At 45.1% G+C, this 72,089-nt stretch overlaps 1 pseudogene; it reads left to right on the top strand.

Moving 5' to 3' along the window:
• The first annotated feature begins 25,819 nt into the window (after positions 1 to 25,819).
• Positions 25,820 to 25,986, top strand: LOC135173745 (U2 spliceosomal RNA; annotated as a pseudogene).
• Positions 25,987 to 72,089: the final 46,103 nt, after the last annotated feature.

Genomic DNA, 72,089 nt, shown 5'->3' with positions numbered 1-72,089 from the left:
GGCGTTCCACCTCTCCCTTGAGTTCAGCCACCAGGTTAAGCAGACTATTAATCTGCTCACACCTAATGCAGCCAATGCCTGTGTCTCCCTCGACTTCGAGTTCCAGGCTCCAGCACTCCTCACATCCAGTTGCCTGCACACCTGCATTCCTACAGGTGGGCTCTGTTTGGGTGCCCACAGTTTTGGTGTTTGGGTGCCCACTTCCAGCATTGCTCTCTGCTCCTTGCAGTATATTGCTTCACTGCCTTGTTTCATCCTGCCATGCTTTACAGCATTAAGCTGTGCTAAACTATAAATTAGCCCTGCTGCTTAATAACAAGCCCTGTGCTTTAGGCTAGCTTGCCTTGAAACCATTTCAAGTTCACCAGAAAACAGGCTTTAAATACCTCCACTCAATAGGCCTGCATAGCTGGTGTGAAATGTGTGCCAAAACAGCGTATCTGCAAGTCTTCTGTCAAGATGAGGAGCTCTGGAATGGAAACACACAGATTGTCCAGAGGGGGCAGAATAATGTCAAAGATCATCTACTTCCTTTCCCCAGCAGTCTGTAAATCCTGGGGGGAATCAGAAGCCTCAGCATCTGACAAGGCATCAACAGAACTCCCTGAAAGTGCTTGGGTACTGTCTGAATCTGTAGCTACCCCACAAGTCATGAAGGAATATGGGGTTGTTGTGGCCAAAGTGCAGCACCCGGCACTTGGAGCTATTGAACGCCATCCCATTGGACTCTGTCCATCTGTCCAGGCAGTCAAGGTCCCTCTGCAGAGCCCTTCTGCCCTCCAAGCCAGACACATCTGCCCCCAGCTTGGTGTCATCTGCAAATTTGCTGATGACTGACTCCATGCCCTCATCCAGATCATCAATGAAGATGTTAAAGAGGATGGGGCCCAGCACTGATCCCTGAGGGACACTGCTAATTACTGGCCACAAGCTGGATGTGGCACCATTCACCACCACTCTCTGGGCTTGGCCTTCCAGCCAGTTCCTAACCTATCACAGAGTGTTGCCATCCAAGCCATGGGCTGACAGCTTAGCCAGCAGTTTGCTGTGGGGGACAGTGTCAAAGGCCTTGCTGAAGTCCAGATAGACCATATCCACAGGCCTCCCCACATCCACCAAGCGGGTCACCTGATCATAGAAGGAGATCAGGTTGGAGAGGCAGGATCTGTCCTTCCTAAATCCATGTTGGCTGGACCTGAGCCCTTGGCCAACCCTCAGGTGCGCAGCTATTGGCCCCAAGAGAACCTGCTCCATCAGTTTCCCTGGCACTGAGGTCAGGCTGACGGGTCTGTAGTTCCCGGGTTCCTCCATCCGACCCTTCTTGTGGATGGGGACCACGTTGGCCATTTTCCAGTCTCCTGGGACCTCTCCGGTGAGCCAGGACTGCTGGAAAATGATGGAGAGTGGCTTGTCCAGCTCAGCTGCCAGCTCTCTCAGCACCCTGGGATGGATCCCATCTGGTCCCATGGACTTGTGGGTGTCCAGATGGCTCAGCAGGTCCTGAACTAATTCTTCATGAATTTCCAGGGGAACACACTGCTCCCCGACCCCATCCCCCAGTTCACGAGGCCACTTGCCTTGAACTCCTCCGTCCTTACTGTTGAAAATTGAGGCAAAGAAGGCATTCAGGACCTCAGCCTTTTCCTCGTCGTCAGTTATAATGTTCCCCTCCTCGTCCAGTAAGCAGTGGAGGCTCTTCTTGCCCTTCTTTTTAGAATTTATAAATTTATAAAAGTGCTTTTTGTTATCCTTCACGGAGGTGGCCAGCCTAAGTTCTAGCTGGGCCTTAGCCTCTCTAATTTTTCTCCTGCATAATCTGGCTACTTCCTTAAACACATCAGGAGAAGCCTCCTTCCAAAGGTGATACATCCTCTTTTTTTCCCCCAATTCCTTCAGGAGCTGTTTGATCATCCAGGCAGGTCACCTTCCCCACCGGCTCGTCTTTCAGCACATGGGAACTGCCAGCTCCTGTGCCTTCAAGAGCTCCTGTTTAAAGTAGGTCCAACCATCCTGGACCCTTTTGTTCCCAAGGACTGCTGCCCAGGGAACTTTGCAAATAAGTTTCTTGAATAATATGAATTTTGCCCTCCGGAATTCTAAGGTGAGGGTTCTGTTATAGTTCTTCCCTATCTCCCTGCATATTGAAAGCTCCACTATCTCATGATCACTACACCCCAGGCAGCCTCCCACTGTCACATCTCCCACCAGCCCTTCTTTGTTGGAGAACAGCAGGTCAAGCTGAGCTTGACCCCTAGTAGGCTCACTTAACAGCTGCATCATGAAGCTGTCCTCCATGTGCTCTAGAAATCTCCTGGACTGCCTCCTCTCTGCTGAATTGAGTTCCCAGCAGATATCTGGCAGATTAAAGTCACCCACAAGAACAAGATCTGATGATCTTGAGACAGCCTCCAATTGTTTGCAAAATATCTCATCTGTTTCCTCATCCTGGTTGGGTGGTCTATAACAGACTCCAACCAGGATGTCAGATTTGTTAGTCCTCCCTCTTTTTTTAACCCACAAGCTCTCAATCCCTTCATCCCTCACCTCAAGCTCAGTGGCAAGGAGTGACTCCATAATATACAGAGCCACCCCTCCTCCTCTTCTCCCTTGCCTATCTCTCCTGAAGAGGCTGTACCCCCCCAGTATAGCACTCCAATTGTGCCTGTTATCCCACCAAGTTTCTGAAATGACGACTATATCATAGTCACCCTGGTGGACCAGGACTTCCAGTTCCTCCTGCTTGTTACCCAAGCTGCATGCATTGGTGTAGATGCACTTCAGCTGGGCTCTCGATACCTCAATGGACTCTAGTTTCCATCCCACTCTCTCCTTCTCAGAAAGAGTAATTGCCTCACCCACCCCCTTCAGACCTAATTTAAAGCCTGCCTAATGAGCCCTGCCAACTCCAGTGCCAGGATTCTCCTACCCCTCCTAGACAACTGCACCCCATCATGATCAAGCAGGTCTGGCTCAATAAAAGTTCCCCCGTGGTCAAAGAACCCAAAGTATCACCACTGGCACCATCCCTTGAGCCAGCTGTTGATGTCATAGGTTCTGCTGTTCTTCTCTGTGAACTCCCTTGCCACAGAGGGAACTGAACAGAACACCACCTGTGCTCCTGCCCCATCTATCAATTTCCCCAGTGCCTTAAATTTCTTTTTAATTGCCCTGGTGCCCTTCTTCTTGATCTCATCTCTGCCAGCCTGTGCTACCAGCAAAGGGTAATAATCAGAGGGATGGATTAGGTTTGGGAGTCTCCTGACAATATCCCTAACCTGGGCACCAGGAAGGGAGCAGACGTCTCTGTGGGATGGGTTGGGACAACAAATGGATCCCTCCGTCCCCCTCAAGACCAAGTCCCCAACAACTATAGCCCTTCTCTTTTTCTTGGTTTTTGTGGAGCTAGTCACCACAGTTGGTGGGGACTGCTCCACCCTAGGCATAATCCTAGATGCATGCTCCTCAGCCCTCTCATCCTCCCTGCCCTCTGCATGCAGGGTCTCATACTCGTTGTGCAAGGGCAGTGGAAGAGGAGGAGAGGACTGAGGTGGATTTCCCTTGCTGCCGCTGCTAGGGATCTGTACCTGTCCCTCCCTGTTTCCAGGGGCAGTTCCCTTATCAGGGGCGATCTGCAGGGCCTGCTCCCACAGATCCAGCTCCTTTTTGTTCTCCCTCATTGACCTGAGCCTGGATACTTCATCCTTCAGCTCAGCCACTTCATCTTTCAATTCTGCCACCAAGGTGAGGAGAAAGTTCACCTGCTCACACCTGGCGCAATTGTTCACCCCTTCTCCTTCTACGACAAGTGACAGGCTCCAGCACTCCCTGCAGCGAGTAGCCCGCACTCCTGTGTGTTGGTGGGTCAAATCTGTCTGGGCGCACACGCTTTTTCTGCCATTCATTGTATGAGTGACAGGCATGGTGCACAGTGTTATTTGCAGTTATAAACAGGAAGAGAAAAAAAAACATTACGTGAAACCATAGGATTAGTTTACCCAAATTCAGGAAAGCTACGCATTGCACAAGGCAGGCACAAGCCAAGTGTGTGTACCTTGTTTACCACAGGATGGAAACAGGAGTAAAACAAGTCTGGGCAAGCCAGAGTCCTTAGAATCAGAGACTCCAGGTTCTTTGTCCTCTTTCCCATGGTTGTTTCTCCCAATAACAGAGGGAGGGAGAGAAAAAAAAATAAACAAACCAAAAAACCCCATAAAATCAAACAAGCAAACAAAAAAAGCCCCATAAAACCATGTCTGGGCAAGCCAGGACATGTTCAGCTCTATTTTGACCTGTTTAGGCCTACCATGACAACTGTGCTCTTGGAGCTTATCTTGACTCAAATTTCATATATATTGTCAAAGATCGTTCCATGATTTGAAGTGACACCTAGTTGAGTGGAAATAATTAGAAGATACTACTTGGAGTTCCTCTCTGAGCTAAACTAAAGCACTGATGTGTGGGAGATAATCAGTGTTCAGCTTCAAGAGGGTTTTATTTCTTAGCTAGGATGAGATGTTATGATGCATGTTTAACAAACACTGAAAGGAGTTTTATCTGTGTTTACTTGTTAGGTTAAACAATATCTAAGTAACTTGATGCATTTTGGGAAGGCAGATTGAAAAGAATCTTTTCAAGGTCACTACTGTAATTATGACTTCATGAAAAGTGCTTTAATGGTCAAGAATAGTTGCCAGCTAATTTTCATAGAATCATAGAATCAACCGGGTTGGAACATGACTCCACCACCTCCCTGAGCAGCCCATTCCAATGGCAAATGATTCTCTCTGTGAAGAGCTTCAATAAGCTGACAATTTATATCATTAATGCATCAATTAATATTGAGATACATAAATACATCTAATTCAAACAGCTGATAAACAGTAGGTGTCAGAATGCAATTAGCCAGATTGGAATTTGCCCAGGGCACAAGAGCTAATGTAGTTGCTGGTTTTAGTGACATTTTTTCTCCTATGAAATTAACTAAAGCTACTGTAATATTATTCATGGTACTTGGAAACATGACATTAAGTTCAACATTCCCTGTCATCATTTCCATTTAATGACAGTTCTACAGCAATCAGGCTGTAGAAGCTCAACCAAACATTCCACAACAAGAGCAGTTGGTGGAAAAGCCTTGGTAACAGCTACCTGAGGTGTGCTTTGGATTTGGTTTTCTTGGGCTTTATAGGTTTACTTGGGGGTGTTGTGGTAGGCCTGATAGGCCCAAAATAGGCTTAGACATGTCCTGCCTTGCCTTGACATGTTTTTCTGCTCCGCCTGAGAGCAAAGCATGGGAAAAGGACACAAAAGAACCTGTAGCCACTGAGTATGGCCTGCCCAGGGTCCTGTGGTAAACAAGGTACACTTGGCTTGTGCAAGGCCTATGCTTTTCCCGAATTCGGGAAAAGTGAGCCTGTGGCTTTGTCTAATATGGTAAAGTTTGGCTAACTGCCATCCTGATTGGCTATGCTTGTGTCCAAAGGGCATTTAATCTTGGCCCACGTTGATAAAATGAGATATGCAGGTATCTTCTGCTTTTCTGCCATGCTCTCTCTGCTGTGCTCAACCTTGCTCTGCCTTTGCCTGATGCAATTGTCTACTGCCTTAATGTTTACTGCCATGAGTTATCAAGTTATCAGGAGCAGACCCTGGATGTCACTACATAATTGTCCTGTGTGGTCAGAATGGCATTGTGCTGAAGCTACATCACATGATGTCATGCCTCTGCACCTGAGGGTCCTGCTTAGCAATCCTGGACACATATACAGATCATCCAGAAGAAGCCAGGAGAACAAGATCAGAGATTGTCTGCCTCTTTTCTCAGAAGCCATGAAGAATCAAATCTCAACGTCCAACAAGAAAGAGTCCCCTGAAAGCATTTGGGCACTATCTGGACTGTGGCTAAGCCCTGCAAGTGGGTAATAATAATTTGTGAGTAAATGTTTAAATGCCTATTTGTAATTCTCCATTGTCTTCTGCCATTGAGCAGAAAGAGCTCCTTGAGCCCATCTACTGGGCAAGCATCATATTGATTGTGAGCGGTGTTTGACCACGGAATCTTGTCTTCCAGTTCAATTAAATGTTTATATATTTTGCTGGCTATTACTAGATCTAGACATTATCCATAGAAAGTTTCTATGACTGTGTAAGAACCGAAATATTATTAAAATTAGTGATCAGGGGTGTGAGAGTTCTGAATACCAAAATTAACAAACAATATTAATTTTGAAAAAAAAATCGTCTTGCATAATTAATGTCCCCCTCCACAACAGGGGACTTTCTGTGGGCAGAAGAACCCCAGAGAAAGGGCAGGAGTGGTGAGGGCTGTCCTCAGCACACCTGCTCACAAGGTGATGTGGCTGGAGGGTGTAGCCAGGGGACTGAAAGAAATTTAAATGCCATGAGTGTGAGACCTTCATTCCAGCATGAGAACAGTGGTGGGAAAGCTTGAGTAATGACTATCTTTTCCCTGAACACAGAGAGTAGCATGTGAGGGGTGGAGAGGAAAAAAAAAACAACCAAAAAGAAAAACACACAAAACCCCCCAAAACACAACAAAACAACAAAATGAAACAAAACAAAATAAACTCCTGTGACCTAAACCCCAAAACCTAATCTATTCACCTATAAATCAGATTACCATAGCAGGCAAGTATTATGCCTCCACCCAGTAAAAGAAGGACAAACTCCTGGTCAAAACTAAGATCGAGATGGGAACACAGACAGAAGATGGAATGAAGCAGGCTATGATGCAGACCACAGGTTGCAGTGAATGCTTCAGTCTTTCACCAAAACCAGGAAATTGTATGCGCTGTGAGCAAGTAGATTGTCTACACAAAAGAGCAGCATAAGGTTGAAAGATTAAAGGATGAAGTTCACAGGTTTAGGAGAATCAGAGAAACAGAAGATGAGATAGATAGGTAGGTAGGTAGGTAGGTAGGTAGATAGATAGATAGATAGATAGATAGATAGATAGATAGATAGATAGATAGATAGATAGATACATAGATACATAGATACATAGATACATAGATACATAGATACATAGATACATAGATACATAGATACATAGATGCATAGATGCATAGATACATAGATAGTGCCGGGCCCTGGCCTGGCCCCAATAGAGAGGCAGGATAACCCATCAAAAGATATTGAGGGTCAAGTATCCCCTGTATCCATCCCCTGTCAGATTAAGGTGGGCGAGTTGCTGTCTGTGTGCAAGAACTGAAATGTGCTGAGTTCTATCCAAGCTGGGGAGGCAGAACAGGCTGAAAGCTTGTGGGTAAGAATTAAGGGATGTAGGAAAGGAGATTAAACTGTTGTGGGCATCTACTATAGACCACCAAACCAGGAGGAAGATGTTGATGAGGACTTCTACAGACAAATGGAAGCAGTCTGTAGAGCAAAGTCCTTGGTACTCATGGTTGACTTTGATCATCCTAATGTTTGCTGGGAAGATCACACAGCCAGGCACAGCCAGTCTAGGAGGCTCTTGTAGTGTATCGATGATAATTTCTTGATGCAGGTAGTGACAGAACCAACAAAGAGAGGTATGCTGCTGGACCTTTTGTTAACTAATGAAGAGAGACTGGTTGAGGATGTAAAGGTTGGGAACAGCACTGGGGGCAGTGATCACAATATGGTGGAGTTGCATGGCTGAGCAAGTTGCTCCTGAGGGTGTGCTAGTTTGAAGCTAGATAGAATGTTTTGGTGAGAAGAACTAGATTACAGGCTGTGGAAAGAAAACAATGGTGATGTCTACTTTGCTCACAGTCTTGCTGAGAAGTATAGGAGCAAGAAATAAAAACATTAGATAACCACTCTCACTCGGGCTGCTGGCTGAACTGCATCTCTCTAACCTCACCCTCCATTTTGGGCTAACCCACTTTGCTTCTTAACCTCTGGCCAAACCTCTATTCTTCCTTGGGACTGGGGTAAGGTTGAGAGGGGTAGGGGGAAGGTGAAGGGGTGGTTGAGAGCCCTTCCTGGGGACTCAGGTTTCTGGGAAGGGAGTTGTGTTTCTGTATTACTTTTTACCTTGTATATTTCTCTCTATAACTGTATATACTGTAAATATCTACTTGTATATTGTGCCAGATGTAAATATAAGCTTCATTCACATTTCCAGAGCTGGCTGAGTCTAGTCTGGGTGATTTCTAAAGTGTGGGGGTGTGGGGAACACCTTGGTACTCATGGTTGACTTTGATCATCCTAATGTTTGCTGGGAAGATCACACAGCCAGGCACAGCCAGTTCAGGAGGCTCCTGTAGTGTATCTATGATAATTTTTTGATGCAGGTAGTGACAGAACCAACAAGGAGAGGTGCACCGTTGGGCCTTTTATTAACTAATGAAGAGGGACTGGTTGAGGACATAAAGGTTGTGAACAGCATTGGGGACAGTGATCAATAAAGATGAACAGGACTGGGCCCAGCACTGATACTTGAGGAACACCATTAGTGGCTGGCTACCAACTGGATGTGGTACTATTCACCACTACTCTCTGGACCCAGTCCTCCAGCCAGTTATTGACCCATATCAGAGTGAATTTGTCCAAGCCATGAGCTGCCATCTTTGCCAGGAGCTTGTTGCGGCAGGCGGTGTCAAAGGCTTTGCTGAAGTCCAGATATTCTACATCCACAGCCTTCCTCACATTCACCAGGGTGGTAAGCTGATCATAAAAGGATATCACATTGGTTAGGCAGGCCCTGAACTTCCCAAACCCATGCTGGCTGATCCTTATCCCTTGGCCATCCTTTAGGTGTATTGTGCTTTGTGATGGCACTCAAGATGACCTGCCTCCAGATCACCTGCCCTTTTTCTTGTGGGTGACTTTAACCTGCTAGACATCTTCTAGGACTTCAATCCTGCAGAGAAGAGGCACTCTAGAAGGTTCCTAGAGTGTACAGAGGGCAACTTCTTACCTCAGCTGTTATGTAAGCCTACCAGGGGTGCAGCCATTCCTGACATGCTGCTCACAAATAGAGAGATGCTAATAGTGGATGTGGTGGTTGGAGGTTGCCTGAGGTCCAGTGACCCTGAAATTAAAGAGTTTTCAATATGTGGTGAAACCAGGACGGGCATCAACAGAACCTGCACACTGGACATCTGAAGGACAGACTTCAGCCTATTTAAGGCTCAGAAAGTTCCTTGAGAAACAGCCCTGAAAAACAAAGTGTCCAGTAAAGTTGGACCTACTTCAAGAAAGAACTCCTAAAGGCACAGGAGCAGGCAGTGCCATTGTACCAGAAGATGAGGTGAAAAGGGAGGAAGCCAGGCTGGATGGGCAAGGTGCTTCTGAAGCAATTAAAGATAAAAAAGAGTGTGTATCACCTTTGGAAAAAAGAGGAAGTATTCCAAGAAGAGGCCAAGGATGTTCTAAGTCTTGTAGGAAAAAAACTTAAAGAGGCAAAACCCCATTTAGAATTTAGAACAGAATAGAATCAACTAGGTTGGAAGAGACCTCCAAGAACATCTAGTCCAACTTAGGCTGGCCAAGGCTGTCAAGGAAAATAAAAAATGTTTCTATACATACATGAATGGCAAGAGAAGGGCCAGGGACAACCTCCAGTCCTTGTTAGATAGAGAGTGGAATATAGTGACAAAGGATGAGGAAAAGGCAGAGGTACTTGATGCATTCTTTGCTTCAGTCTTCAAGAGTGGGACAGGTTGTTCTCAGGACAACTGGACTCCTGAAGTGGCAGATGAAGCCAGGGACCAGTATAGTTCCCCTGTAGTCCACAACAAAGAAGCAAGGACCTGAGGAGTCACTTGGATCTTCACAAGTCCATGGGACCAGATGGGATCCATCCTAGGGTGCTGAGCGAGCTGGCAGATGAGTAGGCCAAGTCACACTCCATCATTTATGAGCAGTACTGGCTCACTGGAGAGGTCTCCAAAGACTAGAAGCTGGCCAATATGATACCCATCCACAAGAAGAGCCATAAGGAGGAACTAGGAAATCACAGACCTGTCAGCCTGACCTCAGGCAAAGGCAAAGGCATGGAACAGGTCATCTTCAGTGCCATCACAAAGCACCTACAGGATGGCCAAGGGATCAGGCACAGCCAGCATGGGTTTAGGAAGGGCATGTCCTGCCTGACCAACCTGATCTCGTCTTATGGTCAGGTTACTGGCCTGGTGAATGTGGCACAGGCTGTGGACGTAGTCTACCTGGACTTCAGCAAAGCCTTTTTTACTATCTGCCACAGCAGCTGTGAAGTGATTGGAACTGAGTCACAATTGCTTTTAGCTCCTAGATTGCCAGTTCTAAACTGGATGTTTAAAGGCAATGGTACATCAACACATCATGTCACAGATGCAACCTTATCTAAGTATATGTCTTTAATAACCCAATGAGTGGGTTAGCCCAATGGGTAACCTTGATCGACCTGATCTTGTGGAGGTAATCACCAACTGACTGAAAGACTCCAGTCCAGTTCTGGGCCCCTCAATTAAAGAGAGATGTTGAGGTGCTGAAGCATGTCCAGAGAAGGGCAACAAAGCTGGTGAAGGGCCTGGAACACAAACCCTATGAGGAGAGGCTGAGGGAGCTGAGGTTGTTTAGCCTAGAGAAGAGCAGGCTCAGGGGTGATCTTATTACTGTCTACAACTACCTGAAGCGACATTGTAGCCAGGTGGGGGGGGTCACCTCTTCTCCCAGGCAACCAGCAATAGAACAAGGGGACACAGTCTCAAGTTGTGCCAGGGAAAGTATAGGCTGGATGTTAGGAGGAAGTTCTTCACAGAGAGAGTGATTTCCCATTGGAATGTCTAGTTGACTGGATAGGGCTGGGTGATAGGTTGGCCTGGATGATCTTGGAGGTCTCTTCCAACCTGATTGATTCTATGATTCTATGATTCTAAGACACAGACTGTACAAAACCCCCAGAGGATAGAGTAACCTGTGCTGAAGGAACTCCTCCCTGCCGTGTGCTGGTTTGAAGCTAGCTGGAATGTTTTGGTGAGAAGAATTAGATTACAGACTGTGAAAGGAAAACAATGGTGATATCTACTTCCCTCATAGGCTTGCTGAGAGATATAAGAATAAGAATCAAGACACAGATAAGGCACTTCTGCTGGGAAGCTTTGAGATGAATCTCTCTCTCTTACCTCACCCTCTATTTCTCTGCTGTGTTTCTGGTTAATCCACTTTGCTTCCTAACCCCCTGGTCAAACCTCTATTCTTCCTTGAGACAGTGGTAAGGTTGAGAGGGGTAGAAGGAAGGTGAAAGGGTGGTTGGGAGCCCCTCCTGGTGTGCTAGTTTGAAGCAAGCTAGAATGTTTTGGTAACAGAACTAGATAATGGGCAGTGAAATGAAAACAATTGATGTCAACTTCTCTCACAGTCTTGCTGAGAACTCTGGGAAGAAGAAGAAAACATTCTCCATTTTGTTTCTCACTCTTGCTTTTGCCTTAGACCTGGTCACATCTCATTAACCCTGCTCCTACTAACCTTGCTCCCTAACCTCTTGGCTGCACCTCTCTTCTTCCTGAGAACTGGGGTAAGGTTGAGAGGGCTGCGGGAGGTGTTGGGGTGGTTTGAGAGCCCCTCCTGGGGACTCAGGTTTCTGGGAGGGGAGTTGTGCTTTTGTATTGTTTATCCTTTGTATATTTCTGTATATAATTGTATATAACTGTATATATTGTAAATAGCTGCTTGTAAATTCTGCTAGCTGTAAATAAATTGCTTCATCTATATTCCCAGGGTCCGTCTGAGTTAGCTGGGGCAAATTCAAAAGTGTGGGGGGGCGGGGTAACCCCCAAACCATCACATTTTTAATTGGCGCCCAACGTGGGGCTAGGTATTTTTGAGTGACTGGAAATTAGCTCTGGGAATTAAGATGAAGCTAATCAAGCAGCTATTCTATTTGGTTGGTGCATTGCTCTGGTCTGGTTTTGTTTTCTTGGCATTTAGTTGGTTAAAAGGTCAAATTGTTGCTTATTTCATTGATCTGGCTTATAATAAGGCTAAAGCTAAGGTTTCAGATATGTTCTGGAGCTGGGGTGATTTTATTCTTGGTTATGCTGGTTTTAATATCTCTGAGAATATTACCAAGGACATTACAGGAGCTCTGGTCAATAATGTGACAATCAATGGAAATTCTGCTTTAAATATGGCTCTAATGAGAGTTATTCAGCCTAAGACAGGAATCCCAACTGTTTGTATAGGCACATGCTCGTGTAAAACTGTTTTTCTTCTCACAATTTTTAATATTTGCCTCATGATTTTAATATTCATATTAATTTTGGCATTATTGGTGAAAAATTCAAAACCAGCTTCTGTAAGAACTAGGAAAAATTCTGTGTCTCAGAAGCAGTCTTTTTCACAGCAAAACAAGGGAGCACAGTTATCGGCTTCCCCCTTGCCAACCTCTCCACCCTCCTCTGTAGGTTCTGGGAACACAGCCAATGTTCCCGCCAATAACATAAACAATGATAGCAAAAACAAAAACAATAACGGGCAGAGTTCGGCAGGAGCCCTAGGAGGACAGGTCGATACCCAAAATCAGAATGTTCCTAGCAAAAATGAAAACACCTCAGGGTTGGCAGGCATCCCAGGAGGACAGGCAAATAATAACACTACCAATGCTGGTAAGGCTAGCCCAGTCAGTCCAAATCCTAATGACACCAGCTCAGCCAATTCAAACCCCCAGCCAGCAGCCCAGAACCAAAATCCTCCTGTTAAAAGCAAGGCAGATTTGAACTCACAAGCTCCAGGTCAGACCCCTAAGGATACAAATGCTCCAAGTCAGACCTCCAATAATTCAAATGCTCCAGGTCAGACCCCTAAGGATTCAAATCCTCCAGCAGACACATCCAAGTCTGTTGCTGCTCAGGCCCTTCTGGCACCTGCTAAGGCAAAAGCTAAGACAAAGAGTGGTTCACAGGAGGATGTAAGAGACGGGAACTCTAGTGATCAGCAAGGAGAAGAGGAAGAGGAGGCAGTTAGTCTGCGAGACCTTGTAGATGTGCTGAGACAACAATACTCAAGTGAGAGGAGTGCTGTGAGGTTAGCTGCCAAGAGAGAGGATGGTTCCAATGAGTTTAGGAATGCTATGAAGAAGATTGTGTTAGGCCAGGCACCACCAGAACAACAGGAAGAAGAGGAGGAAGATGACATTCAAGGCTCCAAGGATCCACACAGAGAGGTCAGGGAAGTTAGGAAGGAATACACAAGGGAATCAGGTGAGCCAATCTTAAGCTGGCTAGTGAGATGCCGTGGCATTGGTGCTAATGCTCTGCAGGTAGGAGACAAGTCTGCCAAGCAGCTGGGACCACTCACTAAGGAGAGTGGGGTGGACAAACACCTGGCAAGTCCTCTTGGTAGGGTTAGCTTGTGGACACGCCTCCTGTTGGCTGTGGCTATGAGATATCCTTCCCGAGATGATTTGCCATGGGCTGCCAAGAAGTGGAACACCGTTGAGCAGGGAATTAATCTGCTGAAGGAGTTTGCTGTGAAGGAAGTGCTTTATGGAGATCATGGCACTCATGAGCCTGACGATATTCCTTTGGGAACAGGTCTCATGAAGAAGCTGATTAAGCTTGCTCCTTCATCCTATGCTAACATCTTGGCCAGTAAGTTTCTAGCAAGGAGTGATATTGGAAGATCTTTCACTGTTGGTGAATTCACTGATCAGCTCAGGCAGATTGAGGACAGCTTGTCACATTCTGGTATAATCTGTGCCATAAAGACTATGACTACAGAGATGAAGGATAGTATTGAGAATGGCATTAGAAATGGCATGAAAGAACTGAAGGAGGATCTCAAAAACATTACCAATCTGGTAAAGGATACCGTTCCTGCATCATCTGAATGGGTGCATGTTTCTGCAGTCAGGAACAGACGCCCACCTCCTGCAAGGCAATTCCAGCCCAGCAGGAGACAAAGTCCACCTAGACATCAACAATCACGTGCGTCACTGTGGATACTTCTGCGTGACACATACGGTGAGAACATGAACAAATGGGATGGTAAACCTACTTCAGCTCTTTCAAAGAGAGTCAGGGAACTGCAGAGTGGCAGAAACAGAGGTAATAATGCCAGAAAAGTAGCTGTCACTTCTTCAGCTCCCGAGAGCAACTGCAATTGTTCCAACAGTTGCAGTTCCTCTCACAACAACACCAATCATTGTGTACACCCTACATGCCATGTTCAGCATTAGGGGTGCCCTGCCTCCAGCTAGGAGGAGGAAAGGGATAGTGGAGAGAACCGAATCTATTGGAATGTATTCATTAGGTGGCCTGGCAGTTCAAGAGTTCGGAAATACAGGGCTTTAGTTGACACAGGTGCTCAGTGTACTTTATTGCCATCTAATTCCAAAGGGACAGAGTCCATTTCTATCTTTGGAATCACTGGTGGATCTCAAGAGTTAACTAAGATACAGGCTGAGATCAGTTTAACTGGCAAAGAGTGGAAGACACATCCTATTGTAACTGGTCCTGATGCGCCTTGAATTTTGGGAATTGACTTTTTGAGACAAGGTTGTTTCAAAGATCCTAAGGGTCATAAATGGGCTTTTGGAATAGCATCTGTAGAGATTGAGGATGATAAATTGAAATTGTCCATTAGACCTGAACTTTCTGATGAATCTGCAGTTGTGGGACATCATGACATAGAGGACCTGGAAGTGCCAATTGCAACTCAAACTGTTCACCACAGGCAGTACAGAACTAACCATGACTCTTTGTTGCCCATTCATCAGCTGATTCATCAACTGGAGAGTCAGGCTGTCATCGAGAAAGCTCATTCACCTTTCAACAGTCCCATCTGGCCTGTGCGCAAACCTACAGGCGACTGGAGACTGACAGTTGACTTTCATGCCCTTAACGAGGTGACGCCACCCATGAGTGCAGCTGTGCCGGACATGCTGGAACTCCAGTACGAGCTGGAATCGAAGGAGGCTAAATGGTATGCAACCATAGACATTGCTAATGCTTTCTTCTCTATTCCCATAGCAAAGGAGTGCAGGCCTCAGTTTGCATTCACCTGGAGAGGAATCCAGTACCAGTTCAACCGTTTGCCTCAGGGGTGGAAACACAGCTCAACCATCTGTCACTCAGTCATTCACAATGCACTGGAGAAAGGTAAAGCTCCAGAGCACATCCAGTGCATCGACGACATCATTGTGTGGGGCCAAACTGCTGAGGAAGTCTTTGAGAAAGGTAACAAAATCATTGACATTCTGTTGCAAGCAGGTTTTGCCATTAAGAGAGACAAGGTCAAAGGACCTGCCAAAGAAATTCAGTTTCTGGGAGTGCGGTGGCAGGATGGTCGCCGTTACATTCCTCAGGATGTGATCAACAAAGTCTCCACCATGGCAGTTCCCACCAGTAAGAAGGACACACTTTCTTTTCTTGGTGTGGTGGGATTTTGGAGACTACACATTCCTGGTTTCAGTCAGATTGTCAAACCTCTGCACGATGTGACTCGTAAGAGAAACAATTTCGAGTGGGGACCTGAACAACAAGCAGCCTTTGATCAAATCAAACAAGAGGTAGACCATGCAGTGGGCTTGGGATCTGTGAGATCTGGTTCGGACATTAAGAACATTCTGTACACAGCTGCCAGTGACAATGGTCCAACTTGGAGTCTTTGGCAGAGAGCTCCAAATGAGACACATGATCGTCCTCTTGGTTTCTGGGGACGTTGTTACAGAGGTTCAGAGACAAATTACACTGCAACTGAGAAAGAGATTCTAGCAGCCTATGAAGGAGTGAAGGCAGCTTCTGAAGTGATTGGAACTGAGTCACAATTGCTTTTAGCTCCTAGACTGCCAGTTCTTAACTGGATGTTCAAAGGCAAAGGTTCATCACCACATCATGCCACAGATGCAACCTGGTCTAAATGGATGGCTTTGATAACCCAACGAGCACGAATGGGTAATCTTGACCGACCTGGTCTAGTGGAGGTGATCACCAACTGGCCGGAAGGCACAGACTGTTCCAAACCTCCAGAGGAGAAAATAATCATGCTGAGGAAGCTCCTCCCTATGGTGATCTCTCTGATCAGGAAAAGAACTATGCTTTGTTCACAGATGGTTCCTGTCGTCTTGTTGGGAATAAGCGAATATGGAAGTCAGCAGTTTGGAGTCCTACCAGGAGAGTTACCGAAACGAAAGATGGAGAAGGAGAATCCAGTCAGTTCGCTGAGGTAAAAGCTGTTCAACTTGCTCTTGATGTGGCTGAACGTGAGAATTGGCCTATCCTTTACCTCTACACCGACTGGTGGATGGTAGCCAATGTTCTCTGGGGTTGGCTGAAGGACTGGAAGAAGAATGGTTGGCAGAGGAAAGGAAAGCCTATTTGGTGTGCTGATCTATGGCAGGACATTGATGCACGGCTGGAGAAAACTCCAGTGAAGTTGCGGCACGTAGACGCACACATGCCTAAGAGCAGAGCCACTGAGGAACATCAACACAACCAGAAGGCAGACCAAGCTGCTAAGATTGCTCAAGTTGATACCAACTCTGAACTTGACATTGACCTTGATTGGAAACACCGAGGTGAGCTGTTCTTAGCTCGGTGGGCCCATGACTCATCTGGACATCAAGGCAGAGATGGAACATACCGATGGGCTCGCGATAGGTCAATTGACTTGTCCATGGACGCTATCACCCAAGTCATCTATGACTGTGACATTTGTGCTGCTATTAAGCAGGCTAAGCGAATCAAGCCCTTATGGTATGGTGAGAGATGGTCAAAGTACAAGTATGGAGAAGCTTGGCAGATTGACTACATCACTTTACCTCGATCTCGTTCTGGCAAGCAGTATGTGCTGACGATGGTAGAAGCCAGCACTGGATGGTTGGAAACCTATCCAGTTCCACATGCTACTGCACGTAACACCATTGTTGGTTTGGAGAGACAAATCTTGTGGAGACATGGAACTCCAGAGAGAATTGAGTCAGACAATGGTACTCATTTCAAGAATAATCTTGTAAAAAATTGGGCCAAAGAGCATGGTATTGAATGGATTTATCATATACCCTACTATGCACCAGCTTCAGGGAAAATTGAGTGCTACAATGGTTTGCTGAAAACCTCCCTAAAGGCTATGGGGGGTGGAACTCTGAAAAACTGGGACAAACATCTAGCACAAGCTACCTGGTTGGTAAATAGTAGAGGTTCAGTAAACAGAGCAGGACCTGCACAATCACATTTGGTCCAAACAGTAGACGATGATAAAGTTCCTGTTGTATGTGAAAAGAATGTGTTAGGGAAAACTGTTTGGGTGTTTTCTCCTTCGGGCGAAGGGAAACCTGTCCGAGGGGTGGTTTCTGCTGAAGGTCCTGGTCACACCCACTGGGTAATGCAGGAGAATGGTGAAATCCAGTGTATTCCAGAGAGAAATTTAACCTTAGCTGAGAGAGTTTAAATTCAAGTTGTTAGGAGTTTTATGTTCTAGGTAACATCGGCGCCCAACACTGAGAGAATCTATGATAGAATCTACAGCATGTGAGCACGAACCCAATGTCACCTGGGAGTCCCTGTTCTGAGCTTTTGAATCACCTACATCTGATTGAAGTGTGAACTGAACTTGTATATATTATTTTAGTGTAAATATTGGTTTAGATTAGATTGGATAATTCTCAGCGATACTCTGAGCGAAGTAGACAAGGGGTGGATTGTGCTAGTTTGAAGCAAGCTAGAATGTTTTGGTAACAGAACTAGATAATGGGCAGTGAAATGAAAACAATTGATGTCAACTTCTCTCACAGTCTTGCTGAGAACTCTGGGAAGAAGAAGAAGAAAACATTCTCCATTTTGTTTCTCACTCTTGCTTTTGCCTTAGACCTGGTCACATCTCATTAACCCTGCTCCTACTAACTTTGCTCCCTAACCTCTTGGCTGCACCTCTCTTCTTCCTGAGAACTGGGGTAAGGTTGAGAGGGCTGGGGGAGGTGTTGGGGTGGTTTGAGAGCCCCTCCTGGGGACTCAGGTTTCTGGGAGGGGAGTTGTGCTTTTGTATTGTTTATCCTTTGTATATTTCTGTATATAATTGTATATAACTGTATATATTGTAAATAGCTGCTTGTAAATTCTGCTAGCTGTAAATAAATTGCTTCATCTATATTCCTAGGGTCCGTCTGAGTTAGCTGGGGCAAATTCAAAAGTGTGGGGGGGCGGGGTAACCCCCAAACCATCACACCTGGGGACTCAGGTTTCTGGGAGGGGTGTTGTGTTTCTGTATTTTACCTTGTATATTTCTGTCTATAACTGTATATACGGTAAATGTCTGCTTGTATATTGTGCTAAGCTGTAAATAACAAGCTTCATTCAATTTCCAGAGCCAGCTGAGTCTCTGATCAAGAAAAGAACTGTGTTTTGTTCACAGATGGTTCCTGTCATCTTATTTGGAACAAGCAAAAATGGAAGTCAGCAGTCTGGAGTCCTAACAGGAGAGTTACTGAAGCAAGAGATGGAGTGTTGGGAATGGTAGGAGTTTTAGTGCTATACAACTGTCTAATCTTGACACCCTGGAATATAAGCCATGGGTTCAGAATGTATAAGTGGAAAAACACTGAATTAAGTAAAATAGAGGGTTGAAATGACCTTAGAGGATGTTGCAACAGATGAAACAATGTAAAGAATGAATTTGCGGTTTTTCTTCATTCTTGCTTATCTAATTGCTAAGGTACGAGGTGTGTCTTGACATCTGTATTGAAGTCTTGTCACGGAAGGGTATTCTGCTGCCCATGCCTATTTTGGCAGAGGAGAGAAATTAATTGGGGTGAGACAAGGTTATATAAAAATATATATTTATTAAACTCAATATTCTGAGCTCTTCCTACCCACAACCACTGTATATTAATATTAAAAGGATTCTTACACTGTTATGAAAACATTCTAGGATAAAATATGTACAGGAGCTTATTAATTAACTAGCAAACATTTCAAACTATAAACAGAGAGAGGAGTTTTCCCCACGGCAAATACCATTTGAGGTCTATATGCTATTTGCCCAGCAGTGGGCTGAAAACTGATTCTGCTCTATGGCAGAGGCAACAGATATTTACAGAGGTATTAAAGCATTTACTCACAACTCTTATTAATTATCAATCACCCTCCAGGGCTATATCACAGCGTATGCCAGTGTCCAAACTTCAGGGGATCTCTGCCTGTGGACTTTGAAGCTGGAATCCTCCCAGCTTGAGGGGAAAGGATGAATCTTCCAATTTCTAGGGAAATGATGGTCTCCAACCTTGTTCTCCTGGTGACTGATACAATTTCTGCCTTGGTGCTGCTCGCTGCTACGGGGTGCTCTGTCCAGGGATACATAGGCAGGATCTCAGGTGCAGAAGTAGGATGTTGTGCAGTCTCACCATGATCTAAAACTGGCCAGACAAGCCAGTAGCATGCAGGCAATCCAAAGTCTGCTTCCTGGTTATCTCAGTGGCAACGGCACTTACCAGACAATGATAGACAGCGGGCATGCAGGATGTGTGCAGCTGCTGGGAGTCTGAGCTCTGTAGGTAAAGGCAGGCAATACAGGATCTGGCGCTGATAACACAGTGGTGCGCAAGAGTGCACAGTTGGCTGGAGACTATAGGCTCCACACAGTGTCCTGGAGACCTGTCATCCCCCCTGCCCTGCTGGTGTGAAGGGGGTGAGCAAGGGGCCCTTCCGGCATGAGGGGTGCCCATGTAGTGCCCGCCTGATAATTGTGCTGGGATTGGCTGTGGTCTTCATGCCTAGGAAGTGTAATTCTGCTCTTTGTCTAGGGAGGGTATAAATATTGGGGGACTTCCCACCTTTGAGATTCCCACCTTAGAGATTGTGCCTGCCTGAGAGTTCTCCCCCACCCCACCCCCGGCCTGGATAAATTCTGCAGCAGGAGCCCCTGGCTTTCTGCTCCAAAGGATTGCTTCACACGTTAACACCTTTTGTGCACCTGAATACCTCTTAACAAAGGCATCAGAAGAGAGAGCAAGAGCACAGGCCACTGGACCAAGTCAGCCTGACCGTGAGTTATTCTGGCTCAGCTTTATTATTAAGTGGGAAATGCTATTCATTTAATAGCTAAAGCCTTTTCCAACTTCTGACTTCCAAAATAGTCAAATTATCTACGGTATCCTGTAGATTTTCTCAAACTAACTTAATCTGATAATTAAAATGAAATTAAGTTCTGTATATAGTTTTGGGGGTGGGTTTTTGGGAAAATAAAACAATTCTATTTTTCTATAAAAATTCCTGACTTGGCCACATTAATTTCCTGCCTCCACAACAGTATGGCACAGCAAGAAAGTTGCGCAGGCAGGCAGCTGCAAATGGGTCAGAGCATGAGGGTCTGAACCTCTGAGCATCGGAGCTATGCAATGGAGTCTGAGCATGGGGGTCTGAGCCATTGGGGTCTGAGCTGGAAGTGAGGCTCTAAGTGTGAGCAATGGCATCTGAGCAGGGGTCTGAGCACCTTGTTTACCGGTGCACCCCTACTTATTGAATGTGGTCCGAGATTAATGGCCTCTTTGGCCACTAGAATGACCAATCAGGTTGGCAGTCAGCCAAACATTACCATAATAGGCAAAAGACACTTGCCTGGACTTTCCTAAATATGGGGATCACATGGGTTTACCCCAGGGAGATGCGAGCTGGGTGTGTGGGAGTTTACACAACTTGTTTACAACCAGGGGTCCTGGCAGAAAAACATGTCCAGGCAAGCATAAGCATGAATAAGCCTCTTTTCAGGCCTACAGACCCTCCATGACAGTTGATATAAACTCCGATCTCGACCTTGATTAGAAACACTGAGGTAAACTGTTCTTAGCTCAGTGAGCCCATGATTCATCTGCACATGAAGGCAGACATGCATCCTACTGATGGGCACATGATAGATTAATTGACTTATCCATGGATGCTATCACCCAAATCATGCATGACTGTGACATCTGTGCAGCTATTAAGCAGGCTAAGTGAAACAAGCCCTTACAGTTTGGTGAGAGCTGGTCAAAGTACAGGCATGGTGAGCCTGGCAGATTGACTACATCACTTTTCCTCAATCTTGTTCTGGCAAGCAGTATGTGCTAACAATGGTAGAGGCCAGGACTGGATGGCTGGAAACCTATCCAGTTCCACATGCTACTGCACGTAACACCATTCTTGGCTTGGAAAGAGAAATCATGTGGAGACATGGAACTCCAGAGAGAATCGAGTCAGACAATGGCACTCATTTCAAGAACAATCTTGTGAAAAACTGGGCCAAAAAATGCAGTATTGTGTGGATCTACCACATACCCTACTATGCACCAGCTTCAGGGAAGATTGAGCACTACAATGGTTTGCTGAAAACCACCCTTAAAGCCATGGGGGGTGGAACACTGAAAAACCGGGACAAACATTTAGCACAAGCTACCTGGTTGGTAACTAATAGGGGTTCTGTAAACAGAACAGGACCTGCAGAATAAGATTTGGTCTAAACAATGGATGGTGATAAAATTCCTGTTTTATGTGAAAAGAATCTGTTAGAGGAAACTATTTTGGCATTTTCTCCTTTGGGTGAAAGGAAACCTGTCTGAGGGGGTGTTGTGGAGGGCCTGTGGGCCCGAAAATAGGCTTATTTATGCCTTGCCCTGCCTGGACATGTTTTTCTGCCCAAACCAGAGGTAAACACATTAAACAGATGAAATGGCCACAACAGACCTGGTGACACAGAGTCTGGACTGCCTAGGGTCTATGTTGTATAATGTGTTTGTAAACATGTTGTGTAAGCCTCGCATGCCCAGTTCGTGCCTGCCTATTGCTAGGTCTATGTGATACCCATATTTGGAAACTCCAGGCTTGTGGCATTTGCCTATTACGGTAAGGTTTGTCTTACTGACAACCTGATTGGTCACTCTAGTGGCCAAGGGACCTGGCAGTACTGATAGATAGTAGGCAGAAGATGAGGCAGTAGTGTGCCCAGGTGGCCAAGAGAGACAATGGCATCATGGCCTGGATCAGAAACAGTGTGGCCAGTAGAATGAGGGAGGTTATTCTTCCCCTGTACTCAGCACTGGTCTAGGACACACCTTGCATACTGTGTCCAGTTCTGGGCCCCTCGATTCAAGAGAGATATTGAGGTGCTGGAGGAGGGCAACAAAGCTGATGAAGGGCCTGGAAGACAAACCCTATGAGGAGAGGCTGAGGGAGCTGGGGTTGTTTAGGTTGGAGGAGAGCAGGCTCAGGGACGACCTCATTGCTGTCTACAACTACCTGAAGGAACGTTGTAGCCAGGTGAGGGGTGGCCTCTTCTCTCAGGCAACCAGCAACAGAGCACAGGAAACCAGTCTCAAGTTGTTCCAGGAAAAGTATAGGCTGGATGTCAGGAGGAAGCTCTTCCCAGAGAGAGTGATTTGCCGTTGGAGTGGGCTCCCGGGGAGGTGGTGGAGGTACCATCCCTGGAGGTGTTCAAGAAAAGACTGGAAAAGGCACTCAGTGCCATGGTCTAGTTGACTGGATAGGGCTGTGTAATAGGTTGGACTGGATGATCTTGGAGGTCTCTTCCAACCTGGTTGATTCTATGATTCTATGATTAATCTCGGCCCACATTTAGTAAATGTTGGTACACAGGTAAACAACATGCTCAGACTCTCCTGATTGCTGGGACTCCCCTTCTGACGCTCACTTGCTAGCACAGGCTGCCTTGCTAGCTCACTCACTTATTAGGCTCAGACTCACCAGCACTGTATGCCTACTTTCTTTGCTGCTATTATGGAGACAGAATCTCCCACAGTCTCCCAGCCAGTGGTGCACACTTGCACACCACTGCAGTGAGTTATCAGGACCAGATCCTGTGTTGCCTGCCTTTACCTATGGAGTGCAGACTCCTAAGTAGCTGTGCACCCTATTGCATGCCTGCTGCCTTATCATTGCCTGGAAAGCGCCACTGCCGCTGAGTTAAGCAGGAGCAGACTCTGAATTGTCTGCATGTGATCGGCCTGAGGAGCCAGTGTTACATCATGCTCCGACTGCATGGCACATCCTGCCTCTGCACCTGAAGGTCCTGCCTAAGAATCCCTGGACAGAGCATCCAGAAGAAACCAGAAGCATAAGGTCAGAGACTATTTTCCCTCAAGCCGGGAGGATTCCAGCCTCAAAATCCACGGGCAAAGACTTCCCAGAAATTTGGACACTAGTAATAGGCTTTGACGTAGACCCGGAGGGTGACTGATAATTAATGAGAGTTGCAAATAAATGCTTTAATGCCTCTGTGACATCTATTGCCTCTGCCGGAGAGCAGAAAGAGTTTTCAGCCCACTCTGCTGGGCGAATAGTATATAGACCCCAAGCGGTATTTGCCACAAGGAAAAATCCTCTCTCTGTTTATAGTTTGAATGTTTGCTAGTTATTAATAAGTCATAGTGTGGTATTAATCCTAGAATGTTTCCATAACCGTGTAGAATCCTTTTAATATTAAATACAGTGGTTTGGGGTGGTGAGAGTTCAGAATATTGAGTTTAATAAATACATATTTTTATATAATATTATCTCACACCAATTAAATTCTCCCATCCATGACAAATCAGCGTAGGTGGCAGAATCTCCCTCCATGACAGGGGTGGTGTCTGCTGGGGGTCATACATACTGGGTAATGAAGGACAATAGTGAAATCCAGTGTACTTCACAGAGAAATCTAACTTTACTGGAGAGATTTTAATTTCAGAGTGTATAATACAAGCTGTTAGGTGTTTTCTCTTCTAGGTATTCCATGACATCCAATAAGACACAATGTATGAGATAATCTACAGTACGTTAACATGAACCCAGTGTCACCCAGGAGTCCATGCTCTCATTTCACATGTGAGGAGACAAACTACTTGCTATTTTCTGAGCTTTTGAATCACCTACACCTGAGATAGCTGGAACAAAGTGTGAGCTGAACTTGTAATATTCATTATTGTAAATATTGTTTTAGAATAGACAGTGCTCAGCAGAACACTGAGTAATATAGAGGGGTGGATTGTGCTCTTCTGAGGCTAATTTTTACAGAGATAAATTAAATCCTTAGCTGTGAGAAGAAGAAAAACAACATGTGCCCTATATCACTATTCTTCTGAGAAACACAGCTAGTCAGCATATAGATAAGATAGGCACTTCACAAACACACACTGTTCAGCTTCTCACTTTTGACTGTGCCTTCTTTATGGTGGTCTTTTCTCTGGCTGATTCTGCTTTTAACTTTCTAATCCACCTAACCTATTTTTTCCCTCTAACCTACTTGTTGTCTTTTTTTGACATCTCATCTCAGATCTCCAGATTTATCACATGAGATGTACTTGGGTTGATCTGGTTATTTCTTAAGGGAGGAAAAGAGGGAGGGGGAAGGGGCTTTTGGTTGAGAGCCCTCCTGGGGACTTTGATCATTTCTGGGAGGAGTATTGTGCTTCTACATTACTTTTAATTTGTATAAAGCTATGTATTTGTTTGTATGTATATGCCTGTATATTGTGCTAATCTGTAAATATAGTTTCATTCCTTAATTCCCAGCCACTGAGTCTAGTCTAGGTGATTTTTCTTAAGTGGAGGGGGCAGGTAACTCCTAAAGCACAACATGACTGTCTTCAGAGCATATAGAAAGGATTATATTAGTAGAGGAACAATATTTTGAAAAGGATAAAATCCACAAAGCAGTGAATTCTCCGTTAATAAGAGATAAGCCTTCCCCAGAAACTCTATGGAAAATATCCCAATTCTACTCACAAAGCAGTGTTTTACTTGTGAGAATTCCAATTTGGTCTCCAGTTTTTGAGAAGCCTTCTAGAACTGCAGTTAATCCACTGTATGTGATGCCAAAAGAAACAAAAGTTCAAAACAGAGCCAGCAAACCATGAGAAGCTTTGCAGTAGTGGAAATCCTTTATTGTCAGGAGCACTTTACAGCCAGGGAATCTGCAGTCCAGAGAAGCACTTTGCCACAGGAAACAAACAGCTTTTTGGTGGGACACAGTGCAGAAGCAGCAGCATGGAGGTCAGATGCATTTTTCAGCTCACCCCTTTTAATAACTCTGAAAATAATTGTGTAAATTGCACTACAAAAGAAGTGGGAAAATCCAACTTACTACATCCCAGGTTTGTCAAAGTGTGACAATTTTTACCTGTGGTATGAGAAAAGTCCATGTGAGCTGACTCTAGTCTTGGTAGGGAGCATGTTTTTCTCCTGATATTTTTTGTGCCATTTCTTTTCCCCCCATCCTGACTCCAAAATGGGGAGAGAGAAAGGGGGTTTTGTGAGTATGCTACACACTCATAGAATCACAGAATGTCAGGTGTTGGAAGAGATCTTAAAAGACTATCTAGTCAAACTCTCTGCCATAGCAAGATCACCTATACTAAATCACACAGGAACATATCCAGTCAGGTTTTGAGTATCTCCAGAGAGGGAGACTCCACAGTCCCCTGGGGAGCCAAAACTAGTGTTCTGTCACTCTCACAGTGAAAAAAATCTTCTTCCTGTTTACATAGAACTTTTTATTGTCATAAATATATGACTATGAAAATTATTTGTAATATTTTAATGACAATATTTACTAATTATTAAAATCAGTATTTATTGTCCAGAACTTATTAACAATATTTACAAGTTTAGATGTTTGGTGGTGACAATTATTTACATAAATGGTTATCTCCAGGCAGATATAAATGGTACTAAAACAAATCCAAAATTCACAAAGAGTATTTTAAACTGGAAGTTTTCCCAGTAGTATGCCACTTTCTCTCTAGTGACACTCAAGAGGCTCTCTCTCTGCAGAATGAGCAGTTAGACAAAATTACACAGTAAACAGAATTTATTACGAAGAGATTTTCTAGAATCTTAAAGCAGAACTTTCAGAGTAGCAACAACTAACTTCTTTGCCTTTTGTCTAAGATCAAGTGTAGCATCTGTTCTTATCAGTTTGATATCCGATAAGTCCTCAATGAGAGGACATTATATTAAACAGATTTTTGGGCGTGAGAGTTGGATCCAGAGCTTGTTATTTTTTTTTTAAGTGTTCAAGAAAATACTGGATGAGGCATTTAGTGCCATGGTCTAGTTGACTGGATAGGGCTGGGTGCTAGGTTGGACTGGATGAGCTTGGAGATCTCTTCCAACATGGTTGATTCTATGATTCTATGAACAGAACTAAAGCAAAGGGCTTTAATTACAAAGAGGCTTTACAGAATATTTACTCACAAATTAGTATCTCTGCAATTTTTCTGAGGCTGTGGACTGTCCAAACAGGATCCAAAACACTTGGAGGAATGTTGTCATTAATATCTGTTGTGGAGGGCCTGTAGGCCTGAAAAGAGGCTTGCTTGTGCCTCGCCCTGCCTGGACATGTTTTTCTGCCAGGACCCCTGGTTGTAAACAGATTGTGTAAGCCCACACACACCCAGCTCATGTCTCTCTGTGGCAAATCCATGTGATTCCCATATTTGGGAAAGTCCAGGCAAGTAGCTTCTGCCTATTATGGTAAAGTTTGGCTAACTGCCAACCTGATTGGTCATTCTAGTGGCCAAAGAGGCCATTAATCTCTGCCCACATTCAATAAGTAAGGGTGCACAGGTAAGCAACATGCTCTGACTCTACCCACAGCTCAGCTCGTACCCCACTGCAGCATGCTCAGCTCAGCTCTGACTCACCTGCATGGCTCAGATATAGCTTTGACCCTCAACTGCAGCACTCAGAGGCTCAGACCTCATACTTTGACTCTATCACAGATCACCTGCCTGTGTACCTTAGATGCAAAGCTCATTTAAGCCTGCAAATATATGTATATATATATAAAAGGAGCCTATAGCCTCCCAAGCCAGCTGTGCACATCTGCATGCTATTGTGCTATCAGGACCAGATCCTGCATTGCCTTTACCTACAGAGCTCAGAATCCCAGCAGCTGTGCACACTTTGCATGCCCGCTGCCTATCATTGCCTGGTAAAAGCCACTGCCCCTGAGATAACCAGGAAGCAGACTTTGGATTGTCTGCACACGCTGCCTGAAGCCATGAACAACCATTCTCCTGCTCCTGAAACCCTGTCAGCTGATAAGCCCTGGACACAGCATCCAGAAGAAGCCAGCAGCACCAAAGACAGAGATCGTCCCTCGCCAGGAGAACAAAGGTTAGAGAAAACCAATATTTCCCCAGAGTCTGGGAAGATTTATCCTCTCCTCTCAAGCCAGGAAGATTCCAGTCTCCAAGTCTACGGGCAGAGATCCTGAAGAATTGGACACTAGGCACAGGCTGTGACACAGCCCCAGAGGGAGACTAATAATTAATAAGAATTGTGAGTAAAAGATTTAATACCTCTGTAATATAAGTTGCCTCTGCCGTAGAGCAGAAAGAGTTTCATTCCGCTCTGCTGGGCAAATAGCATAAAGATCCCAAGCGGCATTAAGCCACAGGGAAAACCCCTCTCTCTTTTTATAGTTTGAATGTTTGCTAGTTAAATAACAAATTTATCTCCTCCACCAAATAGGCATAGGTACTGAGAAATCCCCCTCCGCAACAGTATCATAACCAGCAAAAGCTTTTAGCGCCTTTCGAGGACTTTCGCAGGGTGTCCAGGATTTGCATGGTCTTCTGACCTGTCCTTGGTTCATTCTTGGGCAGATATTTTCTTTTCTGGGGGCTCCAGGCTCAGCTTGGAGGTTCCCAGGTGTACAGGCAGACACAATGTCTTGCTGCTCAGCAGTAACTTGCTTTCTTTCACAAGGCAAACTGCAGTGATAACTTTGGGACTGTTGCAGAGGAGGATTCTCAATACCTATGCCTATTTTGTTAATTAACTAGCAAACATTCAAACTATAAACAGAGAGAGGAGTTTTCCCCGTGGCTTAATGCTGTTTGGGATTTTTATGTTATTTGCCCAGTAGAGCGAGCTGAAACTCCTTCTGCTCTACGGCAGAGATAACTTATATTACAGAGGTATTAAAGATTTTACTCACAAGTGTTATTATTAATCACCCTCCGGGGTTGCATCACAGCCTGTGTCTAATGTCCAGACTTCAGGGAATCTCTGCCTATGGACTCTGAGGATGGAATCCTCCCAGCTTGAGGGAAGAGGATAAATCTTTCCAGCTTCTGGGGAAATAGGTTTTCTGACCTTTTTCTCCTGTCAAAGAGGTGATCTCTGCCTTTGGTGCTGCTGCCTTCTTATGGATACTTGTTACGGAATGTAGTTTAGGGGAATTTATGGGGAAAAACATGCGAGGCCGATTTGTAAAAGATTAAATGATTTATTGCTAAAATACGAAAAATCCCTTTCCCCAAACTTATCTATCTATCTATCCCACGTAAGTTCTTTTGTCAGCAGTCGCAGATTAAAATGCAAAAATGACTAAAATAAAGAGAATCTGTGGTTTTAAGAGAGTTCTTCTGAGTCTTGATAAGTTGCTCAGTTCTTTAAGTAAAAATTCATTGGTTACTCACTGTTCAAAGCAGTTCAACAGGGTTTGAAGTATTATTGAATTCAGGGCGTTGTCCGAGCCTTCTGTAGGTTTGGGTCAAGGTAGGCCCTGGCCTCCGAGGATCGGGCGTTTGCTGGTTCCATGCCGAGCAAGCTGTGCAGGCAGTGTATCATTCAGCAGGGCGAGCGAGAGAGATAGAGATGCAAGAGTAGGGAGAGAGCTAGAGCTCCCGATTAAGGCAAAATGCCCCATTTTATAATGTTTAGGAGGGGTGTGCTCAACCAGTTCAGGCAATTTTACGTTATTTTTACAGATTGGTACAAAGTTATAATCAATTCATATAATTGGACAATTCTTACCACAAACAATCTGTAAGACCACCCAGGGTTCAGCCCCCAACAGGTGGTCAGCGAGCATGAGAACCAAGGTCCATAAATTCAAAACAAAGCCAATGTTTACCTTTTACCCTTCCTAGGGAGGAATATTCTCAGGGGCCCTGTAGCTCATGCAGGCAGATAGGAATATTGGTTTGTTTTTTTTGTGATTGCTGGCTTCATGTGAGACACTACACTTTAGCAGAAATGAAGCCTGCTAAAGGCCTTGCTACCTTCCATGACAATGCTTCTGTCCAGGAATTCTCAGCTGGCAGGATCTCAGATATAGCAGGAGAATATCATGCTGTCTCTGGCATGGTTTTTCATGGCTTCAGACCATGTGTGCAGATGATTCAAAGCCTGATTCCCTGTTATCTCAGCGGCAATGGTGCTTTTACCAGGCAATGATAGACAGTGGGCATGCAAAGTGTGCGGCTGACGAGAGTCTGAGCTCCGTAGGTAAAGGCAATGCAGGATATGGTCCTGATAGCACAGTAGCGTGCAGATATGCACAGCTGGCTTAGGAGACTATAGGCTCCATATATATATATATGTGCAGGCTTAAATGAGCTCTGCAAGAAGGGTACGCAGGCCGGTGAGTTGCAAATGAGTCAGAGCATTAGGGTCTGAGCCTCTGAGCATCAGAGCTATGCAATGGCATCCAAGCGTGGGGGTATGAGTGGCTGAGCTATGCAGGGTCTGTGCCCGAGGGTCTGAGCTGAGCTGAGCAAGATGTTTACCTGTGCGTCCCTATTTATTGAATGTGGGCTGAGATTAATGGCCTCTTTGGCCACTAGAATGACCAGTCAGGTTGGCAGTTAGCCAAACTTTACCATAATAGGCAGAAGCTACTTGCCTGGACTTTCCCAAATATGGGAATCACATGGGTTTACCCCAGGGAGACATGAGCTGGTTGTGTGGGGGCTTACACAACCTGTTTACAACCAGGGGTCCTGGCAGAAAAACATGTCCAGGCAGGGAGAGGCATAAACAAGCCTCTTTTTGGGCCTACAGGCCCTCCACGACAGTAACACATCATTCAAGATAGTAGTGGCAGTAATGCAGCTTGCTCAGGAGCACTGGACTGTCCTGATCTTGTCTTTTCTGTGTTATCTAGGCTGTCCTTACCTGCCCGCAGTCTTGTTCACATCATATCTGGATGTGGTTTCAGGCAGCCTTTGGCAAAGACTTACTGCCTACAGCATGGGTTTTCATGTTTCTTCCTGATAAACTGAGGCACGGCAAAGTTTTTGGGAAACAAGCTTGAACCTACAAGTCTTGGCATGAAAAGGCAAGGCTTATTTTGAAACAGCAAGACAAGTTGTTTACAATTTGCTCATATTTATCAATTGCTTGAGTCTTAATTGGTCCAATGGGCAACTGAGATAAACACATCCATTAACCAATTGTCAGAACTAATCATATTAAGTGAAGCCATAGGCTTGCTTTACTCAAATTTGGTGAAGACATGGGCCATGAAAAAGGTAGGCATACCACAGGTGATCAAACATGACTATCCTTTGGTAAAACTATGTTGACTGCTCCTAATGACCATCCTGTCATTGATATGCCTATAGACAGCACCAAGGATTTTTCCCACACACTTTTTCCTGTACATTTTTATTTAATCCCAGAGGAATAAGATGGGGGAATCACTCAAATCCATGGATAACATATTTATGTCCACTGGGTCCATAATTATTAGGGCTGCTTATGCTTCATTCATTTGATGTCATAAATTTTTTTAGTTTTGGTAGGCCAATCCTGAACTTGAGAAGAATTATGTGGTTGTTTACTATTACAAACATGAAATTTCTTGATGATTTGAAAAAAAAATCAGATAAGGAGCTGTTTGATATAGTAATATTAAATGCAGTGATTTTATAGAATTGTGTGACTGTGTTCAGTAGGCAGCCTCCTGGTAACATCCCTGACTTGGGCTCCAGGGAGGCAGCAGACCTCCCTGTGAAAGGGGTCTGACTGGCATATGGGGCCCTCTGTTCCCTTCAGAAGGGAATCACCAATAACAATTACCCTCCACTTTTTCTTCTGGGTACTTGTTCTGATGCAAGTGGGCAACTGATTTGTTTCAGTTGCCCTCCCAGCCGGTGAAGCTTCTGCCTCCTCCAAAACCTCCTCATCCTCAACCTCTAGTGCCCTATATCTGTTGTGTAAGGGCAGCTGAGGATGTAAGGATGGCTGGAAGGGTGTAAACCCTTGCCCCTTCTGGCAGATACCTGCATCCATTCTGTTTGGTTGCTTAGTTCATCTCCCTCTGGCAAGGGGGACTGCAGAGCATGGTGCTCTCTTTTACATTCCCTTTCAGCCTTGAGACATTCCACTTCTCCCTTGAGTTCAGCCACTAGGTGTTGCAGCTATTGTCCAGCCATGGAAGGAGAGAGTTCAGTAAGTGATGATAGAGGGTTGGAATGACCTTAGAGACTGGTGTAGCAAATGTAAACAAGTGTAAGCATGGAGTCTGTGGTTTTCGCCTATCTCTGCTGACTTAGAATTGCCAGACACAATATATGTGTTGTTGAGAGAATATGGAGAACGTCTATGCCAAGTAGTGTATAATCCTAATGTAGTCCTAATACAGGTGCATGTAACCAATTGGAGTCTGAGATGATTTGTAACCTTCTTGTGTAGCCTTCTGATAAAAAAAATATATAACCCTATGCTTGGAGTGCAATCAAGGGATTCGGATGGGATTGGGTTTAGATCAGATCTGGATTGGGTAGGATTTGTATTGGCTTGTATCAGGCCTTTGCCCCGTCTCTTATTACCCCCTGATACTACGGTATTGCAGCCTGTGACAAGGAGCAGTGATTTTGAAAGCATTGCCATTCTTTCTTTCTGCCTCTACAGCCTCCCTTCTTGTATAGGATATATAATATCAGTACGAATCTGTCCTTAACATGGAATAATATCTTACTTGGAGTCAAAATTAATTGTAGAGTTGCCATTGTTTCTTTCTAAGGTTTTACTGTACTGTAAAGGCTTACAGTGACTTGATATGTCCTCATGATATGAAACAGCTGCCTGCAGAATGCTTACTTTAATGAGATTTTCTTCTGGAGTTTGTTCAAGTTGAGCTGACTGTTCATCAGTTACTGTAAGCATCAACTTTCAGCTTTGTAATTTTGACATTATTCTGTGTTGCTTCTGATTTCTAAAACCTTGAGATAATTGTTGAGCCTGAGACAGATAATGCTTCCTCTTTTAATCTTGTTTCATTTTGATTTCTTTTGTATTAATAAATGTTCAGCACTTTTAGAACATTGTCAGTCTATACCTTCTGGTGGAGACACTGCAAATGTTTAAAGCATGTTATATCATATTTTATTTTCATTTTTCAAACCAAGACTATGAAGCACTGTTTACTATTTTTAGTCACATTAGTCATTAAGCTGTTGTAGTTTGAACTTCTTACCTTAGTATCAAGGTGAATTATTTCACTTTTGTGATTAAAGCTCCTCTTAAAACTGCTCTTTGCACATGCTCTTTACTACCACTGGTTCATTTCTTTTCTTAAAGACTTTAGAGTGGAAGAGTCTGTCTAATGAAGATTATTATTACTGATTTAGGAGACCAAGAACCTGAATAAAGAATAGGTTTTGCTGTTTTTATCTGAACTTTCTAACTGCAGGTTGATATGGGGATATGAAGAAAATAGGGGATAGCATAAAACCAAAAGTATATCTATACTAGGAATAAAGAAACAAAGATAACTAACAAGGGGAAAAGATGTTCTTAATCATTAACAAAGAATGTATTCTCAAGTATCAATATGAAAACATTCCAAGGCCAAAAAGCAAGACCAAAAAACAAAATACATCATAATGGTATCCAGGAGGAAGGAGAAGGACTGACCAGCAGTTGTCATAAACCTGTCAGCCAGTATTCAGGAGGAGAAAAAGCAGAAGACACAGGCTGATAAGGACTCTAGGGACACTACAGACCTGCATGATCATCACATTCCAGGCGAGGGGTGAAAAGTACATCGTGATGAAGACTCACAGCCTTCCTCCAAATGACAACTGCCCACATTTGAAAGACCCCTGCACACAATTTCTGAGAGGGTCTACGCAAGCACAGAGGACTGATAAGATAATTACCATACGAAGTGGGAGCAGGTGGGTTTTAGTGATAAGAATGTATAGGTGTTTCATGAATATGCATGAATTCAGTGTAGAAATGTGTGGTGGCTTGCTCCTTTGGGGTATGCACGATTTTTGGAGGAGATATTCCCCGTGCATCTGTATCAATAAACACACCTACTTTATAACTTTCGAGTTATAGAGTCCTTTCCATATGTCATTTTGGTGAGCCAAGCAGGAAGATTTCTTCTGAACCGGGGGACCAGCTGCAGAGAGGACTTTTTTTTTTGTGCACTCCAGGGGATTTTCCTCAATGGAGGAACCTCCTCTTCTCAACTGTTCACCCAGGGCAGAAGAGAATCCCTGTATCCATGGACAAAAGGTATGTTCTATGGTCGGGGCTGCTGATAAAATGCATGGAGATTTCCAGCATACAGCATAGGCACAACGCCAGGAAAGGGTACCCTGGGAGGGAGTTTGCTGATCTAAGGGCAGCCACTAGCAATCTTGAGGGCAGATCGAGTGCTGGGACGAAGGGACAGGGAGACAGCTTGATGCAAGCTAAGTTCCAACTTTATTAGGCAACATACAGGACTTATATACTTTGTCAGAAGGTATCAGAAGGCTTAACATTTTTACATATTGATTAGTCATTTTATCACATGCAAAACTGTCTCTTCTTCCAATCTAAATTCTTGTCTGCCACATCTGCTTCCCCGTGGAGCAACAGTTAGCATATTCATCAGATAAGGACAGTCTTGGCCTATTCATCAGGTAGCAAAGGACCTGTCTCCTTGCTTCTTCTGATATGCAAATTCTCATTCTTTCCTCTTGCACAATGTTCAGGTCCACTCTGACTCAGATAGTTTGGCCAAGGGCTTGTGTTGCAGCTGATCCACTGATTGACCACTGTTACCTCAATCCCACAATCGAGCAAACCTGAGGCTGTTTTAAAATCTTGCAGAATCCTGAATAAAGCAACATAAAGTTTTAAAAGAGGGAGATATATATATCCCATGGCCAATTAGGTAACATCATAGCAGGATCCATAACTGTATTAACTGTCTGTTTTATTTGTTTATATTTTGCAAAAAGCTCTGTTGTGTTACATTTCCTGTGTGCTTCTTGTATGAATATTGTCTGAGTTATGCTGAATTTCTTGTGTACCTTTTGTATGAATATTGTCTGAGTTGTGCTAAATTTCTGTGTACCTCTTGCGTGAATACTGTCTGAATGTGAAAAGTGTGATTGTAACTAAAGTATAGAGTAAGGAGTGATTGGGAGTTTAAAATGGGAAATGAAAAGAGGAATCTTGTTGAGAAATCGCCTTTAGGCTGCGTATTGAAACATTGGAAGGATATTGTGTTACAAACAGGTACTGAGGATAGAAAAAGGTTAGTTAGGTATTGTAATCAGTGGTGGCCTTTATACAAATTAGATTATGGAACTAAATGCCCCCAGGAAGGAGGGACATTAGATTGTAACACCCTCCTGCAACTAATTTTTTTTTTTTTTAAGGAGAGAAGGTGTTGCAGAGGGCAGTAATAATTCGTGGCCGAGTCGAAAATTTATCAAAAATAGATATTTTTTATTTTTACAAAAACCCGCCCCCACAACTATATATACAAAGATTAATTTCGTTTTATAAACAGGTTGAGTTGCATGAGAATTAATCTACACGGATACCATCAATAATCTGACTATATATTTGGAAGTCAGATTTTGGAAAAGGACTCAGCTATTAATTAATAGCGGTTTCTTACTAAATTAAGCTAAGCCAAATCACTCACTCAGGCTGGCTCGTGCGGTCTGTCTTCCTCCTCCAGCGGCTGCAGGAGTCGTTAAGGGTCATTAAGGGTCGTTAGGCAGACAAAGGTGTGCCTAACAGAAAAGCGAATCCTTAGTCTCTCTGAAGTCCAGGCACAGGGGAGTGAACGAACTCAGGCAGAGACATACGTCCAGGCACAGGCAAACTCCAAAGCAGGAACCCCAAAGGCGGGAAGACCCCCAATATTTATAACCTTCGCTAGACAAAGGGCAGAGTTACCACACCTTAGGCGCGAAAGCGCATGGCCAATCCCAGCCTGGCTCCAGCGTGGGAACTCACGGGGCAGTCTCCGCCCCCTTCACGGCTGCAGGGCAGGCGAGGGGGGGGGAAACCAGGCGGCTTTTCCCCTTTCCCCCCGAAGTCGGGGCAGGAGAGGAATTTAGGGGTACAGGACTCCAGGACATCCCACCCCGGTGGTAATGAGCATCTTTGTCTAGAACTTGAGTGAGAGGTGATCCCCCTTCAATTTAGGAACCTATTAATATATATATATGGCTTAGCCTTTTCCAACATTAACAATAGGTAACACATTAATCACCCCAACAATATTTAACAATACTTAACAAGGCTTAACAATAGCCCAAACAGTATTAATAAAGCTACACAGTCAATTTGAAGATTGCTCTGTTCCTGGTAGAGCAACCAAGTTCATGGCAGAGCCTTGGATGCTCTGAGTCCATGGCTGAAGGTCACAGTCCGTGGGTCCTGATGCCATCATCCACTGGCCACCCCGGTGATATGACTCCATCTCTCGTGTAGCTGGTTCTCCCTTTCCCAGGTGCTGGTCAGGTGGTCAGGAACTGGTCCTCTGCCTCGACCTTAACCTGTAAGGAGACAAAATCTGCTTCGGCCTATAAAGGCCAGGCTTAGCAATTAATAGTTGGGGACGATCCACCGTGCACTAATCCGGTGGCCTTTTGTACTGGGGCAGGTCGTCAGTGACCACGTGGCTCATCTAGGCAGCAAATCTTTATTCTGGGGGCTTCTGTAGCTCTCCCCATGACTGCTGACCATTAAAAGCTGCCGAGCCACTATTACACTAATTCAGTGTTTTGCCTCCCGTATTGGAGACGAGAAAGGGTTAACCTTTCTGTCTGTGGACGAGCTGCAGTTCCCAGCGGGGGGGCTGCCGCTTCTGGGCGAGCCGCTCCGGGAGCCACTGCTGGGCGTGCCGCTGCCGCTGGCCCTGGGCTTCTCGCGGCTGCCTCTGGATTTTGCAGCCGATTTCTGAAGGCACCGCACTAGATCCTTCAGCTGCCAGTCTGCCAGCTGCTTTAAGACAGTTTTTGGTACCCCTAAAATCAGGGCTTGTCTATGCCAGCTGTTCTTTTCTCTGGGTCTCCAGTCACTCTGTTGGTCTCTGCTCCTTCCCCTCGGGGAGAAGCCTGCAAGACCCGTCCCCCTGGGGGGCAGTCCTGCACTGGCCGGACCTGCCTGCGCAGAGTCCTGTGATTTTCTGGGGGAGAAGCACGAGACTGTCTCTCCCCAGCCCCTTTTCCTTCAGGAGACCCAAACCCAAACTGCAGCACGTGGGCATTCAAGTCAGTTAACCATTCAGCCCACGTCATTACATGTTCTGTAGCACCATCGTTCTCTGCATTTTTTTCAAGCACACGTTCAATTTTCTCAACATTCTTCATTACTTGGATTTGCAGAGTTGCTGGCAAACCCTTCATAATGGGGTGAAGTCTCTCCGGGTCCACAGGGGCATAAAACGGGCAATCGTAATGTCCCTTATCATAGATAGCCTGGACACAGGCAAGTCTGCGGAGAGCAGTGATGAGCTCAGAGGAGCTGGTGACCCGTAGTTCCGTCGGCTCCCCCCGGTAGGCTGGGTGGACACTGCTTGCCCAGTAGGCTATCCGGGCGGTGAGGCTGTGTGTCCCCTCGGGTTCACGTGTCAGGAACACATCGTCCCCCCAGTCTCCAGCTGCTTCCTGTGAGTCTAGAAGGACCCGGTCCCCACCGGCTCAGGACACTCGATACACATAGTCAGTGACTGAGTCCCCAGGATCTCTCGCATATTTGACTTGTAAGTCACTGAGCTGTGCATCTGTGAACTGCTTTTTGATCACGGTGGTCCCTGCACCGCCTTTTCTGCCCTTCACGGACTCAATCCTTATTACCGGCAGCACGTGCTTCTGCACCATGGCGCCCTCCTCACCGGAGCTCTCTTCGCCGCTAGCCACGGGGAAGTCCGGTCGGGACCTGCGCTTTCTGCGTGGCTTTGAGACTTTCTGCCGTGCAGAGGCATGTGCAGAGGAATTCTCTGAGTCTCTAGCAGAGTCTTTTGTGCCTGGTTTCGGGGAACTCCTCTCCCCCGAAGAGCCCCTCGGGGCATTCTCTGCCTTTCTCCCCGATTCCCGCGAATCACTCCATTCAAATTCAGACACGGAGACTGAAGAGGTAGTGTCTGCAGGCGTTACAAGCCTTTCTTTCTGCTGGGCAGTCAGTGCCGCGGTCAGGCTCTTTGTCTGCGCCAGCATGCTTTCCCAGATACTTTGGCTCTTAGCTTTTTCTGCTAATAAATCCTTTTCCAAGGCCTGAATTCTTTTTTTCATAATTTTCAAATTCGGCCAGAGTCTGGGTCACGACTGACCCCAGAACAACAGAGAAATGCTCCGTTGGAGACTCAGGAATCACAGGGTCTGAGCGCTCAGCTAATTTCTCCAGGATTTTTTCCAGATTTTTACGATTTTGTTGAGCCCAAATTAAATCAAGTCCTGTGATTAGGCATCCCTTTTCTTGTAGAAATTCTATGATTGAACTACCCAGCATACACTGCGCCATAATGTTGCAGAGGGCAGTAATAATTCGTGGCCAAGTCGAAAATTTATCAAAAATAGATATTTTTTATTTTTACAAAAACCCGCCCCCACAACTATATATACAAAGATTAATTTCGTTTTATAAACAGGTTGAGTTGCATGAGAATTAATCTACACGGATACCATCAATAATCTGACTATATATTTGGAAGTCAGATTTTGGAAAAGGACTCAGCTATTAATTAATAGCGGTTTCTTACTAAATTAAGCTAAGCCAAATCACTCACTCAGGCTGGCTCGTGCGGTCTGTCTTCCTCCTCCAGCGGCTGCAGGAGTCGTTAAGGGTCATTAAGGGTCGTTAGGCAGACAAAGGTGTGCCTAACAGAAAAGCGAATCCTTAGTCTCTCTGAAGTCCAGGCACAGGGGAGTGAACGAATTCAGGCAGAGACATACGTCCAGGCACAGGCAAACTCCAAAGCAGGAACCCCAAAGGCGGGAAGACCCCCAATATTTATAACCTTCGCTAGACAAAGGGCAGAGTTACCACACCTTAGGCGCGAAAGTGCACGGCCAATCCCAGCCTGGCTCCAGCGTGGGAACTCACGGGGCAGTCCCCGCCCCCTTCACGGCTGCAGGGCAGGCGAGGGGGGGGGGAAACCAGGCGGCTTTTCCCCTTTCCCCCCGAAGTCGGGGCAGGAGAGGAATTTAGGGGTACAGGACTCCAGGACAGAAGGAAAGTGGGATAAAGTATTGTATGCTGATAGGATTTTTGTCCTCCAGGGCAAACCTGAATGGCAAAGGGAGTGTGGACTAGTACCCCCACAAGATCCTATGGTGTTAGCACTAGAAAAGGAAGAAAGGAGGGAACTTGAAGGAAAGTTAAAAAGGTGCTGCTCAGCCTGTAACATCGGGCAAAGGTGTATAAAACTGAATGAGGACCAGGAGCCTGAACTTAATGATCTATTTAACCCACCTTATGAAGCAGCAAAACCAAGTTCCATAGAAACTCCTACCTCATCCTCAGATAACCTGGAAACCCCCACCATGAACCCAAGTAGCCCAGTGGCTTCATGCACTGGGCAGAAAGCTATCTTACAGGCACCCCTCTGAGAAACTGTAAATCCGAACAGAGGGACAATGAAAGTAAAGATCCTATTTATGGGCTCAGACCCAAAAGAGTGGAAAGAAGTCACCCAGGGGTACTGTAATGACCCAATAAACACAGCGAGACAGTTTAAATTTGTAATTAAGCAGCATAACCCTGATTGGAGTGATATACAATTGTTATTGGATTGCCTAACTGAAACTGAGAAACAACTCGTCATAAAAACCGAAAGGGACCTTGCTAAGGACCATTATGATATAAAAGGAGATAACTATTGAGAATGGTTTCCCCTGCTGGATCCTGAATGGGACCTGAATTGTGCCTCTGAAATTGAGAGGTCACATGCATATCAAGAGTGAATATTCAGAGAGACGGAAAAGGCAATCCCTAGGACAATAAATTGGTCAATGTTATATGCAGTTAGATAGGGTCAATCTGAAACCCCATCTGAATTTCTAGATAGAATAAAAGATATGATGTGCTGACATACCTCTTTAGATACAAATTCTGGGGTAGGCACACAGCAACTAGTATCTCTCTTTTTAGGACAGTCACAAGGGGATATTAGGCGTAAGTTACAAACATTAAGGCCCCCTGAAAACAGAAACCTAGAGAAATTACTAGAGGAGGCATGGAGAAAATTCAACAATTGAGAGGAAAGTCACAGGGATGCCCAGAAGAAGATATTAGCAGTAACTAAGGAAAATGAAGATCGGAGATCAAGAACTCAACCAAAAGGAGGATCAACATCCTTAGGCAGGAGCCAGTGTGCAAAATGCACAATGATTGGACATTGGAAGAATAAATGCCCTGAGCATCAATGGTGCAATAGTCGAGGGAAAACAGTAGCTTATGTAGAAGGGGAGAAATGACTAACCAACCTGATAGTGCTGATGCAACTGGGGTAAGGACAAGAAGAAATGGAATTTTTAATTGATACAGGGGCAAGTAATTAAGTTTTAAATCAAGCTTTAATACCTTTGGAAAATGATTACACTACGGTAAAAGGGGGCACTGGCCAGGCTGAAAAGACTTACTTTTGTAAACCCTTAAAATAAAAATTGGGAAAACAGATAGGGATCCACAGGTTCCTATATGTGCCAAACTCCCCAAAAGCTCTTCTTGGGAAAGATTTATTAGAACAATTGGAGGCTACAATTAAATTCAAACAAGGGGAAGTTACTCTGGAGGAAAAATGATCAGCAATATGTGAAGATTATGACTCTGTATCTGGTAAATGTCCCCACAGAAAGGGAAATTGATACAAAAATCATTGACCAAGTATACCCTGGATTTTGGGCAACTAACATACCAGGACGTGTTAAAAATGCAGCACCAGTGGAGGTGAGATTAAAAGAAGGACAGAGTGCAGTAAGGGTCAAACGATATCCACTGAAGTAGGAAGATAGGGAAAGAATTTGCCCAATTATAGAACAATGTATAGAACTAGGATTCCTAAAAGAACATGAGTCAGGGTTCAATACACCTATCCTTCTGGTTAGGAAACTGGATGGATCCTATAGAATAGTCCAGGATTTGAGAGCTATCAATAAGCTAACAGAAGAACTATACCTTGTGGTGGCTAACCCTTACACTTTGCTAACCACATTGACCCCACATTTGGCCTGGTTTATGGTTCTATATTTAAAAGATGCCTTCTTTTGCCTCCCTCTCTATGATGCCAGCCAGAATTTTTTTGCTTTTGAATGGGAAAACCCAAAAAGAGGTCGAAAGACTCAGCTCACATGGACGGTGTTGCCACAAGGATTCAAGAATAGCCCTACAATCTTTGGAAAACAGTTAGCAAAGGACCTGGAATCATGGGAATCACCATCAGAAGAAGGGAAGCTACAACAATACTTGGATGATATCCTCATAGCAACCAAGACTGAGGAATCCTGCATTACCTGGACTGTAAGTCTGTTAAACTTCTTGGGACCGCAAGGGTACCAAGTATCTAAGAAAAAGGCACAGGTGGCATTACAACAGGTCACATACCTAGGGTATGAGATCAGCCCTGGACAACAGGTTATGAGGCAGGCCCAAAAGGAAGCCATATGCCAGACCCCCAGACCACAGACTGTAAAAGAACTTTGAACATTCTTGGGAATGACTGGGTGGTGCCAATTGTGGATATGTGAATATGGTTTTCTTGTTAAACCATTATACTCCCTAGTGTCAGCTAATGAAAAGGATCTTCAGTGGGACACTGAATCAGACAGAGCTTTTCATCAGCTAAGGAAAGCTTTGATGTCAGCACCAGCACTGGGACTCCCTGACGTGAGTAATCCGTTTTTCCTATTTTCCCATGAAAAACAGGGGATGGCACTGGGAGTGAGGTGGTTTGGGTGTAGCCTGCCCCCCCTCCCAATTTAGAAGTCACCCAGATAGACTCAGTCGGCTCTGGGAATATAAATGAAGCTATTTATTTACAGCAGCACAATGTACAAGCAGCTATTTACAATATATATACAGAAATATACAAAAATATACAAGGTAAAAGTAATACAGAAACACAACTCCCCTCCCAGAAACCTGAGTCCCCAGGAGGGGCTCTCAACCACCCCTGCACCTTCCCCCTGCCCCTCTCAACCTTATCCCAGTCCTAAGGAAGAAAAGAGGTTCAGCCAAGAGGTTAAGAAGAAAAGTTAGTGGAAGGTGAGGTTAGGGAGCTCTAGATCAGTCTGAGAAAATGGTGAGAGTGTTATCTAATGTTTACATTCTTCTTCAGCAAGACTCTGAGGGAAGGAGACATCACCATTGTTTTCCTTTTCACAGCCTATGGTCTAGTTTTTCTTACCAAAACATTCTACCGTGCTTCAAACTAGCACAGGGAGTATTGGCACAGGATTTAGGAACATATAGGCAGGCCGTTGCATACTTCTCCAAACAACTGGATGATTCTGTAAAAGGGTGGCCTGGTTGCCTGAGGGCAGTGGCAGCTGTCATCCTAAATATCCAGGAGGCCTGAAAATTTACTCGAGGCCAGAAAATAACTGTTTTTGTATCTCACACTGTGTCTGCAGTCCTTGAAGCAAAAGGAGGACAGTGGCTCTTCCCACAAAGTTTCCTGAAGTACCAAGCTATAATGGTTGAGCAAGATGATGACCAGTTGACCACGACTGTCTAGAGACAATCGAAGCCACATACTCCAGCCATACGGACCTCAAGGATGTTCCTGTCAATGGAGCCGAACACTGCTTCACAGATGGAAGCAGCTATTTGCCGAATGGAAAAAGACATTCTGGGCATGCCGTCACAACCTCTGAAAAGGTACTAGAATCTGCGCCACTACCAACCAAAACCTCAGCACAAAAGGCTGAAATCATAGTCCTTATCCAAGCTTTGGAGAAAGCCCAGGGAAGGACTGTGAATATTTGGATGGATTCTAAGTACGCCTTTGAAGTAGTGCATGCTCATGGAGCAATATGGAAGGAATGAGGACTGTTAAATTCCCAAGGAAAGGCTATCAAACATGCAGAAGAAATTTTAAGACTCCTAAACGCAGTCCAACTTCCTGAAAAGGTAGCAATTACGCATATCAAGGCACACCAATAGGTGAACACAGAATTGGAATGAGCAAATTAGCTGGCAGACAGAGAGGCAAAACAGGCAGCCAAATAAACAATTAGGATAGAAGGTGCACTAATCCCTGATGGATAGATATCTCTAGAAGGTCAGCCAGAATATACAAAGGAAGATTGTAAACTTGTTACTGACTTAGAGGGGTCATATAATGAGAAGGGATGGGCTATAACTGAGAGTGGACAAATCATCATTCTCTCCTGTATGGTATGGTGGCTAGATCGAGAGGAGCATAGGAAAAGACGTTGGGGGGCAGAAGCCCTATACAAAGATCTTATCAGAAATATAGTAGCTCAAAATTTGTATACCACAGTAAGACTCAACAATGTGATCTTTGTCTCCAGACTAACCCCAAAATTACTAAAGGACCACGGTTAGGAAAAATTGGGACAGGAAATGGTCCGGGGCAGCATTGGCTAATTGACTTCTTCGAACTCCCTAGAAAAGGAGGGTATCGATATTTATTGGTGCTAACAGACACCTTTTTGGACTGGCCAGAAGCTTACCCGTGCAGGACAGCTAAGGCCCAGGAGGTAACTAAGATGTTGCTCCAAGAAATAATACCTAGATTTGGGGTCCCAGCAGTAATATCCTCAAATAGAGGATCGCATTTTATATCTAATGTAATGCAACAGATCAGCCACCATCTAGGAATAGACTGGCAATTACACACCCCATATCAACCTCAATCAAGTGGTCAGATGGAAAAGATGAACCACCTGATCAAACAGCAAATTGTTAGATTTGGCCAGGAAATGAATCTGACTTGGCCTCAGGCCTTACCATTTAGCCCTTCTATGACTCTGAACCAGGCCAAGAGCAAAAGAAGGGCTCAGTCCATTCGAAATCCTATATTGACAACCCTGTGGAGCACAGAAGGGGACATCTTCACAAATTGGTGAAGAATTAATGACTTTCCATATGGTGGTACTGAACAAGCAGTTGAGAAAAATCGACAAACATGTAACCGGGACATACAATAGGGGTCTAGATGGGCCTGTTCATGACATACAACCAGAAGACTATGTGTGTGTTAAGTCTCTTAAAGAAAAGACCCTGGAGCAGCAGTGGACTGTACTCTTCCAAGTGCTTCTCACCACTTAGACTGTGGTCAAGGTCAAAGGACAGAATTCCTGGATCCACACACTTGAATTAAGAAAGCCCCTGCAGCCTTGTGGAAAACAACCCAGAAAATGAGGGACTGAAGCTCAAATTCACATGAGTCAAATAAGTATATTCCACTTGAGAATGCTTGATATGGTCTGTAAGGGATTGATTGTTTTAAAAGCAATAGCGAGGATCCAGAGCCTAGATAATGTCTCTGGCCAGGAGAACTGTATTCTTGATAATAGAGGTAGTATACTTCATTTTAATTGTGTAACTTTCCAGGCAGATTGTGGTTTACCTCAGAAGTACTGAAGTCATCTTGGTAATAATATTTCACAGCAAACAAATGATTTTGAAAAGTTCAGGAAGATGTTGAATTGCAGAATATTAACCGAAACCAACACCAATTTGCCAGTAACAACTGCAGAACCTCAGGCAACTACTACCTTCCCTATCACTTCCGTCCCTAACATAGTACCAGAGATGTAAAAACTAGTAGTCGAGGAAGACGAGAAGCCAATCTTTACAAAATAGGTCTATACATAATAAGGAACACAGGGCAGAAACAGATGCTATTTAACCCAAAATGGTCCCTTAAAAGAGTGGAATTACAGATGCAAATTAATGTTTCGGACATACAACCATCCTGTTCCCCCTTCTTACGTACTTTGTATGAAGGATGGACAACCTGGCTAAGGAAAAGAGGAAACATTTATCGGAACTGTGTAACAAGGGATATAACTGGAGTACTAGGGACAGGACTTGGAGTATTAAATTTCATAGACTCTGAGGTAATAATGAACAAACTAGCAGCCACTATTGCAGATTTATCAAAACTACAGCAGCTGTTAAGGTTCTCCCTATTTGCATTAGGGGCACACCAATGGCTAATATTGAAGGCACTTCTAGAATGGGAAGAAACAAATATGAAAGACCACCAACTCATTGCTCAAACACTTGGCGGACTTCAGGATGATGTTGCCTTAGCTTTGAGCTGTATCCAAGCTCAATTATAGGTACAATAGCTGCATCTATAATAAGGGAAGGAGAGGAAGACATTTTTCCCATGGAAATTAAAAAAATGGTATGGGATAGTGCCACAGAGGTAGAAAGGAAACTACAGTCATGGTGGAATATGGTGAACTTAGCCTACAACCCTGCTACACATACAATGACAACCTTTGTATTGACTATACATAGTGCTCCAATAATTACTATACACCCCATTGTAGCCCTTGGAATCAACCGTAATGAAGCCCTACTACGTCCCTTTGAACACAGGACATGGGCCAGGAAAGTGAATGGTAAATGGCAGACAGTAGATTAGAATCATGTATTGTAAGAGAACAACAAGGATTTCTTTGTGAAAGTAATACCCTAGTAGCTCAGGACACCTGCCTAGACACCGACCAGAAGGTGTATCATTTTGAAGCCTGTCCAAATGCATATTTAAAAACAGTAGTTATATATGCAGGGAAGGGGTGTGAATGCTTGAGGACAAAATGCAGTACTATAACTGTGGATGAAAAAATAAAGAGAACTGCACTATATACTAATTGCTATGCTTGTAACTTTACAGCCATCACGGGATGTGACTTTAATTATTCAGCTCTGATAATCTCTCATCAACTCTAATGAACTATTCAAGAAGCCATACAATCCCCTCAACACAGAGCGGAAGGCATTTGAATAGGACTAAGATGTAGATAACAAGCTGCTCTATAAAACAAGGAACAGGAAAGAAAAAAACAGAATCATAGAATTACAGAATCAGTCAGGGTTGGAAAGGACCACAAGGATCATCTAGTTCCAAACCCCCTGGCATAGGCAGTGACATATTACCCTAGATCAGGCTGCCTACAGCCTCATCCAGCCTGGCCTTAAACACCTCCAGGGACAGGGCCTCAACTGCCTCCCTGGGCAAATCATTCCAGGGTCTCACCACTCTCATGCTCAAGAACTTCCAGTCTGAACCTACCCGTCTCCAGATTTGTTCCATTCACCCTAGGCCTATTACTACCTGGTAGCCTCAAAAGTCCCTCCCCAGTTTTTTTGTAGGCCCCCTTCAGATACTGGAAGACCACAATAAGGCCTTTCAAAATCTGAAGTGGGCCTACAAAAAACAGATGAACTACAGGTAAAAAAAAAGCCTCCCAACATTTATAGCAGAAAATATGGATATTCAGGAATTTAAAACAGAGGCAACTAATTGCTTGTGTCCAAACCAGACCAACATAAGACATATAGCAAGGTGTGTACATAGGAGGTGTAGCTGTCAAGTCGCATCACAGAGAGAGAAATTACACAGCAGCACTTTAAATTGATTTAAGAGATTCCCAGTACTTGTTATCTCTACCTAAATTACTTTTGGCCTCCACCTCAGAGATAATATCCTCCTCATGTACTCATGTTTCAGTTGAGGTATGTCTGTGTTTGACTTCAGAGGGAGAATGCTTGAACATGTAAAGTCAAGAAGAGAAAGAGGTACTCTCACTTCTTAACTTCATCTGTCTTCTTCCTCAGTGTATACTTTGACGTCAAATTTTTTTCCATTTTGATTGTAACAGCTGATGTAAAGACTGTAAGGCACTCTCAATTTATCAGATTTTTTCATTCAGCACACAAAGAAGTACAGCTTGCAAGGAAAACCACAGTGGTATCACTTTAAGTAATTACAGCTTCATAGTATGTACAGAGTTCTGTGCTAAACACAATTTTTCAGAGAGTTAATTATCTCTGATGGATTTCCATAGTTCTTTTTTCAGCAGTAGGTGAAGGAAGGAAGAAGCTGCCTGTGAGTCTCACTCCGATTCCTGCCCTGTTCCAGGGAGAGTGCTATGAAAGAGCCCAAAGAGTGGTGGTGAATAGTGTCACATCCAGTTGGCAGCCAGTCACTAGTGGTGTTCCCCAGGGGTCGGTGCTGGGCCCAGTCCACGTCAGCATCTTTATCGATGATCTGGATGAGAGGGGATTGAGTCTTGCATCAGAAAGTTTGCAGATGACACCAAGCTAGGAGCACGTGTTGATCTGTTGCAAGGTAGGAGAGCCCTGCAGAGGGACCTGGACAGGCTGGATGCGTGGGCAGAGGCCAATGGGATGAGATTTAACAAGCCCAAGTGCAGGGTTCTGTGCTTTGACCACAACAACCCCAAGCAGCGCTATAGGCTGGGGACTGAGTGGCTGGAAATCAGCCAGGCAGAAAGGGACCTGGGGGTACTGATAGATAGTAGGCTGAAGATGAGGCAGCAGTGTGCCCAGATGGCCAAGAGAGCCAATGGCATCCTGGCCTGCATCAGGAACAGTGTGGCCAGTAGGACAAGGGAGGTTATTCTTCCCCTGTACTCAGCACTGGTCAGGCCACACCTTGAGTACTGTGTCCAGTTCTGGGCCCCTCAATTCAAGAGAGATGTTGAGGTGCTGGAACGTGTCCAGAGAAGGGCAACAAAGCTGGTGAAGGGCCTGGAACACAAACCCTACGAGGATAGGCTGAGGCAGCTGGGGTTGTTTAGGCTGGAGAAGAGGAGGCTCGAGGGTGACCTGATTGCTGTCTACAACTATCTGAAGGGACGTTGTGGCCAGATGGGGGTTGGCCTCTTCTCCCAGGCAGCCAGCAACAGAGCACAGGGAACCAGTCTCAAGTTGTGCTGGGGAAAGTATAGGCTGGATGTTAGGAGGAAGTTCTTCCAAAAGAGTGTGATTTCCCATTGGAATGGGCTGCCCGGGGAGGTGGTGGAGTCACCGTCCCTGGAGGTGTTCGAGAAAAGCCTGGATGAGGCACTTAGTGCCATGGTCTAATTGAATGGCTAGGGCTGGGTGATAGGTTGGACTGGATGATCTTGGAGGTCTCTTCCAATCTGGTTGATTCTATGATTCTGTGAGTTCTCCTATTTCCTTTCTGAAGGAGCCCACACCACCCTTAGTCTTCTTTTTACCATTAATATCCTGTAGACATTTTTGCTGTTCTTTGATCTCCCTGGCTAGACTTAATTGTAACTGAGGTTTAACCTTTCTAAGAAGGTATCTTTCTGCTTGGGCAGCTTTCTTATGTACTCCCCATTCTAGCTTTCCTTTCTTCCACACCCAGTAGAGTTTCTTTTCTGTGTAACAGTGTGTCCAGTAGCTCCTTATTCATCTAGGCAAGTCTCCCAGGGTTCTTCCCTGCCTTTCTCTTTGTCAGTGTACTTTACTCCTGGACATGGATAAAGTGATATTTGAATACTGACCAGCCTTCCTGGGCCACTCCATGTTAATATAGAGAAATCATTGTACTTAAATTATGATCATATAATCATTATATAGTCACAGAATCATTGAATGACATAGATTGGAAAGGACCTTAAAGATCATGTAATTTGAGTCCCCTTCCACTAAAGCAGGTTGCTCAAAGTCCCATCCAATTTGGCAACAAACACTTATGGGTAAGTAGTATTCAAAACTTCTTTGGGAAACTTCTTCCTATGTCTCACCTCATAGAGAATAATGATCACTGATATTATCAATAATTATTGCTAATGATGGTTGTGACTGGTTTGTACTTGTAGATCTATATTTTTACTTCTTTGTTTCTTTTTCTAAGGTATTCTGTTTTCCAAACAAATATTAGTTTGAAACAGCTAATATTTCCAGATAAAGATGTTCAGCTCAAGTTGTAAAGTAGTCAAGAATAATGGTACCATGAAACCCTTGTTAAAAAAAAAAATACTTTAACTGCAAGGATATTCTTAAGAATATTCAGGTTTAGTAGAATAGTTTCCAGAAAAGAAAATCCAAGAATTATCACATGATGACAACTAGAGATTTACAGAAAATTTTTTATATATCTGATTATGTTCTCTAATTTAATGTACATATTAAATATGCACACAAGACAGGAGTCACAAGAGAATCATGGATGGTGTCAGAAACAGAGCCCAGAAATCCTAACTTCTACTCATCAGATCAGACATCAGATAATGCTCTCTTACTCTTTAATATATGTTTTGTGTCATTCGACAGCAGAAAATAATGAGTTATAAGTGGTGGAGAGATTCAGTGATGCATCTGAGCAGACAAGCTCCAAAGCCTAATGCTGACATTGTCTTTCAAAACAATTTTGGCTATGAATCCTTGCAAACTGTGCTAGTTAGAAGCAAGCTAGAATGTTTTGGTAAAAGAACTAGATAACAGGCAGTGAAATGAAAACAATTGATGTCAACTTCTCTCACAGTCTCGCTGAGAGGTCTGGGAAGAAGTAGAAAACTTTCTCCATTTTGTCTCTCACTCTTGCTTTTGCCTTAGACAAAGACACATCTTTCTAACATCACTGCTTTCTAACCCTGCTCCCTAACCTCTTGGCTGCACCTCTCTTCTTCCTGAGAACTGGGATAAGGTTGAGAGGGGCCGGGGGAGGTGTTGGGGTGGTTTGAGAGCCCCTCCTGGGGACTCAGGTTTCTGGGAGAGGAGTTGTGCTTTTGTATTGTTTATCCTTTGTATATTTCTGTATATAATTGTATATAACTGTATATATTGTAAATAGCTGCTTGTAAATTCTGCTAGCTGTAAATAAATTGCTTCATTTATATTCCCAGGGTCCGTCTGAGTTAGCTGGGTACCTACAAAGTGTGGGAGGGGCGGGGTAACCCCCAAACCATCACACAAACACATGTCATTCTAAGAAAAACAAAATATGGTCAGCATCACTAATTTGATGTCCTCAATGATTCACTAGCTGAATGATTTCCCATCCTGGACTACTGGCCCATTAAACCTCTCTTTAATTGCATAGTCATAAACCTAAATGGCAGAAAATAAATAATTAAGACTAGTCAAATCAAATACAAAGGACCTACATGACCCCATTTATCTGAAATAGTGAGGGACAAATTGGAATCTAAGGGCAAATAAAGAGAAGCATAAAAAGTGTTTGTTTTCTGCAGCACAGAGATGAGATTACTTAGAGCAACATGGGGAAAACTCCAGGTTCACAGACAGACATATTTTGAAGTAATACTTTGTGCTGGTTTTAAACTAGAGTGTTTTGTTGGGAAGAATTAGATTACAGTCTGTGAAAGAGAAATAATGGTGATGTCTACTTCCCTCAGAGTCTTGATGAACAAGAAATGAAAACATTAGGTAACACTCTCGCCATTTTCTCACACTCTGGCTTGGGCTGCTGGCTGAGCAACATCTTACTCCCTAACCTCACCTTCCATTTGACCTAACCCACTTTGCTTCTTAACCTCTTGGCCGAACCTCTATTCTTCCTTAGGACTGGGGTAAAGTTGAGAGGGGCAGGGAGAAGGTGCAGGGGTGGTTGAGAGCCCCTCCTGGGGACTCAGGTTTCTGGGAGGGGAGTTGTGTTTCTGTATTACCTTTTAACTTGTATATTTCTGTATATACTGTAAATATCTGCTTGTATATTGTGCTAAGCTGTAAATATAAAGCTTTATTCATTTTCCAGAGTTGACTGAGTCTAGTCTGAGTGATTTCTAAAGTGTGTAGAGGGTTGGGTAACACCTAAAGCATAACATCTTTTTTTTTTTTTTTGCACTCCAACATGGGGCAAATTTAATTTGACTGATTGTTAATTAACTCTGGGAATCAGAATGAAGCTGATGAAGCTATTTTAGTTAGTGGGGGCTGTTCTATGGCAAATTTTCTGCTTTTTCATGTACCACTATGTGACAGCTCAAATTGGTTACCTTTTGTTTAATCTAATTTGGAAAAAAAAAAAATTATTTTGAGGACTACATTCTTAGATATGTCAGATTTAACATTACAGGGTGTTTTACCAGCAATAATTCAGGAAATGATGCATCTACTGCTTTATCAATGGCTTTAATGAGAGCAATTTTACCTAAGAGACAGTTACATAAACCTTGCTCTGAATTTTAATCGTGTGAGACTGCAGCATTTCTGTTGAGTGTAGTCTTAGGTCTTAACATTTTTGATTTTATAATAACTTTGGCATTATATATGAGAAATTTGTATGTGGTGCTTTTAAGAAGCCTAAAGAAGAGAGGGGTATCCCTGACTAGAGAGGTAAGCAGCAGCTCAAACAATGTAAACAATTCTAGCACAGAAGGAGAGCAAGGGGGGGCCATGACTGCACCTTCTCCCATAGATTCTGGACACAATGCCAAAGTCTTAGTTGTTAACAAAAGCATGACAGGCAGCCAAGGAAGAGAGATAGCTGTTCAGCCCTAAGATGTTCCTTCAGCTACTTTGACTCCTCAGGCAGCAGAAACCCCTAACCCTAAGCCAGATTCAAGCTCACAGGCCTTAGGTCAGACCCCCAGTAATTCAGACCTGCTAGAGAGATCTTCAGAACAGTTTTTCCTGGCCCCAGCCAAAGCCCTGGGCAAAGATGAAACATTAGACAAAGAGTGATTCTAAAGAGGACTTATGGGAGGGGACCTCTGATGCACAAGAGGAAGAGGAGATGTATAGTCTTCAAGATTTGGCAAACATACGTAGATCTCTGTACTCTGACGAGAAGAGCTTTGGGAGATTGGCTGCAAGAAAGAGGATGGTTCTGAGGAGTTTAAGTGTGTTCTTAGGAGAATTCTGTTTCTAGGCCAGGGACAACCACAACAACAAGAGGAAGAGGAGAAGGATGACATCCAGGATTCCAGTGATCCCCTCGGAGAGTTCAGGGAAGTTAGAAAGGAATACTCAAGGAAATCAAGAGAGCAAATCCTAAGATGGCTGGTGAGATGCCATACTATTGGTGCCAAAGCTCTGCAGGTAGGAGACAAGTCTACCAAGCAGCTAGGGCCACTCACCAAGGAGAGTGGACAAATACCTAGCAAGTCCTGTTAGAATCATTGAATCATAGAATTAACCAGCTTGGAAGAGACCTCCAAGATCATCCAGTCCAATCTATCACCCAGCCCTATTCAGTCAACTAGAGCATGGCACAAAGTGCCTCATCCAGTCTTTTCTCGAACACCTCCAGGGACGGTGACTCCACTACCTCCCCAGGCAGCCCATAAGGTAAGGTTAGCTTGTGGACACACCTCCACTTGGCTGTGGCTATGAGATATCCTTCCTGAGATGATCTGCCTTGGGCAGTCAAGATGTGGAATATCACTGAGTGGGGAATTAAGCTTCTGAACAAGTTTGCTGTGAAGGAAGTGCTCTATGGAGGTCATGGTGCCCACAAGCCTGATGACATTCCCCTTGGAACAGGTCTCATGAAGAAGCTTATTGTTATAGAGGCGCTTGAGTCTGGGTTTGGGGTGAGATATAATGAGGCTGATGTAAAGGTTATTGAATAATTTGTTAATATATACAAAGAGAACTTTCCCCCAAACTTACATACAACTAACCCACACAAATTCCTTAATACGATTGGAAAAACTATTTTTCAGAATGTCTATGTACAACCAAATTAAGCAATTTGGTAAAGGTTTGTATAGGGTTAACACTCCTGGGGGAGTAACCTTGAACCTGACCCTAGGGGTCTTGGCCCCTCCCCAAGGGTGGGCCACACTCCAGGTGATGATTAGCCCACTCTCCCCACTTCCTGTGGTATAAAAGAGAGAGGAATTTCCTGTCTCTTCCTCTTTTTCCTTCGCTCCCTCTTGACACACACACTCACACTGCATACCAGCACACCACGTGGCAGCCACGAGGCAGAGACACCATCACATTGCTCGGGTTGTATACATCCCTTTTTGTATTTTGCTGTTTTCCCTTCCTTATATTTTGTAAACTCCCCTACCTCCAATACCTTTTCTAAGTTATTGTTAAACTTTTCCTTTTTAACTTCCAAATCGAGTGAGATTGATTTATTTGGGTGTCCCTACCTTTCTCTCTCTTCCTGTCTTTTGGGAAAAGGAGGGGGAAGAGGGGAGGGCACTCTATAAATTCTATAAATTGTCATTGGGTCTATTAAATTTATTAGAGTCTCTGGGAACTTGCATTTGAACCCAAGACAAGGTTTTAGAAATGTTTCTGATTAGAGAGTCTTTGTTGCGGAGGCAGAGAATTAATGTGGCCAAGTCAGGAATTTTTATACAAAAATAGAGTTATTTTATTTTCCCAAAAACCCACCACCAATACTACATATACAGAAATTAATTTAGTGTTAATTACCAGATTCAATTGCCTTGAGAATATCTACAGGGATGCCATCGATAATCTGACTGTTTTGGAAGTCAGAAGTTGGAAAACGTTTAGCTATTAAATTATAGCGTTTTTCTTACTAATAAAGGTCAGCTGAGCCAAAATAACTCACTATCAGGCTGACTTCGTTGTGCGGCCTGTCCCTCTTGTTCTCCTTCAGAAGCTGCCGAAGAGTCATTAAAAGGTATTCAGCTCTTACAAAAGGTGTCAATGGGTGAAGCAATCCTTTTGGAGCAGAGTGCCAGGCGAGGCGGGGGGAGAAGTCTCAAGCAGGCACGAATGCTCAGGCAGGAATGAACTCCAAGGAGGGAACCCCAAAGGCAGTGTCCTGGAGTCCTGTATACTCCTAAATTCCTCTCCTGTCATGGCTTGAATGGGAGGGGGAAAGCCGCCTGGTTCCTCCCCCCTCGCCTGCCCTGCAGGCGTGAAGGGGGTGAGCAAAGGGGTCCTGCCCATGTGAGGAGTGCCTAGTGCAGTGCCCGCGCTGGAATCGGGCTGGGATTGGCTGTGTGCTTTCGTGCCTAAGGTGTGGTAATTCTGCCCTTTGTCTAGTGAGGGTATAATTATTGGGGGGGCTTCCCGCCTTTGGGGATTCCCACCTTGGAGTTCGTTCCTGTCTGAGACTTCTCCCTCTACCCTTGCCTGGATGCAGAGAGATCTTCAAAGACTGCTTCACCTATTGACACCTTTTGTAAGAGCTGAATACCTCTTAATGACTCTTCAGCAGCTTCTGAAAAGGAACAGAGGGACAGACCTCACCAGGAAGTCAGCCTGATCGTGAGTTATTTTGGCTCAACTTTACTAGTAAGAAAAACGCTATTAATTAATAGCTAAAGTCTTTTCCAACTTCTGACTTCCAAAATAGTCAGATTATTGATGGTATCCCTGTAGATAATTCTCAAGCAACTGAATCTGCTAATTAAACTAAATTAATCTTTGCATATATAGTTTTGGGGGTGGGTTTTAGGAAGATGAAACAACTCTATTTTTGTATAAAATTCCTGACTCGGCCACACATTAAAAATTCCTGCCTCCACAACAGGCGGGAAGCTCCCCAGTATTTATACCCCCTCTATAAAAAGAGCAGAGTTACCACTTCCACAGGCACGAAGAGCACGGCCAATCCTAGCCCGATTCCAGCACAGGCACTGCACAGTGCTAATAGGGCCCCTATTCACCCCCTTCACACCTGCAGGGCAAGGCGGGGGGGGGGGGGGGGGGGGGGGGGGATGGGGGGGGGAAGCAAGCGGCTTTTCCTCTCCAAGCCACAGAGGGACAGGAATTTAGGGGTACACCAGACTCCAGGACAATCCCACCCCGGTGGTAATGAGCATCTTTGTCTAGAAATTGAGAGTGGTAGGTGACCTCCTTGCAATGTAGTAAGCTGTTACCTATTAATATATATATAGCTTAGCCTTTCCAAAGTTAGCAATGCATAACAACACATTAATCACCCCAACAATATTTAACAATACTTAACAAGGCTTAGCAGTAGCCCAAACAGTATTAAATAAAGCTACACAGTCATTTTGAATAATTGCTCTGTTCCTGATAGAGCAACAAAGTTCATGGCAGAGCCTTAGATGCTCTGAGTCCATGGCTGGAGGTCACCGTCTGTGGGTCCTGATGCCATCATCCACTGGCCACCCCAGTGATATGCCTCCATCTCTTGTGTAGCTGGTTCTCCCTTTTCCGGGTGCTGGTCAGGAACTGGTCCTCAGCTTCACCTTAACCTGTAAGGAGACAAAACCTGCCCTGGCCTATAAAAGCCAGGCTTGAAAATTAATAATTGGAGATGATCCACCATCCACTGATCCGGTGGCCTTTTCCATTTGCATCTAGGGCTTCCCAGGCATATAAGCCTCTGGGTCTACCCAGTGTCATTGGCACCGCCTCTATAGAGGGTAATCTGATGAGCACAGGTTGGGCCACTTGCATCTGGGACAAGGATTTATCCTTAATTCCCCCTGGCACAAGGTCACCATCCACTACTGGCTCAGCTGGGCAGAAGGCCTTAATCTTGGGGCTTCCATAGCTTCCCCAACAATCACTGACTGTGAAGACTGCTTGGGCCAAACGTGAGTCTCAGCCTCCTTTAGACACATTTGCATGTCTTTTTATCAGGCCATTTGCCCTCTCGGCAATGCCATTTGCCTGGGAGTACTATGGGGTATGAAACACCCATTTCACCCCTTCACTACCTGCCCAGTCTTGCACTGAGGTTGCAGTGAAGTGCGATCCATTGTCACTCTGGATGCACTCAGGCATTGGCAAGATGACGAACCAGTGTTTGAGAGTCTCAACGGTTTGAGCTCCCGAGGCTGTACTGGTGGCAGTGGCCATGGTTAGACCAGAGACCACTTCTACGCCAACCAGTATGTATTTTTTTCCATGTGATGGCTTGAGGGGTCCCACATAATCCACCTGCCAGGTGTTCCAGAGACTTTTGTCCTGGCAGATATGTTGGGCTGGTGCAAGGTTTGGGTGGTTGGCCTTCAGCCTTACCTGCAATTGTGAACAGGCTGAAATAATGGTCTCACATGTTGAGAGTGAGACTGGCTATCCCCGAGACCTGCACTCGTAGTAGAGATCAGCTTTGCCTGAATGTCCCCTTTTAAGGTGCAACCATTCAGCTAATCTCTCCCAATCCTTTTCCCCACTGCTCACTACATGGATACGTGCCAGGTAGCCAGCCTGCTGATTCCATTTTGCAGCAGGGGTTTTCTTCTTACAGTGCCCTTTGACCCATCCCACCTTGACGGGTCTCGACAGGCCTATCTCCAGCAGTCTCTGCCAATCTCCAGCTCTCCAGACCTTGGTGCTGCCAATCTCCCATGGATTTGCCTCCCATTGGCAAATCCACTCCGTAGCTGCCTTAAAGGTGGCATAGGAGTTGGTGCAGATGGCTTTGGCACCATTGTCTACGGCTAACATGAGGGCCCGCAGTTCATCCACTTGTGCACTGCCTTCACCCTCCTCAGTAACAGTCCTGCCTGTACTGATTTCTAAAGCTTCTGCTTTATCATGCCACTGTGAGCCCACTCTCTGGGAAGAGGCATCTGTGAACCACACTCCCTCAGTGTCGGAGTCTGAAGTTATCTCCAGAGCTACATCTATTGGAGATGGCTTATAGGCCTGTCCCAGTAAAGTTGTATCTGGATTTACTGATTGCTGGAGTTTGGACACCTTGGCCTGACCCTCTCTCAGAGGCATGACCTGGGCAATTCCCTCTAAGTAGGCATACCACTTTCTTAAAGTGGATTTTTGGGCTATCCCCTCTGGTGGAGGGGATCCCTTGACAATTGGTTCAAGCAGGAGGAAAGGTCCTTGAACCACAATATCCTGTGTGGTGCACAGCTTCTCTGCTTCCTTAACAGCCCTTGTAAGGGAAAGGAGCCCCTTTTCCCCTTCAGAATACCTCTTCTCAGTGTCCTTGAATGCTGTAGAGGAAAACAAGAGGGCTCTAGTGAGGCCTTGAGGTCCCTTCTGATAGATTCCACAATAGGAAGCATGTTCAGAGAAGCCCCATTCTGCCCTTAAGGGGTCCTGTGGGTGTAGTGGGCCCAGTTTCTGGTAGGCCTTTAACTCATCCTTAAGGGTTTTAAGGCCCTTACTGTGGTTTGTTGTCTGATCCCAGGCCCCGTGCTTTTCAACAGATCATGCAGTGGCCTAGCAATCACTGAGAAGCCGGGAATATGCTTCCTCCAATATCCAAGTGTTTCCAATAATTTCTGCAGTTCCTTTTTGTTCCCGGGGATTTGGCCCTTTTCAATTTCCTCCAGGGTGTCAGCTGGCACTGCCTCTGCTCCTGCTACCCACCAGACCCCAAGGAATTTGATTTCCTGTCCTGGGCCTTGGCACTTGTCAGAGGGGATGTCTAACCCACCTGGTCTTTGTTGTCCCCACCCACTAATATGTCATCTATATATTGATAAATGACAATGCCTTCTGGGACCTTGATAGTGCCCAGAAGCACTGCCAGTGCATTGTGAGCAATGGTAGGAAAGTGCTTGTACCCCTGAGGTAAACGATTGAAGGTGTACTGAATCCCCTGCCAGGTAAAAGCAAACTGAGGCTTATCCTCCTCTCTCAGGGGAATCATGAAAATCATATCCTGGACATCCACGGCAGCCATCCACGAGTGGGATGCAGCCTGAATGGCTGTGACCACTGAGGTTAGGCTAGGCACTGCTCCTTCTGGGCGTGCTGCCATACTGGGAGCCACCGCTGGGTGAGCTGCTGGCCCTGGACTTCTCATAGCTGCCCCTGGGCTTCCCAGCTATAGTCTGAAGGCACCACACTAAATCCTTCAGCTGCCAATCTGCCAGCTGCTTTAAGATGGGTTTAGATATCCCTAGAGATAGGGCTTGTCTGTACCATCTATTTCTCGGAGCGTTCAGCTCTCTGGATCTTCAGTCACTGTCCTGGTCTCTGCCCCTACCCCTCGGGGAGAAGTCTGCAGGACCTGTCCCCCTGGGGGGGCAGTCCTGCACTGACCGGACCTGTCTATGCAGTGTCCCGGATTTTTCTGGGGGAGAAGGATCTCTCCCCAGACCTTGTGTCTTCAGTAGACCCAAACTCAAACTGGAGCCTGTGGGCATTTAAGTCAGTTAACAGTTCAGCCCAAGTCGTTACATACTCTTTGGCATCATCCTCTGCATTTTTTGCAATCACCCTTTGAATTCTCTCTATATTCCTCATTACCTGAATTTGCAAGGTTGCTGGCAAACCCTTCATAATAGGGTGCAGTCTCTCCGGGTCCAGAGGAGCATAAAATGGGCAATCATAATGTCCCTTATCATAGATAGCCTGGACACAGGCGAGTCTGCAGAGAGCGGTGATGAGCTCAGAGGAGCTGGTGACCCTCAGTTCTGTCGGCTTTCCCCGGTAGGCTGGACGGGCACTGCTTGTCCAGTAGGCTATCCGGGCAGTGAGGCTGTCCATACCCTTGGGTTCACATGTCAGGAACACGTCATCCCCCCAGTCTCCGTCTGTTTCCTCAGAGTCTAGAAGGACCTTGTCCCTGCCGGCTTGAGAGACACTATAGAAGTACTCTGCTATACAGTCACCTGTCTCTCTCACGTATTTGACCTGCAAGTCACTGAGCTTCGTGTCTGTGTACTGCCTTTTGACAATAGTGATCCCTGCATCACCTTTTCTGCCCTTCGAGGTATCAGTCTTTATGACAGGCAGCATGTGTCTTTGCCCCACGGTGCCCTCCTCACCAGAGCTCTCTTCTCTGCTAGATACGGGAGGGTTCGGTCGGGACCTGGACTTGCTGTGTGGCTTTGCAGTTTTTCGCTGCACAGAGGCAGATACAGCATAATTCTCTGAGTCAGTAGCAGTGTCTCTCCTGCCTGACTTCGGAGAATACCTTTCCCCCAAACAGTCCCTCAGGACATTCTCTGCTTTTCTCCCCAGTTCCTGCAAATTGCTCAGTTCATATGCAGAGAGGGAGGTTGACAATCCAGCATCTGAAGATGTTACACATCTCTCTTTCGCCTTGGTACTTAATGCCATGGCAAGGCTCTTTGTCTGCGCCAGCATGTTTTCCTAGATATTTTGGCTCCTTGCCTTTTCTCTGATGAATCCTTTGCCAAGGCCTGAATTCTTTTCTCATAATTTTTTAATTCAGCCAGAGCCTGGGTCACCACTGACCCCAAAACAACAGCATAACCCTCTGTTGGAGACTCGGTAATCACAGGGTCTGAGCTCTCAGCTAATTTCTCCAAGATTTTCTCTGGATTTTTACAATTTTGCTGAGCCCAAATTAAATCAAGTCCTGTGATTAAGCATCCCTTTTCATGTAGAAATTCTACAATTGAACTACTCTGCTTTCGCTGCGCCATACTGTTGCGGAGGCAGGGAATTAATGTGGTCAAGTCAGGAATTTTTATACAAAAATAGTTATTTTATTTTCCCAAAAACCCACCCCCAAAACTATATATACAGAAATTAATTAAGTTTTAATTACCAGATTCAGTTGCCTTGAGAATATCTACAGGGATGCCATCGTTAATCTGACTATTTTGGAAGTCAGAAGTTGAAAAAGGCTTTAGATATTAAATTATAGCGTTTTTCCTACTAATAAAGCTGAGATGAGCCAAAATAACTCACGATCAGGCCGATTTCATTGTGTGGCCTGTCCCTCTCTTATAAAAGGTGTCAATGGGTGAAGCAATCCTTTTGGAGCAGAGCACCAGATGAGGTGAGGGGGAGAAGTCTCAGGCAGGCACGAATGCTCAGGCAGGAACGAACTCCAAGGCAGGAACCCCAAAGGCGGGAAGTGCCCCAATATTTATACCCTCTCTAGACAAAGAGAAGAGTTACCACTTCCATAGGCACTAAGAGCACAGCCAAACCTAGCCCGATTCCAGCACAGGCACTGCACAGTGCTGGAAGGGCCCCTGTTCACCCCCTTCACACCTGCAGGGCAAGGCGGGGGGATGGGGGAAACAGGTGGCTTTTCCTCTCCCATTCAAGCCACAGAGGGAGAGTAATTCAGGGGTACACCAGACTCCAGGACAGTCTTGCAGCATAAACTGCCACTGGTAATGTTAATAAGATTCTTTTGGCAACTTGAATTAAGAGAGTTCAAATACTCACTAGTTGGAAGATGCAATATCTGTGTTCCCAAAATATATATATAGTGAAACCCACTTGGTTGATTTCACGTGTAGCTGACAGTTCAATTCAAATTGGGGCATGCCATCTGAGAAGGTTTTACGGGCATGAGAGAGGTCTTACGTGGCTCTCAGGACATCATCGGGTTGTCAGCAGAAACCTGGGCAAAGCAGGGTTACAGGTTTGTGGGCTGGAGCAGTCCAATTGAGTGCTGTGCACAGTAAGGAATCAGCCCTCGGGCTAGCACGGCAAGCTGGAGTGGTGGACCAGCCAGGAACGAGTAGTTTGATCATCCGCTGGAACAATGTGAAGTGTCATGGACCAAAGAAGCATGTAAATCAACAACAAAAGTAGTAGCCCCAGGAAGCAGGCAAGCAGGGAGAGGTAAGTGGTGAGCAGAGAGAGGAGAGCGGAGAGCAGAGAGCATCTTGTTTACCTGGATTTCCCTATTTATCAGATGTGGGCCAAGATTAATGATTTTTTGGCCAAAATATCATCCAATCAGCTTTTGGCAGTCAGCCAAAAATATCATTTTAGGAAGGGTCCACAGGTCTGGTTTCCCGAAATATGGGAAGAGAATGGGCCTTGCACCCTATGGGCCATAAGCTAGGTGCATGGACTTATACAACAGCGTTACAGAACCTGGGCCCTGGGCAGGCCAGCCTTTATGACTCCATGTCTGTTTTGCCACTTTTGTCTGTATAACGCATTTACCTCTGGTGTGAGCAGAAAAAAATGTCCAGGCAAGACAAAGCAGGGACCTATTTTGGGCCTATGGGCCCTCCACGACACTTATTAGGCTTGCTCCTTCATCCTGGGCTAACATCTTGGCTAGCAGGTTTCTATCAAGGACAGATAATTGACGGTCCCTCGCTGCTGGTGAATTCACTGACCAGATGGGGCAGGTAGAGGACAGCTTGTCACGTTCTGCCGTAAGAACTCTAAGGACAGACATAAAGGATGGCATTAAAGTTAGCATGAAAGAACTGAAGGAGGATTAACAAACTCCATTTCCAATTGGGTAAAAGGTACCATCCCTGCATCATCTGAATGGGTGCATGTTTCTGCCATCAGGAACAGATGCCTGCCTTCTGCAAGGATCTTCCATCCCAGGAGGAGACGAATTCCACCTAGGCATCAGTAATCATGTGCGTCACTGTGGATAATTCTGCATGACCAATTTGCTTAGAACATGAACAAGTGGGGTGGTCAACCTATTTCAGTTCTGTCTAAGAGAGTCAGAGAACTGCAGACTGGCAGAAATAAAGGCAACAATGCCAGAAAAGCAGCTGTCACTTCTTCAGCTCCCGAGAGCAACTGCAATTATTTCAACAACTGCAATTTCTCTTGCAACACCAAACATTTTGTATACATCACATGCCGGGTTCAGCATTAGGAGTGCCGTGCTTCCAGCCAGGAGGAAGAAAGGGATAGTGGAGAAAACCAAATCTATTGGAATGTATTCATTAGGTGGCCTGGCAGTTCAAAAGTATGGAAATACAGGGCTTTAGTTGACACAGGTGCTCAGTGCACTTAATTGCCATCCAGTTGCAAAGGGACAGAGTCTATCATTATTTCTGGAATCACTGGTGGATATCAAGAGTTAACTAAGTTGCAGGTTGAGATAAGTTTAAGTGGTACAGAGTGGAAGAAATGTACTATTGTAACTATTCCTGATGTGCTTTGCATTTTGGGAATTGACGTTTTGAGACAAGGTTGTTTCAAAGATCCTAAGGGTCACAAATGGGCTTTTGGAATAGCATCTGTAGAGATTGAGGATGGTAAATTGAAATTGTCTGTTAGACCTGAACTTTCTGATGAATCTGCAGTTGTGGGACATCATGACATAGAGGACCTGGAAGTGCCCATTACTACTCAAACTGTGCACCACAGGCAGTATAGAAGTAATAGTGACTCTTTGTTGCCCATTCATCAGCTGATTCGTCAATTGGAGAGTCAGGCTGTCATCAAGAAAGCTCATTCACCTTTCAACAGTCTGATTTGCCTGTGTACAAGCCTAAGAGAGACTAGTGACTAACGGTAGACTTCTGTGCCCTTAACGAGGTGACTCCACCCATGAGTGCAGCTGTGCTGGACATGCTGGTACTTCAGTAAGATCTGCAATCAAAGGAGGCTAAATGGCATGCAACCACAGACATTGCTAATGCTTTCATCTCTATTCCCATGGCAAAGAAGTGCAGGCCTCTGTTTGCATTCACCTGGAGAGGAATCCAGTACCACTTGCTTGCCACAGGGATGGAAACACAGCTCAAAAATCTGTCACAGTCATCCACAATGCACTCGAGAAAGGTAAAGCTTCAGAGCACATACAATTCATTGATTACATGGTTGTGCGGGGCCAGTGACCAGTAGGATGAGGGAGGTTATTCTTCCCCTGTACTCAATACTGGTCAGGCTACACCTTGAGTGCTGTGTCCAATTCTGGGCCCCTCAATTCAAGAAAGATGTTGAGGTGCTGGAGCATGTCCAGAGAAGGACGACAAAGATGGTGAAGGGCCTGGAGCACAAACTCTATGAGGAGAGGCTGAGGGAGCTGCTGTTGTTTAGCCTGGAGAAGAGGAGGCTCAGGGGTGACCTCATTGCTGTCTACAACTAACTGAAAGGAAGTTGTAGGCAGGTGGGGGGTGGCCTCTTCTCCCAGGCAACCAGCAATAGAACAAGGGGAAACAGTCTCAAGTTGTGCCAGGGGAAGTATAGGCTGGATATTAGGAGGACGTCCTTCACAGAGAGAGTGATTTGCCATTGGAATGGGTTGCCCAGGGAGGTGGTGGAGTCATCGTCCCTGGAGGTGTTCGAGAAAAGCCTGGCTGAGGCACTTAGTGCCATGGTCTAGTTGACTGGATAGGGCTTGGTGATAGGTTGGACTGGATGATCTTGGAGGTCTTTTCCAACCTGATTGATTCTATGAGATTCTATGCTGAGGAAGTCTTTGAGAAAGGTAACAAAATCATTGAAATTTTGTTGCAAGCAGGTTTTGGCATTAAGAGAGACAAGGTCAAAGGACCTGCCATAGAAATTCAGTTTCTGGAGTGTGGTGGCGGGATGGTTGCCGTCACATAAACAAAGCGATAAACAAAGTCTCCACCAGGGCAGCTCCCAGAGAAAAGGAGGAAACTGTGTATTACTTGGGTGCAGTGGGATTTTGGAGACTACATATTCTTGGATTCAGTCATGTTGTCAAACCTCTGCATGATATGACTCATAAGAGAAACAATTTCAAGTGGGGATCTGAACAACAAGCAGACTTTGATCAAATCAAATGAGAAGCAGTCCATGCAGTGGGCTTAAGACCTGTTCAATATAGTCCAGACTGGACATTGAAAACATTCTGTACCTGGCTGCCAGTGACAATGGTCCAACTTGGAGCCTTTGGCAGAGAGCTCCAAATGAGACACGTGGTCGTCTACTTGGTTTCTGGGGTTGAAACTATAAAGAGTCAGAAGCAAATTACACCCCAATAGAGAAGGAGATACTAGCAGCCTAGGAAGGAGTGAAAACAGCTTCTGAAGTGGTTGGAACTGAGACACAATTGCTTTTAGCTCCTAGACTCCCAGTTCTAAACTGGATATTCAAAGGCAAAGGTTCATCACCGCATCATGCCACAGATGCAACCTAGTCTAAATGGATGGCTTTGATAACCCAACGAGCACGAATGGGGAATCTTGATCAACCTGGTCTGGTGGAGGTGATCACCAACTGACCGGAAGGCACAGACTGTACCAATCCTCCAGAGGAGAAAATACCCCATGCTGAGGAAGCTCCTCCCTATGGTGATCTCTCTTATCCGGAAAAGAACTATGCTTTCTTCACAGATGGTTCCTGTCGTCTTGTTGGGAACAAGCGCATATGGAAATCAGCAGTCTGGAGTCCTACCGGGAGAGTTACCGAAGCAAGAGATGCAGAAGGTGAATCCAGTCAGTTTACTGAGGTAAAAGCTGTCCAACTTGGTCTTGATGTGTCTGAACATGAAAATTGGCCTATCATTTACCTCTACACCAACTCATGGATGGTAGCCAATGCTCTATGGGGTTGGCTAAAGGACTGGAAGAAGAATGGTTGGCAGAGGAAAGGAAAGCCTATTTGGTGTGCTGATCTCTGGCAGGACATTGATGCACAACTGGAGAGCATTCCAGTGAACACACAGCACTCAGATGCACATACGCCTAAGAGCAGAGCCACTGAGGAACATCAGCAGAACCAGCAGGCAGATCAAGCTGCTAAAATTTCTCAAGTTGATACAAACTGTGATCTTGTCCTTGATTGGAAACACACTGTTCTTAGCTCAGTGGGACCATGATTCGTCTGGACATCAAGGCAGACATGCAACATGCCAGTGGGCATGTGATAGGTCAATTGACTTATCCATGGAAGCTATTACCCAAGTCATCCATGACTGTGACATTTGTGCTGGTCTATTAGGCAGGCTAAGTGAATCATGCCCTTATGGTATGGTGAGTAATCGTCAAAGTACAAGTATCACAGTATCACAGTATCACCAAGCTTGGAAGAGACCTCATAGATCATCAAGTCCAACCCTTTACCACAGAGCTCAAGGCTAGACCATGGCAACAAGTACCATGTCCAGTCCTGCCTTGAACAGCCCGGCAGATTGGGCAGATTGACCACATCAGTTTCCTTCTATCTCGTTCTGGCAAGCAGTATGTGCAAAAGGTTGGTAGAGGCCAGCACCGGATGACTGGAAACCTATCCAGTTCCACATGCTACTGCACGTAACACCATTCTTGGCTTGGAAAGACAAATCATGTGGAGAGATGGAACTCCAGAGAGAATTGAATCAGACAATGGCACTCATATCCTAGTTTGAAGCTAGCTAGAATGTTTTGGTGAGAAGAACTAGATTACAGGCTGTGAAAGGGAAACAATGATGATATGTACTTCACTCAGAGGCTTGCTGAGATGTATAGGAACAAGAATGCAAACATAGATAAGACAATTCTTCTTGGGGCATTGCTTGAGCTACATTTCTCTCTAACCTGTGTGATGTCTCTCTGATTAATCCACTTTTCTTCCTAACCCCTTGGCCAAACTTCCATTATTCATTGGGATTTAGGTAAGGTTGAGAGGGGTGGGAGAAGGTGGAAGGGCAGTTGGGAACCCCTATTGGGGGTCAGGTTTCTGGGAGGGGTGTTGTGTTTCTGTATTATCTTTTACCTTGTATATTTCTGTATATAACTCTATATACTGTAAATATCTTCTTGTATATTGAGCTAAGCTAAAAATATAAGCTTCATTCAAAATTTTCAGAGATGTCTGTGTCTAGTTTGAGTGATTTCCAGAGTGGGGGGCGGGATTGGCTAATACTTAAAACCATCACATATTCATTTCAAGAACAATCTTATGAAAAACTGGGCCAACGAACAGGGTATTGAGTTGTGAGAGTCTAAATCCTCTCTCTTGTTCATAAACAAAGATAAAGATTGTATGTCTCTCCCTAATCAACAAAGATAAAGATTGCCTTTGTTAACTTCTGGGATTCAGACTGGGTGCTTGGCCTAAAGCTCTGGGATGCAAATCACCAGATAACCCCTTTGAAACTGCTGGACCTAGGTGTCATGGAGAGTAGCAAAAGGCTCTCTAAGCTTTTTGCTATATTGTGTAGTTCCTAGTGCCTCACATTCAAGCCAGAAGCATCGAAAACCCAAAACAATCTTTCAGTCCCATGGGAAGATTTCCCCCTAGGGTAAGTGAAAAGGTAAACACTGGCTATGTTTTCCTTTACACTTGGCCTTGCTTTCCAGACAACAGGGTATTGTTTTGGTTAAGTAGAAACGACTATCTCGGGCCTGCCCAGCACCTGCAGGTGGGCTGGCCTGAGGAGTGGTCTTTATATTGTTTGAGTAATATTATCCAATTATATAAATTGCTTACTGGTTTTTACCAATGTATGTGAACAACGTAAAAGTGGTCTGAATTGTGGGCTAGTCCTATTTTGGAGCATTATAAAAATGGTGGACAGGCCAGGATCGAGGCCCTTGCGCCCTTGCCCTAGCCTTCTGGGTCTGCGTCTTGTCCTTCTGGGTTTTTCCAGCCTTTCTGGTTTTTTTCCCGGACTTGGCAACAACAAACTGCTCGCCGATCTAGTCTCGACTCGGGCGGACGCCGAGTCGCAGAGGCTAAAGCCTGCATGCCTGAACCCTCATCGGGAGAAAGGGACTCCCTGCCAAGCTACAGACTGTGAGTAGCTGACGAACTATTAACTCAAACCACAGAAACTCAAAAGAACTCTCTTTAAACATCATAGACTCTTTAATTTGCCATTTTCGGAAATGTTACTTTGATCTCAATCAAAAAGAATTCACAGTGGTGGTGTAGTTTCGGGAAGAGGGAATCCGCATTCTTTGCAATAAATCACTGATAAAATAGTCAACACCTCGCGTATTTTCCCCATAACTCTGCCGCGAAACTGCGTTCCACGACACTAGGCCTGGCTGGAATGCCCAGGAGGGGGTAGAGGCCCTCTCTCCGGTGCTGCCAGATGCCTGTGAATGCATGAGAATACACAGGAAGATTTCCTGGGGAGCTGCAGCTTGACGCCAAGCAGAAAACTGTATAAAAGACAGGAGGAATGCCTGCCAAAGGGTGGTAATCCCACCAAACCACCAAGGGTGCATTTCTACCAGACTACCAGGTGTGCACTTCTACCAGACTACCAAGGGTGAACCTCCACCAGAACACCAAGCGCACCTCCACCAGACTACCAGAACTGCACACCACCAGAAGAACCCCTGACAAACGTCACAGAAGATCATCCCTGGGCCACACATCTCTCTCTCTCCCCTCCATCTGCGACTGAGTGTAACATGATCACAGCTCTTTTCCTTCCCTGCTTCTTCTCATCTCCGTCATTCTCTTCATCGCACTCTCTCTCCCTTCTCTCCTCTCTCCCTCTGTTTTGCCTGACCTTATTGTTTAATAAATAGTTTCATGGAGATATATGGTCTCATTTGCACCTTAATTTCACAACACGGAAATCCATATGAATAGATCTTGCTCCTCTGGACAGAGATATTGTTAATCTCTGTTCTCTGGACCTTGACATGAGTGGATCTACCTCATACCCTATTATGCTCCAGCTTCAGGGAACACTGAACACTACAATTGATATGAGGATATGAAGAAATAGAAGATAGCATAGAGTAGAACATTATGAGTAATTAAGGATATGAAGAAATAGGGGATAGTATTGTTGTAAATGGGACTAGTTGAAATCTGAGTTTGGGGTAAAATGCAATGAGGCAGATCTAAAAGTTATGAAATATTTATTACTATACACAAAATAATTCCCCCAAACTTATTTACAACTATACACACAAGTTCTTGGATGCAGTTAGCAGAACTATTTCACAGAATGTCTATGTACAATGGAATTTTGAAAGATTTCAGAAAATGTCTTTAATAGAGAGTCTGGTGGCTTAATTTGCTGCTTGTGAGGTTGATTAAAATCCTTTAGCATCTTGAACAAAGAATGGAGAATACTCACTACTCCTAATGTCTGTGGCCCAAAAGCATAGGCAGGAAAATATTCAACAGAAGTTCTGTGGCAAATTCCACATGGGCCGCAAAGTGAAATCAGCTGCTGGCTGAGGTGGCTTGAGGTGGCTGAGGCAACGGCTGAGGTGACGGGTGGCCAAGTGGCAGATCAGTGAGGAATGAATAAGCACGCCAGCCCCTTATCCCCCTGTTCATCCCTATTTATAGGATAATGCCCAGGCTAATGGTCTCATTGGCAACACAATCACCCAATCACCCAAGTAGACATAAAAATGGAAGAACCCACAAGCTGTTGTCTTCCATAAAATGGGGGCCACATACGCCTACCACAGGACAGAGGCGTGGGCCTTATGAAACCCCTCTCGGGCAACCAGACTAAACTGCCTGGATTTCTTTTGTCCTGTTTTCCCACCTCTGGCTGCAATGCAGACAGGCAGGTAAATAAGACAGGACATGCTTAAGCCCATTTTATGTCCTTTAGGGCTATTCACCACAAGCATAGAATAGAACATTATGACCAAAAGTATATCTACACTGGGAACATAGAAACAAAATAGGTAATCATGAAATCACATAGAAGTAGATGACTAACAAGGGGAGAAGCTGGTCTTAATCACTAACAAAGGATGTATTTGCAAGTAGCAATATGAAAGCATTCCAAGGATATCTAAAGAGCAAGGCAAGAGCAAATACATCATAATGTTATCTGGAAAGAAGAATTGACCAGCACTCGTCATAAACCTGTCAGACAATATCCATGATGAGGAAAAGCAAAAGACAATCAAGGACAGAGGTTGATAAGGGTATTACAGACCTGAGCGAACACCAAGTTTCAGGCAAGGGGTAAAAAGTACATTGTAACAAAGACCTACAGGCTTCCTCTAAGCGACCACTGCCCACACTTGAAGGAGCCCTGCCCACAATTTCTGAGGGGAACTATGCAAGCGCAGAGGACTGATAAGATAATTAACATACAAAGCGTGAGTAGGCAGGTTTCAGAGATAAGAATGTATAGGCGTTTCATGAATATGCATGGATTCAGTGTATAAATGTGGCATAGGTTGCTCCTTTGGGGTATGCACAATTTTGGAGGAAAAATCCTCTGTGCATCTTGCACAATAAACATACCTACTTTATAACTTTCAAGTTATAGATTCCTTTCCACACGTCACAATGGTTTGCTGAAAATCACCCTAAAAACCATGAGCAGTGGAACTCTGAAAAGCTGACACAGGCATTTAGCACAAGCAACCTGGTTTGTAAGTAGTAGGGGTTCTGTAAAGAGAGCAGGACCTGCACAGTCAGACTTAGTCCAGACAGTAGACAGTGATAAAGTTCCTGTTGTATGTGAAAAGAATCTGTTAGGGAAAACTGTTTGGGTAATTTCTCCTTTGGGCAAAGGGAAACCCATCTGAGGGGTGGTGTCTGCTGAAGGTCTTGGTCATACCTACTGAGTAATGCAGGAGAATGCTGAAATCCAGTGTATTCCACAGAGAAATCTAACTTTAGCTGAGCGAATTTAAATTCAGACTGTATAATACAAGGTATTAGGAGTTTTCTGTTCTAGGTACCATCAGCGTCCAATGAAAGAATCTACAAGTGAATCTACAGTACATGGGCATGAACCCAGTATCACCTAGGAGTCCCTGTTCTCATCTCATCTGTGGGAGACAAACTGCTGTTTTCTGAGCTTTTGAACCACCTATATCTGAGATAACCAGAATGAAGTGCGAACTGAACTTGTGATATTCACTGATGTAAATATTGTTCTAGATTAGATCAGATAGTTCTCAGAAATAGACAGGGGTGGATTGTGCTAGTTTGAAGCTATCTAGAATGTTTTGGTGAGAAGGATTAGATCACAGGCTGTGAAAGAGAAACAATGGTGATGTCTACTCCACTTATAGGCTTGCTGAGAGGTGTAAGAGCAAGAATGCAAACATTGATAAGGGAGTCACTCTTTCTCCAGGCTGTGGCCTGCATTTATCCTCACCCTCAGTCTCTCTGGTTAATCCACTTGCTTTCTGGCACCCCTGTCTGACCCTCCATTCTTCCTTGGGCACAAGGCAACATCTGAGGTAAGGATGAGAGGGATGGGAGAAGGTGGAAGGGTGGTTGGGAGCCCCTCCTGGGGACTCAGGTTTCTGGGAGGGCTGTTGTGTTTCTGTATTTCCTTTTACCTTTTATATTTCTGCATATAACTGTATATATTGTAAATAATTGCTTGTATATTATGCTAAACTGTAAATATAAAGCTTCATTAAATTTCCAGAGCCAGCAAAATCTAGTGTGGGTGATTTCCAAAGCGTGTGTGGGATGGGTAACACCCAAACCACTGTGGCGAATGGGGTATTCTGATACCTATGCTGGTTTTGGCGGATGGGAGAAATTAATTGGGGTGCGATAATATTCTAAAAAAATATTATTTATTAAACTCAATATCTGGACTCTCACCACCCCCACCACTGTATATTAATATTAATATTGGTTACACAGTTGTGAAAACATTCTAGGATAAACTATGTACAAGAACTTATTAATTACTAGCAAACATTCAAACTATAAACAGAGAGAGGAGTTTTCCCACGTGGCAAGTACTGTTTTGGGGTCTATATACTAGTTACCCAGCAGAGCGGGCTGAAACTGATTCTGCTCTATGGCAGAGGCAACTTATATTACAGAGGTATTAAAGTCTTTACTCACAGCTCTTATTAATCAAGAATCACCCTGCAGGGGCATGTCACAGCCTGTGCCTAGTGTCCAAAATTCAGGGAATCTCTGCCCATGGACTTTGAGGCTGGAATCCTCCTGGCTTGAGGAGAAAGGATGAATCTTCCCGGTTTCTAGGGAAATGTGATCCCCATCCACAAGAAGGGTCAGATGGAGGAACCCGGGAACTACAGACCCATCAGTCTGACCTCAGTGCCAGGGAAACTGATGGAGCAGGTTATCTTGAGGGCAATAGCTGCACACCTGAGGGATGGCCAAGGGCTCAGGTCCAGCCAACATGGATTTAGGAAGGGAAGATCCTGCCTCTCCAACCTGATCTTCCATGATGAGGTGATCTGCTTGGTGGATGTGGTGAGTCCTGTGGATGTGGTCTATCTGGACTTCAGCAAGGCCTTTGACACTGTCCCCCACAGCAAACTGCTGGCTAAGCTGTCAGCCCGTGGCTTGGATTGCAACACTCTGTGATAGGTTAGGAACTGGCTGGAGGGCCGAGCCCAGAGAGTGGTGGTGAATGGTGCCACATCCAGCTTGTGGCCGGTCATTAGCAGTGTCCCTCAAGGATCAGTGCTGGGCCCCATCCTCTTTAACATCTTCATAGATGAACTGGATGAGGGCATGGAGTCAGTCATCAGCAAGTTTGCAGATGACACCAAGCTGGGGGCAGATGCGGCTGGGTTGGAGGGCAGAAGGGCTCTGCAGAGGGACCTTGACCGCCTGCACAGATGGGCAGAGTCCAATGGGATGGGGTTCAATAGCTCCAAGTGCCGGGTGCTGCACTTTGGCCACAACAACCCCATGCAGAGATACAGGCTAGGGTCGGAGTGGCTGGAGAGCAGCCAGACAGAGAGGGATCTGGGGGTGCTGATTGATACCCACCTGAACATGAGCCAGCAGTGTGCCCAGGTGGCCAAGAGGGCCAATGGCATCCTGGCCTGCATCAGGAATGGTGCAGACAGCAGGAGCAGGGAGGTCATTCTGCCCCTGTACTCTGCACTGGTTAGACCTCACCTTGAGTACTGTGTTCAGTTCTGTGCCCCCCAGTTTAGGAGGGACATTGAGATGCTTGAGTGTGTCCAGAGAAGGGCGACAAGGCTGGTGATAGGCCTTGAGCACATGCCCTACGAGGAGAGGCTGAGGGAGCTGGGATTGTTTAACCTGGAGAAGAGGAGGCTCAGGGGAGACCTTATTGCTGTCTACAACTACCTGAGGGGAGGTTGTAGCCAGGAGGAGGTTGCTCTCTTTTCTCAGGTGGCCAGCATCAGAACAAGAATACACAGCCTCAAGCTACACCAGTGGAAATTTAGGCTCGAGGTGAAGAGAATGTTCTTCACTGAGAGAGTCATTGGATACTGGAATGGGCTGCCCGGGGAGGTGGTGGAGTCACCGTCCCTGGAGCTGTTCAAGGCAGGATTGGACATGGCACTTGGTGCCATGGTCTAGCCTTGAGCTCTATGGTAAAGGGTTGGACTTGATGATCTATGAAGTCTCTTCCAACCTTGGTGATACTGTGATACTGTGATGGTCTCTGATCTAGCTCTCCTGGCGAAGGATGCAATCCCTGCCAATGTGCTGCTGGCTCCTTCTGGATGCTGTGTCCATAGAATCATAGAATTAATCAAGTTGGAAGAGACCTCCAAGATCATCCAGTCCAACCTATCACCCAGTCCTAGCCAGTCAACTAGACCATGGCACTATGTGCCTCATCCAAGCTTTTCTTGAACACCTCCAGGGACGGCGACTCCACCACCTCCCTGGGCAGCCCATTCCAATGGCAAATCATTCTCTCTGTCAAGGACTTCCTCCTAACATCCAGCCTATACTTGCCCTGGCACAACTTGAGACTGTTTCCCCTTGTTCTATTGCTGGTTGCCTGGGAGAAGAGGCCAACCCCCACCTGGCTACAACCTCCCTTCAGATAGTTGTAGACAGCAATGAGGTCACCCCTGAGCCTCCTCTTCTCCAGCCTAAACAACCCCAGCTCCCTCAGCCTCTCTTTTGTTCCAGGCCCTTCACCATCTTTGTTGCCCTTCTCTGGACATGCTCCAGCACCTCAACATCTTTCTTGAATTGAGGGGCCCAGAACGGACACAGCACTCAGGGACTTCTTAGGCAGGATCTCAGGTATAGGAGGAGAATATTGTGCTGTCTATGACACAGTTCTTCATAGCTAGCAGGCAATGTGTGCAGACAATCCAGAGTCTGCTTCCTGGTTATCTTAATGGCAGTGACACGCTTACCAGGCAATGATAAGCAGCGGGCATGCAGGGTGTGCATGGCTGCTGGGACACTGTGCTCCATAGGTAAATGCAAGCAATACAGGATCTGGTCCTGATAACACAGTGGCGTGCAGATGTGCACAGCTGGCTGGAGACTATAGGCTCCACTTACATATATATATATATATAGGCAGGCTTAAATGAGGTCTGCATCTAAGGTACGCAGGCAGGTGAGCTGCGAGTGAGGCTCCGAGTGTGAGCAATGGTGTCCAAGCTGGAGTCTGAGTGGCTGAGCTATCAAGGTAGCATCTGAGCGACTGAGCATCTGAGCTGCAAGTGAGCATCAAAGCACTTTGTTTACCTGTGCACTGATATTTATTGAATGTGGGCTGAGATTAATGGTCCCTTTGGCCACTAGAATGACCAATCAGGTTGGCGGTTAGCCAAACCTTACCATAATAGGCAAAAGGCTATTTGCCCGGACTTTCACAAATATGGGGATCTGTTGTGGAGGGCCTGTAGGCCCGAAAGCAGGCTTATTTATGCCTGCTCTGCCGGGACATGTCTCTCTGCCTGCACCAGGGGAAATGAGAATAAAGTGACACCTGATTGTGTAAGTCCCCACACACCCAGCTCGGGCTTGCTAGTG

This window comes from Pogoniulus pusillus, chromosome Z (assembly GCF_015220805.1).
Source record: "Pogoniulus pusillus isolate bPogPus1 chromosome Z, bPogPus1.pri, whole genome shotgun sequence".
Classification (NCBI taxonomy): Eukaryota; Metazoa; Chordata; class Aves; order Piciformes; family Lybiidae; genus Pogoniulus; species Pogoniulus pusillus.
Note: the sequence above shows the minus strand (reverse complement) of the source record. Positions and strands in the feature narration are given on the sequence as shown.